At 44.0% G+C, this 72,089-nt stretch overlaps 1 protein-coding gene across 1 annotated transcript; it reads right to left on the reverse strand.

The window, feature by feature from the left end:
* Positions 1 to 33,703: 33,703 nt before the first annotated feature.
* Positions 33,704 to 37,338, reverse strand: LOC308331556 (transmembrane protein 17A-like; the record flags this gene model as incomplete). The annotated part of the gene is made up of 4 exons (XM_080787041.1): positions 33,704 to 34,027; positions 34,801 to 34,914; positions 35,707 to 35,813; positions 37,212 to 37,338. 4 exons carry the CDS (start codon positions 37,336 to 37,338, stop codon positions 33,704 to 33,706), a joined length of 672 nt encoding a protein of 223 aa, XP_080643167.1.
* Between the last annotated feature and the right edge of the window lie 34,751 nt (positions 37,339 to 72,089).

The following is a 72,089-nucleotide window of genomic DNA, read 5'->3' on the forward strand; positions in this document are numbered from 1 at the left end:
AAAGCCATGAACAAGCTACTGTTTGTGTGCGGACTCGTCTTTACGTTGATGTACTTTCACACGACGCTTATTGTTCGCTTGTACAACGGGGGCCGGAGCGTACCCTTCATGACGCCACACACGCACATAGACGAAAACGCAGCTTTACCGTATGGGTTCATGGGTGTGCGGCACCACCTTAGAGTCCTATTAAACTTACTGACAGAATTTCACTGGCCCGCGGGCACGTCTTGCGCTGTCGTGGGGAGCGGCAGAGGGCTACTGTACAAGAGCAGAGAACTTGCGATCGACGGTCACGACATCGTGTTTAGGTGCAACGATGCTCCGATCCGAGGTTACGAGAAACACGTGGGCTATAAGACCACAATCAGGTTATTTTATCCGGAGTCAATGTCGTTAGATACGGCGTCCCAAGACGGGGCTTCCTCCATACAGGCCATGGTGGCCTTTAAGCCGCAAGACTTGGATTGGTTAAACGCGGCCGTTTTGGGCCTTCCCTTAGACAGGCTCCAGTTCTGGAGGTCCCCGCCCGACACAAAGCTATTTACAAAAACCGTCTCCGTGGAGCAAATCAGGCTCGTCGACCCGAGTTTCCTGCAGTACGGCAGAGATCTGACTCGCAGCAGACCGACTACCGGATTCGTGGCCTTGCTCATTGCCATAAGCATGTGCGAGAGGGTAACCGCGTTCGGTTTTGACGGCTATCGGGCCAAGAAGTTTGTTCACTACTATGACAACACGACCGCGGGCACGGGCGTGTACGTGCACGATTTTAACACGGAAAAAAAGCTGATGGTCGCGTTCGACAAACTAAATATAATAAAGTTGGTTTGATTGTGGTTTACTAAAAACCCATCAGCGAGCCCGAAATGTACGGCTGCGTGAGATACGTTTCCGATCTGGTCGCGTATTACTGTAACGCAGCTGTCTGTAGAAATGCCATGTACGCCTATACCGACGCACGCAAGTTCAATAAACTACCCAAGAAAAAGAGAGCCGCCAGCTACGTTATGAAATGCACACCACAGTCATGTGCCACACAGCAAACGTTGCCAGCAGCGACAAAGCCAACACCGACGAGGCCAGCGAGCAGACCGATCCTGAGCCCGATTGCGGCGCACGTAGACCCTCCCAGCGACTACGAAGAAGAAAACACCTTATTTTTCAAAGATTTGGATTTCGCTGAGAAACAACCGAGATCTGCGGACGCGGGCAACAGCGGCCGAGCCGAGGACGAGGAGACCGAAGACGACGCCGGGCCCGCCTTTGTGGTGGAGCTGGACAGCGACGAAGAAGAGGACGATGCTGACGATGAAGCGTGTGAGGACGACGGGGACGAGGAGGATGAGGAGACCGATGAGGATTAGGGGTTATTAAAAGAAACATTTTTTTCGAAGCGCACAAAAGAAATCACTGAAACATTATCGTCTAACACTAGCGTTCTTCTCATCGTCCTCATTGGGTCCACACTAATATACGAGGCAGACCCATCCAAAAAAAAAGAAAATGTACCGCATGTGCCATAAAAAAAACCCGACCACGGAGGTTTTTTTGACGGGTGAGCACGTGGACTTCATACAAGAAAGCGGCTTGTGGCCGCCCGTATCTATCATGAGTCTTGACAAGGCCAACTTCGTCGATTTGGTCTGCGATTACTTGTGCAGCGACGCGTGCGACACGGGAGTCTTTTTAAAAGCCGTGCAGCGAAACTGCGAAGCGTACAGGCAGCACCTCGTCAACGGGGGCTCGAATTCCGAGCCCGGCTCGGGCGGCGCCGTCGCCGACCACAAAGAAATACGAACGCTGAGACCTCCGTCGTCGGACGACTCGGATTCCGAGGACGGCTCGGGCGGCGCCGTCGCCGACCACAAAGAAATACGAACGCTGAGACCTCCGTCGTCGGACGACTCGGATTCCGAGGACGGCTCGGGCGGCGCCGTCGCCGACCACAAAGAAATACGAACGCTGAGACCTCCGTCGTCGGACGACTCGGATTCCGAGGCCGGCTCGGGCGGCGCCGTCGCCGACCACAAAGAAATACGAACGCTGAGTCCTCCGTCGCCGGAGCCCGCCACGGCCGCCGAGTTCGACCGAGCGTCGACGGCCGAGGCCCTGCTTGTTTCCTGCGACTCTGAGGCGCAGTATGCTTTGGTCGTCGGCATCGTGACAAAGCTGCTGCTAGACAACGTCGGCAACGTCCTTTTCGACGATGCTGCGAAGAACAGGTTTCATGAAGCGGTAAAAAACTTGCCCGGCGGAAACCCCCTGTTTGATTCGAAAGCAGACTTCTACGGCCTCGGCGACCTAAAACCCGTGTGCACAGAGAACACCGACGAAGTGGAAACCGACGAGTATCTGTACGGCAGCGTGTACGAAACGACACCCCTAGAAAATGTAACAATTTGTTAAAATTAGATGTTTAGTGCGAGTCTTGCTGAAACGACACTATTTAAAAGTGCAAACCGACGACTATCCGTACGGCGGCGTATACGAAACGACACCGCAACAAAATGCAGAAGCTGTGGCCACACGACAGTAAAACGGGACCGTTAAATGTATCGCAACACACATAACAAGAAATGTGCTCTTTAACGGCATTGGAAACTTGTTGAAATTACATGTTATAGTGTGAGTCTTGATGAAATAACACCATTTAAAAGAAACCATTCGCTTGACTCAAAGAGTGATTTTGTTTGCACGATTTTGAATGTGTACCACAGGCATGGGAGGGGTCTGACTTGAACGTTCAGCTTCTCCCTAGGCCCATATATAAAATAACACCCCAGAGCTCACACAACTAGACTTGGTTTGTTTAGACATGGGTAAAACAAAGACAGTCAGTTTCGCTCCGGACGTCATAGCGACCTACAACAGGCGCCGTGGACGTAAGGTGAAAAAAAAGAAGAACGTTCTGGTTCCAGAAATGGCTCCCGCCATACGCGCTTTGATCGATTGGGAAGTGAAAGAGGCCGCTTCCGAAGACGATGAAAGCTTGTCTTACTCCATGGACAACGACCTGTTTATCAAATTCACCGAAACCAGAAACATAGTCTGCCACGTGTATACGGTGAACTCGTCTGTCCGGGGGAAGAGGTTTGCCAAAACAGACTACCACCGGCTAGCCCACGGGATCGTCAACGCCACGCGACACGGGAGCAGGCTTTGCGTCATGGTGACACCTCCCCCACGCAATGCTGAGGCCGACGTCGTGTGTGTCATCTACCTGTGCGCCGTTAAAGGAGTCGTGCTGCGGGGGAGAATAACGAAACAAGTGGCAGTGCGAGCACGCTTGTTCACCCAGAACGTCGACGACGACCTAACTGTTCTCCGCAGGTGTTGTCCACCGTCCCGGGCCGTCCCGACCGCCCAGGTCCTGTACATGCCCTTGATGTGGCACTTGTTGTTCGACCTGGATCCCGACTGTGCAGCTGACACGGTCTGTTGTGGTGCCATGTCGGACTATTTCACCCGGGTTCTCAAAATGTCCACTGAAAAAAAAAACGATCTGTGGAACTGCGTGTTTTCCGAATTCATGCCTAAAATACACAAACTCTGTGAGACGACGGAAGATTCGAAGGCCTCCGGCGTGGAAACCGCCGACGCGGAAACCATTAAACAACAGCAATGAATCGTGTGAAATCGTTGTAAAATGAAAAGTGAAATGTGTGTTGAGTGTGTTTTGTAAAAAAAATAAAAATAAACAACAAACTTTAAATCAAACAGTTTGCTTTATTTGTTCACAGTGCTGATTAAACTCTCTTTCCCCGAGCGCGGCCCCACGTCGCGACCGCGCGCCGGGTTTTCGAAAAACGTATCGCGCGCAGCGTGCGTTAACAGGTGGCCCACAAGCTTAATCTGTTAACCTGTTAAGCCCTATGTGAGCCGCCGGCGGGTCTCAGAGGCTGCATTATGTACTAAGTATTTCACATAGACCCAAAAATAAATAAATTTTAATGTTGATTCGGCTACAGTGGACCTACAGCTAGCTGGCATTGTCTTCCTCATCCACACACTAGTGTATCTTATAAGCATTTCAAAAGTATTGACTATAATTTGCGCAATTCGGAAAACACGAAAAGAACGACCGACTTTTCAGCTCCAATCGGCCCATCCGGTTTGATTGTAATTTTGACTTTTCTACACAAACAGTGACGAAGAGCAGAGCTCCAACCGAGGGGAAACATCTCGATAGGCAGCCGCCGAACACCAACTAAGGCCGAGGGGACACACCTACTTCCAACCCATTGGATCACGAAGTGTTATGTCAAGATTGGCTGCGATAGGTCTATTCTATATACACACACACACACACACACACACACACACACGCAGAGAGACGCAGGAGAGCAGCGGGTTCGAGCGGCATTTTTTTTCATTAGTCAGTGTAATTGTTCGACACAAGTCACTGTTATTTGCGACTCAACACGATGGCTGGTCGGGAGACACGGTCGGTGGACGAGGTGCTCGTTTTATTGGAGAATGATCCCGGAGCGTCTGTTTTCATACAAGACAGCGAAAGTGAACTAGACTCCGAGTTCAGCGACGAGGATTTCACCGAAAGGTTAGTGCGTGTTCATGTTTTCAATGTGATGATGATGATGATGCTACTACTACTACTACTACTAGTCATCGGTCACATCATTAGAAACGCTGAGGTTTATAATCTTCACTGTCTGTTTTCATGTCCCGTGTGTAACTCACATTTACGCATTTGCAAACACTGTGCCATTTTTGGTCACTTTATCCCAGTGAGAGAGAAAGAGAGGGAGAGAGAGAGAGAGGGAGAAAGAGAGAGAGAGAGAGAGAGAGAGGGAGGGAGAGAGGCTTTGTTCTGCTCACTGCAAGCTGCCGGGTGTGAACTGATAGACAGAAAGAACTTCCCGCCACGAGAAACAGAAACCACACGGGTGTGAAGCTCACCTAACAACTTTCTTTGCCTAACAGTGCCGAAGAAGAGACGCAAACTGAAGAGGCTGAACGGGAAACGGCTACATCCGTTAGTCCCGTGCCAACGGGTAAATATAACACAAACACACACACACACACACACACACACACACACACACACACACACAATTGAAATGGTTTTTACCGGCGAGAGAAAACACTGTGTTGACACTGTCAAAGAAAAAAAGCACAATAAAAAAAATGTACATTTGAAAATCTGTATTTTCAACACCCATTGATATTTGACGTCATCGCAACAGATCCTCCGCCTTCCCAAACGCCTCTTGCCTCACGGGAAAGAGGCGCGCGCGGCCGCAGCCGCCCTGCCCGCGGACCGTCTGCACCACCAGGCACGCCCTCTGCGAGTTCACCGGCAACACCGACTGCATCCGCCGTGCCCCCGACAAGTAAATATAATGTGCACGCACGCACGCACGCACACACGCACGCGCACACACTATACCCGCCTGAAATTAGAACTCGCCCATACGGACAGAGAAACAACCCGCACGACCGAAACTCACGCAAAAAACACACCCCAAGTCGTGCCGCCGGCTAAGCTCCGGCCGTCTCATTTCAGGCGAACCAGCACGGAGATCGTCACGTCAACCCGTCCCCAGACGGTGGCCCGAGGACATCTCCGACGTCGAATCCGAGGGCCCCCCGTCCAAAAGGGTCCCGCCGGCCCCGAGGGGAAAGCGCGGACGCGGCGCCACAGCCGGACCCGCCGCAGCCCGACCCGAAAGATGGCGCAACAGGGAGAGCGAGGACGAACACTCCGTAACCCCCCGTCGCCCCTTCAGACCGAGGCGAGAGCCCGGCCCCGCGTGCGACAAGACCGCGCCGTGGAGTCCTCTGGAATTGTTCCAGCTCTTCTTCAGCGACGGAGTCGTCGGCACTCTGATAAAGAACACCAACCGCAACGCCGCCAAGAGAAAGGAGACGGAAGCCAAGGCGTACGCGAAAAAGTGGACGCCCCTCACACGCGAGGAGTTCTTCGTGTTCCTGGCAATAGTCCTCTTCTCGGGCCTGGTCCGGGTGCCCGAGAGGTCCGACTTCTGGAAGAGCGACGTCCCCTACGGATTCCGTTTCCCCGCCAGCGTGATGTCGAGGGACCGGTGGGAGGCGATCATGTGGTCCCTCCACCTCAGCGACCCGGACGGGGAAGAGGAGAACGAGAGAAAGAGGGGCACGGATTCCTACGACAGGCTGTTCAAAATCAAGCCTCTGTACACGGACATCGTCGCGGCCTGCCAGTCGCACTATCACCCGTCGCAGAACATCGCGATCGACGAACGGATGGTGAGCAGCAAGGCACGGGTCCACTTCAAACAATACATGAAGGCCAAGCCGACCAAGTGGGGCTTCAAGCTCTTTGTCCTGGCCGACTCGCTGAGCGCTTACACCTGGAACTTTTTCGTGTACGTCGGAAAGCGGGACGCGGACGCGTGCGCCCCGGCGCGCGGGAAGGGGCTCAGTTACTCGGCCGTGGTCGACCTGCTGCCTCTCGACCTGCTCGGCACCGGGTACAGACTCTACGTGGACAGTTTCTACACCAGTCCCGCCCTGTTCCGTCACCTGGACGGCCGCGGGATCGGCTGCTGCGGAACGGTGCGGAAAGGCCGCGTCGGGTTTCCCAGGACAAAGGAGAACGACCTGACCGACAGAGCGGAGAGGGGAGACATGCGGTGGATCAGGGACGGCAACCTCCTTTTCATAAAGTGGATGGACACGCGCCAAGTGGCACTCTGCACGTCCTTCCACAGGGCCTACAGCGAGCAGAGTGTGGACAGGCGTGTCAGGGAGGCCGGAAAATGGAGCGTCAAGAAGATTCCCGCCCCCGACGCCGTACTCGATTACAACCGCCACATGGGGGGGGTGGACCTGTCCGACGCGTTCATCAAGTACTACAGCGTCCACCACAAGACCATGAAATGGTACAAGACCTTTTTTTTCCATTTCATCGACATTGCCACGGTGAACAGCTGGCTGCTGCACAAGGAGCTGTGTGAGCACAGACGGACCGCTCACGTCACACACAAGCAGTTCATGGAGAGCTTGATCAGAGAAATGGTCGGGCTGTCCAAGAGAGGCCGAGGGGCGACGGCCCGGGTCCCCGGAGTCGCCCGCCGCCCCAACGTCTGCATTCCGCTTTACTTTCACGAGAGGAAGGGGAGCGACGTGAAGGACGCCACTGCCCACAGGGGGTACTGCGCGCTTTGCGCGGAAAAGCACAACAAGAGGCAGAAAACCCCAATGTACTGCGAGAGGTGCGATGTCGCCCTCTGCCTGGTGCCGACGAGGAACTGCTTCGCGGACTGGCACAGGATGCGGCGATAGTGTGTGTGTCCCCCCCCCCCCCCCTCTGCCGTCGGGGCCTCGCGGTCTCAGACGTAGTCCGCGGTGTTATATTCCGCAAACGATATCCCACGTCAAATGTCCCGCTGTATACACTTTGGTCACTGCGTGTGTTAATTTCACGGTCGGAGAGGTCGGTAGGAGACGACACGTCTCCGGGCAATCGCTCGAGCTCGAGCGCCCTTCGTCGTCTCGGAGTGTTTGTGAAAGCTCGGCTGAAGTGTTGTAGTGTAATTGGCATCCCTTTGTCTCCGGGAAGTTGCTGTCCGCTGACAAAATGTTCTATTGTGTAATCTTGAAACCACACCTCTGTATTCAACTCTGACTGTGCAAAAGTATGTATTGTATTGTTACCAAAATCTCATTACATTTTGATGATCTATGCAGAATCTATAGATGCGCCGTGAATCTAAAAACTAGAATGACACTGACTTCAATGGCATTTCAGTTTTTAGATTTCGCGGCGCCGCCAAGTCCACGGCAGGCCCCATATGACTTTTTTTTTGTCGTTTCAGACCGGCCATAGACTTCAATGGCATTTCAGTTTTTAGATTTCGCGGCGCCGCCAAGTCCACGGCAGGCCCCATATGACTTTTTTTTTGTCGTTTCAGACCGGCCATAGACTTCAATGGCATTTCAGTTTTAGATTTCGCGGCGCCGCCTGAAGTCACCCGAGGCGGGGGAGCTGACTTCCCCTCACGCCCTGACACACACACGCACGCACACACACGCACACACACACACACACACACACACACACACACACACACACACACACAGAGAGAGAGGGAGAGAGAGAGAGACTAGCACCAAAAAAAGAGAAGAGCAGAGTGGAGTGCCTAGAAACTTCTACACACACACACACACACACGCGCGCACACACACACGCACACACACACACACACACACACACACACACAGAGAGAGGGAGAGAGAGCGAGACTAGCACCAAAAAAAGAGAAGAGCAGAGTGGAGTCCCTAGAAACTGCTACACACACACACACACACACACACGCGCACACACGCACGCACACACACACACACACACACACAGAGAGAGGGAGAGAGAGAGACTAGCACCAAAAAAAGAGAAGAGCAGAGTGGAGTGCCTAGAAACTGCTACACACATGCGGGCGCACACACGCACGCACACACACACACACACACACACACACAGAGAGAGAGAGAGAGAGAGAGAGAGAGACTTTTTTTTGACTTTTTATAAAACCTTTTATTTACAAACTAAAAAAAGCAACAATCGCTTGTTTTCAATCAAACATTCATGTCGTTGACCGAGGGCATTTTACCAAAAAACATAAAATAACATCAACTGAACAGCATCGTTATTCATTCAACACCATTTTTGCACTAAACTAATGCAGAGGGTTCATCCAGTGACGTGCTGCTGCCCCTGAACCCCCCCCCCCCCCTGTACACCGAGTCCTCCTCCACACCCAGCCCGTCTCTGGGCACAACACAACACAACAGTACAGTACGAGGTCATTTTCATTTTCAGTGTCTTTCATAGACCGTTTTCCCCTGTACAGTTCTGGGAAACAACCCACGCGGCAAGATGAAGATGTGAAGCGAGAGAGAGAGAGAGAGAGAGAGAGAGAGAGAGAGAGAGAGAGAGAGAGAGAGAGAGAGAGAGACTAGCACCAAAAAAAGAGAAGAGAAGAGTGGAGGGGGGGGAGGGGGGGACCTCAGCTGGAGCCCAAGGCCTCCAGAGAAACTGACCACTAACAGAGAAACTTGTGTTCAGAACAACACAGAGAGTCTCTCTGTGTTCTTTTGATCATCTGACTGACGTTCCTCTCTGTTTCTCTCTATTTATCCTTTAGTTCAGTTTAGTTAGTGTCTATGTGGTAATAAATATACCACAGCCTAAAAAAGACTGACAGATACAGAGACTGTTTTTACACTCGCTGAAAATATGACCAAAATAATAATAATAATAATAAAAACTAATAAAAGCAAGACAGCTTTCTGTGCAGGCTACCTTTTTTCACAGAGGAAAACTAAATAAAAACGAATTAAAATTTTAAAAAGGGACCAGTGGACAAGAGATCTAGCATAAGTCATTTTCAGTTGCCTGTTGACAATAGCTGACTTACAAGCTCGCAAGGCATTGCGCTGTGAGCCTGTACTTTGGCTATTTTTAGTCATTATAACGGCACCAAAAACCTTGACGTGTGTGCGCGCGCGTGTGTGCGTGTGCGCGTGTGCGTGTGTGTGCGCGCGTGTGTGTGTGTGTGTGTGTGCGCGCGTGCGTGCGTGCGTGCGTGCGTGCGTGCGTGCGTGCGTGCGTGCGTGTGCGTGTGTGTGTGCACGTGTGTGTGTGTGTGTGTGTGTGTGTGTGCGTGTGTGTGTGTGTGTGTGTGTGTGTGTGTGTGTGTGTGTGTGAGAGAGACCGAGGCGTCCGGGGCGTACTACTCTGAGCAGGAGCAGCAGATGAAGCTGCAGGCCAACTCGTACTACGGGTCAGCACGGTTTTGTCGGCTGCGTAGTCGTCACCGAGGCGCGAAGCCACGGCGTCGGCGGCCGTGTTGGTCCGCGGGACTCCCGGGCCCGCATAGTGTGTGCGTGGGTGTGCGCGCGCGCCGTGAGCCCGTAGATCGGATCTTTGTATCGTTGAGAAATAAAATTCAACTCAGATATGTGGACCGCCTAAACCTACTCTCAATAAAACATCTGTAGATTCTGCATAGATCATCAAAATGTAATGAGATTTTGTGCATATCGATTAATGACAACTTGTTGAACAGATTCTCAATTAGTTACATGTGTTTCAAATAAGGTCTTGGGGCTCGTTCATCAGCAATTTAGTTTTGTATCCAGAACTGTGCCAAATTGAGCATGCATTTTAGGCGAATTTTGCCCTAAAATGCCATAGGGCTTAACAGGTTAAACACAAATAACGTGTTCCTTCCACGCGCTACGTCCAACCAGGGAAACTCCCCCCTGTCAGGTGTAAAGGAGCAACTTGGACACTCAGGCATGAAGGAAGCATGAGTCCAAGTCCGTTGCTCTCCCCTTGTCCCCCATTCATTCATCAACAATGCGTTTATTTTCACGCACTATACATGCTGGGCTACATGGTTAATGTACGTGACACGTACTCATACTTTAATGGCGAATAGAATAGAATGTATAAAAGCTAATGGATAATTTAAGAAACAGGAAGAGTCGGACAACCCCTTCTTCCCGTGACAGTCAACAACAACAATACCTGGCGAAGGTCCCACAGACTCCACACAACGCCTGCCCGACGCTTAAGACAAGAATCACATCGGTAGGCTTATAGGCTATGTTGTTTGGAATTGTGATTAATATAAAGGGGAAACACAGGCATTGACGCGGACAGCTACGCATTATTTCACTGTGAAAAACATCTGTCGTTTGGGTCCGTCTCTACGGCGACGGTTGACGCGGACTGAAGTTGACATGGTCTGATGACAAACTAGAACACCGGGAGTTGCTGGGAGATTACTGCTTGCAGCTGGCTCGCTGGCGCTTGTTGGCGTAGGGCCACTTCCAACTGGCTCAGTGAGGTTTGAGGCCTGCCTATTAACTCTTGCTTCTGTGATGACAGACATTTCCAGGTCTGAAGCTGCGTCATCTACCTCGACCAAGTCGTCACAGTCCTCCTTAAAATAAAAATAAAAAGCAAATGCATGAGCCAATATAACCCATTTAGGACAGACCAGATTCTACAGTCTTCTAAATCCTGACAGTTATCTGAAAAACCTGTTTCTATGTCAGTGGTTTTCAAACTATTTCATGTCAAGGACGAAGCAAAGATTTGGATTAAAAACGTTCGCTCTGAAAGATCAAAGTTTTGCACCACATTTACACACGTTTTCAAAAAATTGCAGAACTACAAGCTATGAGCTTATAGTAACAGGAGATATGCAATATACTGGATCAAAGGGTACTTCACTCAACAGTTTTTACCCCAAGTGACCTTGATGGCCTGAAGACCTTGTGCAACATTTGTCCATCCATCTGCTTGCCTTCGCTGATGGTAGGACAAATTAAATTGCTCCCGCACCCCATCAAGATCTCCAAGCTGTGGAAACAAGAGGGAAGGAGTGTTTATCGTGCAAAACTAATACTTGCAATTGATTCAGTCATGAATGCTACTTAAAGCAGTGGTTCCCAAACCTTTCACATCAAGGGACCCCCAAATTGGCACCAATTAGCCTGCAGACCCCCATTTGAAGAGATATGCTAGGGACCCCCATAAGAGAAGATTTTTTTATGGCTCTAGCAGTGATTATCACTACTTGACATGCATTAGGCTACGGAACAACCTTATCTCTACCTCTAATTTATATTGTAAAATCAATGTTAATTTAACTCGACCAAATGGACCGGCTAGACCCATAAGGGTCATTTTGGTTCCAAACCATCCTTTAGCTGGGGACCCCCTGGAACTGCCCTTAACTATGGAATCGTGCATTTCCCGTCAGTGTGTGTGTTGGTTGGTCAGGGTAAGAGAGCATGTGACATCACATTATCAGGGATGGAGATATTAGGCCCATATATGGAGATCCCTAATGTCATCAATATTGGCCAGCAACAACCTCAAAACCTCAAACCTTTAGGTCTCCATACATGGAGTTAACCTGTTCTGACATTCCATGTTGATCCTTTCCCATCCATCCTTCCTCTCGTAACATCTGTGCCCAGAGTCACATTGTTTATATGCATTTTTTGTTTGCTATGCACTATTTTCATATATGTTATTATTTTCCACCAATCTGCCACGCTAATGCGTTTTTTCTAGTTATCTGCTGGACTATGCCATGAGAAACCAGCTAGATACATGTGTTGCTATGGCAACAGGCGGTGATTGGGAAGCCCCGCCCACAGCTCACCTGGCTGATGGAGTGAGGGGCAAACACATTGGGCCTGATTCATTAAAAAGAAATACGCCACCGTTACACTGTGGTGGAAACAGATATCGTATTTATCCGTCCGATCAAGCTACGTTGAGATGACGTGTTATTCAGAGAGCGGTGTGTACCACAGGTGCGCTGGCGTATCGCAGGTGTATGTCATACTGAATGCAGTGGGTGCAAAGTGATCGGAAAAGCACCCTACAACCTCATTTGCATTGATCCACGCCCCATATCGCACCATAAAAGGCTTCAAGCATGACTCAGCAGACAGCAGTTTGGTCTGTCAAAAAAAGAAAAAAGGCTTTGCAGCCGCAGACTATGCGGCTTCACAGCCGCGGTCAATGCATGAATATAGCCCGCACTCTATTAATATGTCCACAACGGTGCGTGCTCCGCTGCTGAAACAATATAATTATAATTTATTTAATTAAGTTCGGGACCAAGGCGGGTGCTGCACTCATACCTTTGCACTTTGCAGTCAGAGGTAAAACATAGGCTATCCTATCCGATATTTAAAATATCGGATATATGTCAATGCAAAAGTCGTCTTTTGAGAGAGAGAGAGAGAGAGAGAGAGAGAGAGAGAGAGAGGAGAGAGGGAGGGGGGCATGGCTTGCGCGATAAAGAACAGTATACAAGCCTATACATTCATAAGTGAATAATTGGGATCCTCTTGTCTGAAGAATTTAAGAAATTATAATCCAGTGAGTTTAGCCAGTGAGTTAAACTATTCTGTGTGTGGCATCCATGCATGTGATCAATATCAATACATGATTATAAAGTCTGTCCTTCATATTTGAAGCACGGGAGCAGCGCATGTGGAGCTGCGGAGCGGACCGTTGCCCCGTCGGCTAGAATGCTGTCGGAAAAAAGGCCGCCTCCCAGGCTAATGTGGTCTTCTATTTTTTATACAGGGCTATATAGCCCATTCATTTTCCAATGTGAATCGGATCGGCAGCACGCTGCTGTCTGCCCACCCCACACACACACACACACACACACACACACACACACTGCACACACACACACACACACACACACACACACCGACCGACAGTCAACTGACTCAAGGAGCTCCGTAACAAAACAATTTCAATAGGCCTGCCGCCTACTGCAGGCATTACTACACTAAACAATGTTGGATTCGTAGTGCAGAATGCAGATAAGCCTATGTGTTCTTATTATAATTGTGAGTTTGTTTTTTAACATGCGCGAGAGCCGATCTACAAGCTCACAACCGTTGCACTGCGAGTAGAAAGCTGTCAAGTGAGAAGCGCAATCGCGCATGCTATAGTAATATCCTAATGAATAAATAAAAAGGTGTCGGGCTTGCAGGGGCAGTTTCTGTATGGGGAAATGCATGCATTTAGGCATACAAGTGCACTCAGCTTTTATTATATAGGCTATCATTTATTTTGTGCTGATCGACCAATATGTCATGGGGACACATGCCTACATATTTTATCTGAGATTTGGGAACAATTTATTGATTCAGCATGAAGACTAAAGCCTTCTGAATAAATCTCACGTGTATGCTTCCGCAAATGTCTCCCGTCTGGGCCGTCTCCGCCACCTAAAGACGTCCCGTGGGAATTGACGGAGTTTCCGACCAACGTACGTGAGCGTCAAGTTCACGGCCATTTCCATGAATTCCAAATTAATGTGGGAAATCCACGTAAATGCCTTTCCGCTAGCTTCACGTCATGTTATCACCGTAAACGCCGTTGTGAATCAGGCCCATTGTTTGAGCCACCTGGAGAGGACTCTAGCAGTCCAGAGTGAAGGTGCAGGGAGACACACAGTCTACTGAGGAGGCAAGAGGAAGATTTCCCTAGTCTTGCCATTACAGCCATTTGGATTTTTCCTTTTAAAGGAAGATTTCCCTAGTCTTGCAATTACAGCCATTTGGATTTTTCCTTTTAAAGGATTCTACCTTTGGATTAAGATTTTTGTTTGGATGTCGATCGAGGACGGACTTTTCGTAACGGTGTAAAGGGTGGTAAGAGGAGGCTTACCACTACACAACATTGAGCGGGTTCCATTTTGGATTTCCTTTTGGACATTTTAGTTAGTTTTGGACAGTGCCAGGACACTTGAGTTTTGAGTTTATTAAATCACAGTTAAGCTTATTTTCTGATGCCGGTAGTGGTTTTTATTCTGAACTGACCGACCACCTCTTTCATTTTTGCTATAATTGGTTTATTTAATTATTATTGTAATCGTTATACTCTTCGATGTCTCCCTTTTGACTGATAAAAATAGAAACAATAGAACACGCACATCTACTAACTGAACGCCAGGTACTCCGCTGAGGTGAATAATAGAAAGAAAGTAATTGTCTCACCACGTCCCTGTGGTGAGAAAATAAAACCTTTAGCTTTTGGAGCTCAGTCCAGTGTGCAGACCTTACTTTCGTTCCCTTTTGACTGATACCTGTCCATGTAAACGGGCCTGCCCCAAAGAAATAAAATAAATTAGAAACAAATGTTTAAGAATTTGAGAAAATGGATCAAAACGCAGCGCAAAGTAACGCGTTGTGAGCTTGCAGATCTGCCATTTTCACTAGTTTGAGTCCCAGGCAAACGTCTTTCCTTTTTGGCTCACAGGCTAAAACGTTTGGGAACCATTAGCAGCCTAGGTGCCCAGAGCAACTTACCTTACATCGTCTGGAATTTTTTCCAAGAACGCCCCCTCATTTTAGACAACACAGTGGTGGAGTCCCACATCTTTTCGAACTCAAAGGCACTAACGATGTGACCTCTAATATACAGGGATTGTTTCTCCCTGTGTTTCACAACATGGCACGATTCTGGACCTTCCAACAGGTTAACATCTTTGTTGAAGGTCCTGTGATATGGTGTCTGAGATCTGAAAAAACACAAAAGGAAATTTCAAATTAACATGAGAAATCTAACCACTGATATTTAGTACAAACTTTGAGATATATATATATATATATATATATACACACACAGCTCCTTCTCAAATAATACACACACACACGATATGTATCGTGCAAAAGTTCATTATCTTCCCCAATATAATTCAAAAAGTGATACTTTCATAATGTTCTTGTTGATTCATTGCACATAACGGGACATGTAATATAAATAGTTTTAAAACTTAAAATATATGAGATGACTAAAAAATAAGTTTTAACTTTTAATCCAAAAATGTCAACCATCTGAAAAGCATATTAATGTTTGCAGTCCAATGGGGCAAGGGATGGAGGTGAAAAACCTGTGGCACAGTTGGTGTTATAGTTTCCAGCAACGTCTCGTCATAGAGCCCCCTCTCTCTGATCTCCGCCCCCTCGCCGTGTTGTGGGGCAAACTGAACCATAGCTGAAGAATTCACACGCTTTGTGAAAATTACTCATTTGCCGACTAAAGATTAAACGGAAAACTAATGGAAAGACGAGGCTTGCGCTCAACATACTAACATACTACAACGTACAAGCTATTAGGAAGAGAGCTCCCCAAAAGCGGGGATATTATATGAACACTCGCATATAGAATGGAAAGGAATGATTTTGACAGCTACTGACCCACTTTTTCAAGTATACAACTGATGTGCAGCACAGCTAGTAGCCTACCTTATTGAAGGAACGATGCAATTGCTTAGCGAAAACATCTGCAGAAATACACACACACACCCTTACTGGGCCCCTTAAACACAAGCCCTCATTTGGCACCCCACACACCCACCCCCCCCCCCATATAAAAGTATTTATATATGTGCGAATGCAGTATGTATGTATATACAAGTGAAGTATTTATATATGTGCGGATGAAGTATATATGTATGTGCAAGTGAAGTATGTATGTATGTGTATGTGAGATATGCATAGTGAAGTACCTAAATGTATGTATGTGCAAGTGAAGTATGCATGTATGTGTATGTGAGATATGCATGTATGTGCAAGTGAAGTACCAATATATATGTATGTGCAAGAGAAGTATAAATGTATGTGCGAGTTGACTATGCATTTATGGCCTAAACGGCTTCCCATATACAGGCCCCTTTTGTCAATCAATCAAGTCACCTTTAACTCAAGTGGCAGATGGCAAATTGTTTTTTATATAATTATTTAAATTAAATATTTTTAGGGACATGTCCTGTGATCTACCTGCACAGCCTGTGTGATCTACTGGTAGTTCGCAATCTACCTTTTGGGCACCCCTGGCGTAGATATTACTTGAGAATAACATCACTACGTAGATATTGGTCTGGAACTTCTGGGGGGAAGCTTTATTTCCAAGGGGCAAACGGATTCCAACATCATAGCAAAAAAGTCTCGCATTGAATAGTGGGCTCTTGATTGGTCACCCACAGCTCTTGAGTGAGCGAAATGCACTGTAATTCAAACTGAGGAGTGCCAGACCCAATCTCCTCAGGGATTTTATTTTTCCTGTGGTAGAGTTTGTCTGGTTTCCAGGCTATCACCTTTTGGGCCACACTGTTTCATCCGGCACTGCCAACTTGGTGTGTATGTGAGTAGCACTTAGGTGTGCTAGATACTGGGAGCTGATGGTAGGTGCTGTGCCCCACATCGCAGTCCATCTCCCAGAGCTCTAGTCTAGTGCATTGAAAATGGAATAAACTAAACACTCTGCCAATTAATTTTACATGTACATTTTTCATTCCACAGGGCAATCAACAGCTAACATGCACATTATGTCCATGGGCCGGATTTCCCCCTCCCCCCGGCGGGCAAAGCAGCGGGGCTGGGATGCTGGGATTGCATCTCTACCATAACCATTTACGTCCAGTGGTAAGTTGAATTGATTTATGTCACTGGGCCAATAAGTTAGCTGGGTTATTTTCCCATTCAATACAGCCAAGTTAGTTATACAAGTTGACAGCGGTCAAACACACCGTCGGAGCTCCGTGGTACTGGTAGGTAGAACATAGTAAGCCATGAATACCAAAGTCGATCGGGATGTATTTTGAGAATTCCACTCTTCAAAGTCGGCGCTCGTAGCCTCGTAAAGGCAGTGACGTCCCTTAAAATCGACGGGTTCTCTGTCTGCCGTCTCCCCTCTGCTCAGTTAACATTATGGGTAACTCATTCGATTTAAAAGTTAAATTAAATGTGAAATAGATCCTCTATTGAGAAAACAATATATGTTGACAAATTTGGAAACATATTTTTATTCAAATCAATATAGTCTGCAGTTCATTTCATATTATTTTAAAAGTAGGCTAACTACACTTGAATTTCAATGGACTTCAATGGGCTGGCCTGCAGTACACCGTTCAAATGGACCAGAAGTGGGGACGCTGTCTCATTTGTCTCATTCTCTCTGCAGCTCATCCATCGATCCCAAAATGCCGCAATGCCGGCTGCCCATTTTTTGGGGTGACTGAATGGCAAGTCCTGTGGCACAGGAGGGGCAAGGTGCACCCAGCCGTACTTATGATGTGCGGTGTAGTTACCTACTCCAGGGTTCCTACACAAGTATGAGAAGTATGGAGTGCATGTGAACAAGAGGCATGCAGTGGCACCGGTACCTGCTCCAGCGGTAAGTTGAATTAATTTATGTCACTGGGCCTCATGAGCCAATAAGTTCCTAGGAATAGCCATTTAGAAAACATATCCTTAGGGCCGATTCATACTCCTATTTTAGAGCCGAATAAAAGTCGGTTCGGCGCTGTAGAGCCTACAATTTGACGTCATTTGAGGTTCGGGGGGGGGGCGGGTACCGTCCTAAAGTCGGCTCTTCGGTGCTACTGAAAATTTCTGACGAGCCGAAATCATTTCGGCACTACAGCGCCGAAACAGCGGTAAAATAGTATGAATCGGCCCTTAATCGGGAACCGTTGGGAGGAGGGGGGGTCCGTATTGGGACATGGCTAACGCAATTCTGGGGGTCAGGAGAACCCCTGAATTAGACGGTAGACCTAATTAGAGCATGGAAAAGTATGGAATTTTGACAATGTCAAAACAAATTACATTTTTCATTCCACAGGGCCTTATACAAATCCCGTGTTATAATTGTTATTGTTATTGTTATAATGGTACGAGGCCGGAGGAGATTCGAGATCCTGAGGGCGTATCTCAGGCTGTTGGAGAGGGAGAGAGAACTTGGAGCCCCCGGAGGGTCCGGAGCAACCTAATTTTCATTTATTCTTTATTTCTTTAAATAAAAGTTGTTTGTTTCCAATTGAATCTGAGTGATCATTCTAGGATGTACCAGGTAATAGGAATAGCTGTTTGGGGAGGCACTGTCTGGGGAGGCACTGGGGGGGCACTGGGGGGACACTGCGGGGGCACAAAAAGTGGTCCACCAACATCTGAAGCCGGATTAGGGGGAGGGGTACCTCGAAAACTAAGCCTCTTTTTTAGGGTTTTTTCCTGCACTATCTGTCCCCCCAGACTAAAATTACCACAATGATAAGTGACTTGAAATGTTCAATTTTTATTTAAAAATAATGGTTGTGATGATGACATGTCCAACACACTGCTCTGCTAACTAAAGTGTGTATAATACTTTATAAGACTTTGACCACACTGGTCCAGCATACTACTTTAACCCATTAAAACCGGGAAAGCATCTATCTTTTGTGATTTTAGCAATATAGCAACATATGATTTTCTGAAAACTCTTTACAACAGTGCATGGCTCTGAAAAAATAGCAACTGCACTGAAATTAAGGCTGTAGATCAGCCATTGTTGTGTATGTGGCCTATGAACACAACTAATAATAACGAAATAAAACACTGGAGAAGGGAGCTCAGGTTTATAGTACTTTACTGGTCAAAGCCAGAACTGACACACATCAATCAAGGGTATACAATGCAGCTGCGCAGGACCTAAGGCGCCAGTCACACCTATCAGACAAGCGTCTTATCAATGTTTTATGGTTTCATCTGTCTTGTCGTTTGTCGCATCAATTGACCACAATGCTTTGCGGAATCTGGGCGGTGCGAGGACATGCGGAAACAGATCCACGTGTTGCCTGTTGTTGTCCTTACGCTGTTAGCTGCGGGACACAGTAGCTAGTAGCTTGTTGGTTGTGTCAACGTGTTGCGTCTCCACTTTATCAGTACCACTACCACAGTAGGTGCCAAGTCTGGCACTGATTCCGTGTGTATGTATATAGCCTCCAGGTACGCAGACTAAGCATGGCATCATTGTGGAAAATTAATATTTTCTGTTAGCAACGACTCCATTATTTTTAATAAAGCGCATCCATTTTACCACAACACACGACTTGCTGCATTTCAGGCTGTTAGCCATGACGCAGACGTCGATGCAGGCTATAGGCGAAATATAGGATAAGAGATGACATGCGTCTCCAAGTTGGAGCCTATAGTTGCGCCTGGGCGCACGGCTCTCTCCTATCTGCAGTCCGACCGTTCAGCGTTACTTCAGGAGAGGAGACGACAGATTGAAGAGTGCATGCCACTGCTTTGGCATTGCCAGTGGACACCTCGATGTTAATGTTATTAAAAAAAATGAGAGAAAAAAAAGGGGGGGAATCATTAAGCTATATAGACCAGAGCTAGGTTAGGAGTGAATGATAAAATGCATGCACCTTGAATTATAACGTTTGTTTTAATTTTCTGTTCGGCCACGACGGGCAGGGATTATATTTTCCTGTTGAATTGCTTACTGGAACAGACCAAACTACTTTACTTAACAATAAAATCATTTTCGTTACGAAAGTGCATAGGCTCTTTCCTCTTCCGTGTCTGCACTCTGCAGAAAAAAAACAACAGAGTGTGAAAAGAACAGAGTGTGAAAAGACCGCCCAGTGCAGCGTAACAAACGGACCTTCTCTCCTATTGGTTGGCGGGTAAACCCAACCCTTTTTGTCTTGTCTGAAGTCCCGCCTTGTTCTTCAGTTTGTCGCCTACAAAATGTTTTCTGTCTTGTGTCTTGCCCCCCCCCCATGAAACACGTTTGTCTGATGAAACCACGTGACTCCCATTAGAAATGCATTGGGAGCTGTCTTGTCTGATGCTTTTCATCAGACAACCATAAGACGCTTGTCTGATAGGTGTGACTGCGGCCTAAGAGCACCTAGCACAAGGCAGAGTGGTCTGCCACATAAAGTAGTCCCTGGAGAAGCAATACACTACAGCCATTATTTAACTTTTCTTTCAAACTATGTTGAATATTTAATCAATGTTCACTTCTGTGGGGTCCCTGGCACAACTCTTCAGATGGGGGTCCACAGCCATACACATACATATCATGTTGGGGGTTCCTTGGCACGAAAGTTTGAGAACTATACTGAAGGCATTGGTAGAATCAGGACAGCACAATTAGAAAACTGGAAGCACCTGCCGCCAGTGACTAAATAGATTTCATGGATTTAATTTGGTGAAAAAGATGTCTTAGTCACTCTCATGACATGCACTTCCTTCAGAATGACTCATTTTAAAGTAGAATTTAAACTCAGGAATCAAAGAAAAATAACCAAAAGTGACTGGATATGTCAGCCAAAATGGAAGAGAAGTAGCAGAGAGGAGTAGCAGCTAGGCAAGTCCCACATAGGACCATTCTAACCACTCTCAACTAAAAATCACATGAGTGTAACAGGACAATGAGGACATGCCACTGTTCTGTGCTGCATTGACTGACTGAGTGAGAATTTGAGAAAGCAGGAGTTTGGTACTGGAAAGCTTTTATAGGGGTGTTGGGCGGGGCAACACCTGCAATCAGGAATGAACAGCAGGTGTGCAGCCTAATAAGGAGCACAAGCTAGTTGACCAGATTTTAACCCTTAGCATGATCTGTCAGTTGCAATGTTTACAAGTTTCAAAGGGTTAGTTACACTAAGAAAGACACATCTGATGCCATGAGTGTGATGGACTTGAACAACTTTGTTGAAAATTCAACAAAGGTCACAATCACATGGTCAGAATGTGACCAAAAGTAATATTTCTCTGCGTAACACTACTACTAACCATAGGGTTAGCTTATTTAAAATGAAAGGTCTGAAACACGTGCTTCTAAAGGTGCAAGCAACATATTTCTACGACATTTGGTTCAAGAGGTCTTTGTTTAATGTTAAAACCTTTTTATCCCAATGGGATTTCCTTTTTTCAATGTCCATAAGTCTCAGAAACTGTTCCTAAACCCCCAAACAGGTGTTTTTAAAACAAACATTGAACTAAAAACAAACATTAAACCTGTATATAGGAGGGGCTAGCGCCCCTCAAAACTCACACCAGTGTGAAGTGAGGGGTGATGTTATCATTATACATCATCTCACTTTTGTTTTGTTTACACAATGGTTGTGTTTACACAAACACTCCAAACTGTCCATCCATTGTCAATGGCATTCAATGTCTGTGTTTGCACAAACACTCCAAACTGGCCATTCATTGTCAGTGGCATTCAATTGTGTTAGGACAATGTTTGTGTTACTTTACACGCAATCCTGCCAGTTCTATTACATGAGTCAATAATATCACTATGAAGTGACGTTGGTGTTCTCATCAGAATCACTCAACCATCATAAAGATGTAGCAGAAATGTAAACTCTGAGGTCTTATTTATAAATGGGCAAACATTTGCAACATTTGCAAACTACAATAAGGGAGCAGAAAAAAGAAGCAGCAGTGCACAAGAACAGTAACAGGTGCTCTTTGGAGTATTTTTTTGTTTGTTTCAGGACAAAGAAAATCAGTGGGAAGAAAAGGGACGGTGCCAAACTAAGGCCTCTTTTAGACGGCGACCATCTCCATATAACACGTCAAAGTCCCGTTGCGTTCTCATTTTTTTGGACCATTTACATGAGAACGCACACTTGAATGAAAACGCTACAAAGTGCATGCATATATATGCCAGGTCGCTAGGTGGCGCGTGTCCTTGTGGGGTCCGTGTGATGCAGCGCATATATAAACCATAGACATAAGTCACGCATGCGTAGAACTACTTCCGTTCTTCTTCTACACAGAAAGTAAACAAACGTCACGTAAATAACCCTTAGTAACCCTAGCAACCCTTCCTATGACGATTATAAAAACTTTTCGTCTCTGGTAATCAGTGTACTCAGTGTTGCCATGTCTGCTTATTATAAGCGACTTTGGGCTTGTTTTTCTGTTTTGATTGATTGATTAAAATATAACACTTAACAGTTTGCAGAATTACTGTACATTTCAAGCACAACTCAATACAAAGACTGTTAACTGTGAGTGGACGACCCAATAAAGCATTACACTTGTTTACAAGAAGGTCCACCTTGTTTTGCTTTTGCTGTTATGTGTTGTTTTTATATGTGTTTTGTTTTCTTTAGTCATTCATGGTGTTAACGTGTCTTATTGTGATTTATTGTCTTAAATAAAAAAACATTTGATAACAAAAAAAGAAGGTCCACCTTGTTCAATTCATCAAAACATTTAGAGACGTACAAATAGACACTTCTAGCCAAAGAAAAGAACAGGAATTCAACTGCAACTGTAAAGTTGCTTATTAATATTGGTAGTTGTGGGTTGCGTTTTTTGGGGCTTGTTTCTAAAGTGTAGTTGTTTATTTGGGCTTGTTTCCTAAAGTTGTTTAAAGCAGTGATTCTCACACATCTGACATCTCCATGTCAAAGACCTCCACATTAATGTATTTGTCCAACTATAAGGACCCTACATTTCAAAATGTTTTGTGCCAGAAAGAACAACAAGATTTGTTTTAAAAACAATATTCCACATTTGTGTCACTTTTTCTTTTGTTGAAACTAGCAGATCTACAAGCTCACAACGCGTCACACCTGATTGCTTGTTTCTCGCACACAATGTGGCAACACTAATAGTAATAAAAGGATAGAGAGACTGAACCGGAGCAGTAGCAAATAACTAAAAAAATAAATAATAAATAAATAACGGGTTAGAATAGGGTTATAATAAACCAACTGCAGGCTATGGCTAAAAAACGATCCAAAGCTGACCATTTTGTATGGACGGACGAAGAGGTGGAGATGCTACTACACACAACTTTAGACTATAAAGCTTCCAAAACTCTGGAGAATGTAGATTGGGAATCTATCCAGTCCAAATGGGCTGATATCGCCGCAGAGTTTATCCAGCAGTACCCCGCGAGTGAACCTGGATCACTCACAACAAAAGCATTCCCACACGACAAAGCGACGATTTCCAAAAACCAAATAGCTGCAAAGCTCAAAGCGACTAGAGGGAAATATAGACAGGCTGTAGATAGTCAGAAGAGGAGTGGACATGGACGTGTGGTCAGTCTTTACTTTGAGCTGTGCAACCAAATCTGGGGAGGGTCGCCAGCTACTACAGCTATAGAGGCAGCCGTTGAATCAGCTGAACTAAACGGCGACAGCCCTAGCCCTAGCCCTAGGCCTACTACTGGAGACAATCCAGACTCCCCGGTCGCCGCCAGTACAACTTCTGACAATCCGGGCTCCAGCCAGGCGACGAACTTCGGGAGGCGGAGAACCATGCTCCAGGTATGTTCATTTATATGTCATTTAGCATAGTGTAATAACTGTAACTTACAAAGTCACACGCGCCCACACTCTCTCTCTCTCTCTATTTCTCTCTCTCTCTCTCTCTCTCTCTCTCTCTCTCTCTCTCTCCACACACACACACACACACACACACACACACACACACACACATTGGGTGCGTTCGAAAATGCGCACCGGGAGCGCACTTGCCTATATTAGTTTGCATTGCACAGTGCGCTCAGTGCGCTAATTCCGAACGCGCCCAATGTTGCTCCTCAGTCATCTGTCGGTATACGTAGGCTACTCTATAAAGTCCGACCTATATTATACAGTTGTGAGTCAAGGTTACATGTCCATTCCATACCATTTAGCACTTTTTAATTTAGGCTTGGTCTGTGCATATATGTCTTCTTTTAAAGCACAGCTCAAGACATACTTCTACACTCTTGCTTTTAGTTGAGCTTTTCAAATTCTTCTTGTTATTCATGTCCTCACTGTATTGCATTACTGGCACTGCTATTATATGTCCTTGCTTTTTTGCTGCATTTCATATCATAAGGTGCTATACAATGAATTGATGAATATTTTCCCTCTGCTCCCTCTTTTCAAGGAACACCTCAACACCCATAAAGGGGACAGGCTGAAGAGGAAACTCCGGGTGGATATGCAGCAGGCAGACCTGGATGTCAAAATGAGAATCGTCGATATTATGGAGGAGGCAGAGAGGCGCAACACCGAAAGACTTGATAGGATAGCTGATGCGCATCAAAGAATGAGCAACAGTTTTGAAATCCTCGTCACGCATCTAACTTCCCAGCCACACTATCCACCACAACCATATCCACCACAACCATATCCACCACAATCATATCCACCACAACCATATTCAGCAAACCCCAATAACAGCAGCACTGGTCATGCAAACATTCACCCCCCACCCAGGTTCATGCACACCCACACATCTGTGCATTCAGCATATGCCCCATGTCCTGTCCCATACACACACACACCAGCACCTGACCACTACACACCATCACCTACATGCCCAGCACCTGTACCATTCTTATACTGACGTGCACTGATGCAGAGTGAAGAGGAGAGTGAAGAATATGTCAATTTAAATTAGAGAAATTGTGCAGTTTACAGTGTGTTTTTGTTTTTTTGCTCTTATTATTTATTATTATACGCTTCTCAGGGAAGATCATTTCAGTTTACAAAAATGCAGAATTGCAGATGTAATTTCATTCGTTTTTTTTATTTAACCAATGCATATTGTTTTCAAACAAAATAAATACAATGTTTTGAACAAGTTCAAACAAAAGTCTTTCAAATTCATTAATGGTCTTAGACCTGAAGACAATTCTAAAAAAAGAAAAAGAAAAAAAGTTTCTATATCAGTGGTTTTCTGACTATAAGTAAATTATATGTATTTGGCCACCGACCCAAAGATTTGCACCACATTTTGTAGCACAGCACTCGGTGCCGCACTGAGCTTGTATATCTACTATTTTCCCAATAGCTAAAGTATAACATAATGCAAAAAACACCAAAAGGGGTTCCTGTCCTGAATGGGTTAAGGGTCAAGGTACTTGGTGAGAATTCTCCTCACTCTCTTTCCGCTTCCCTCATTACAGTCAGTGAGATATCTGTTACTCTGTGTGGGAGGCTGGTGAACTCTGTCACTCTGTATGGCTTCCTGCTCAACATGAATGTCGACACTTTCATTATTGGCCTCACAATAATTGTGTAGGACGAAGCATGCATAAATTACATTTGGCAGGTCATGCAGATTTATGTCCATAGGCCGCCGCAGAGCTGCAAACCTGGCCTTCAGCCGACCAAATGCACATTCAATGACCATGCGGGCCTTACACAGCATAAGTCCAAAGTATACTGTTCTGATGGTGTAGAGCCACCGTTAGAGTACTCTTTCATGAGATATGGCAGAAGGGGGTAGGCAGGGTCCCCCAAGAGAAAGATGGGTTTGGCCTCCTCCTCATCCACAAGCTGCTTCTCTAGTTGAGGTATCTTCCCGGTCTTCAAATAGGTATTCACCTCGGAATTGGCAAAGACACGTGCGTCATGGACACTTCCAGGCCACTTTATGACGACATCCACTGCTCAACAGTGCCATCCAGTGTTATTGGCGTGGTACTGTGTGTGTGTGTGTGTGTGTGACACATAACACAATAAAAAAGTCTTTATCAAACAAACAAATAGCTCTTCAGCCTTCATTACCTGTATTTGGACATACAGCTTGGACATTCAGGGAATGTCTGCACTTCCTGTTAATATAGTCCATGGAATTGACAGATGGCTGTTTTATGTCAATGTGTGTCCCATCAACCGCTCCCAAACATTGAGGCATTCCGTGATCCCGCATGAACCCAGAGACCAGCTCCTCTGCCTCGGGTACAGTGAAAGGTAGCCCAATATACTTTGGGCCGAGCAGGACAGTGATGGCTTTGCAGGTTTTTCTTATTATAATAGACGCAGTCGGGCGTGATATGCCGAAGGCATTAGCCGTTTTTAGTAGCCGTCCCTCGTCACTTAAATAATATAATGTGAGAGCTACCTTTTTCAGCACACCAACGGGTGCTCTCTTGTTGGTAATTTCACCCTCGATTAAAGGACGAAGTTCTTCACTCAGGGCGACAAGCAGGGCCGGTTCTAGGCATAGGTGAACTAGGCGGTCGCCTAGGGCCTCAACCACTGAGGGGGCCTCGTCACAGGGAGAAGATTTTTTTTGTATGTATCCCCTATCCCTTACATGGGCTACTGGCCACATGTGGCCCCCACCTAGCTTCTTAATTTTGATCTCAAAGTGCACCAGATTGAAGCATTTTCATGGCAAATTTACAAAATTTTCTGGACCCCGGGTGGGCTTGCGCCCCCCTGGACCCCCCCCCCGGCGTGGCACAGCAGGAGGGGGGGGGGCCCTCAGATAAATAAGTTGCTTGGGGCCTCAAAAGGCCTAGAACCGGCACTGACAATCTGACAAAGAGCATAGAAACATGGTTTGAATAGAAGTGAGAAGTAGCCTAATGAAAGAACGGAGTGCAAGGCAGGTGTGTGAAATCCACTCTATACCCGTCTTGACAGGGAAAGAGAAGATGAAGCCATGAGGGTGGGTGTGAGAAAAAAAGACAATCGCCCCAAGCATGCACCTCGGAACGCTAACCCCAGTAAAACTAACCTTATTCTAAAACTATGCCTAAAACCTAACCTTATTCATGACCTGAACCTCAGTAAAACTATGCCTAAACCTAACCTTATTCATGACCTGAACCTCAGTAAAACTATGCCTAAACCTAACCTTATTCATGACCTGAACCTCAGTAAAACTATGCCTAAAACTAACCATATTCCTGAACTGAACCTCAGTAAAACTATGCCTAAACCTAACCATATTCATGACCTGAACCTCAGTAAAACTATGCCTAAACTGCGTGCATGTTTTATATAGTGTGTGTTTGAGGGTGTATAGTTTTTGAGCGGACACATACACACATGAGTGATTAACACCCTGGTGTGATGATGGTTGACAAACCGAGCAAACTGTTTGGACACCATCTAGTGTTCATCAGCAGACACTGCACGTGTTGTTGCCTGGATAATGGTGTTCAAATCTGTTTCCGATTTAAAATCATTCTGTCATGAACTGAACTGTCATGAACTGTGTACTTTTATTATGTAGTGATGCACTAATAGTGTTTCCCGTTTTGCTTAGTGTTTGCCTGTCTTGTCTCACCTCCCTGTGATCACTAGTTTTCTCCACCTGTGTCCTGTTAATCGTGAAAATGTGGCACAAATATTTGAACGTATATTCTTTCAGAGTGAGCGTTTTTAAGTCACATATCTTTGCTTCTGGGGTGTCCCTGGAACATGGCCAAATAAAGATCTTTTTGGGGGTCCTTGACATGAAAATGTTTGAGAACAGTCAGGATTTAGAAGGCATGTGTATAGAATAAATGGGTTAAACCCCTCTTATCTGCTTGAGTATAGATGTTGTTATGGTGTTCTGTTCCAGTCCTGTTTGTATGCATTTGAGAATAAATCAGTGTTCATTTGACCTGCTCTCTGCTCCTGACTGTCATTTGGGTCCCACCGTGAAACGCATTCTATTTTAATTATTTAATAATAATATAATTTGTAGATCGGCTATTTTCAAATGATTTTTGTATTCATTTTGAAAACTTGAAATAGTAAAATAATGTGTACTTTTGGTACTATACATTTTAATGCCAATACTTATGCTTTAACTCAAGTAAACTTTGAATTCCGGAGTTTTACTTGTAACAGAGTATTTCTACATGTTGATACAATGTTGATACAATGTTTAAATTATGACAGACAATTCCTGCTGTCGAAATATGACCCCCCCAGTCAAAAAACACTTTGTTTGAAATAGACACTCATGCTTTCCAAGGTGTGATTTGGGATGAATACAAAATAAATATCAAGGTTAAGGTCAAGGTCAAGGTTCTTTATTATTTGTCTCATTATGTGTCTCAGACAAAGGGCCCGCATGCAAGCGTAGCCCTTATGTCCATGTCTCCGCAGTGCAGTGCCAAATATCAACATCTTAAAACCAAAATGTTGAATTGTGGATTTGAGCTCACATGCCCTGATGTAAATCAAATGGGAGGGGGGGGGGGAAACTACCTGTCAGCGGGGAGTGTTGGCTGGGAGGAGGACCACACAATTTCCCCCAACTGTCCCCAGATGTCATCAATGACTGGAAATAAACACAATACCATACCATACCATACCATACCATCTTTATTTCTATAGCACATTTAAATAACAACAAGTTGTACCAAAGTGCTTTACAATAAAATAATAAAAATCACAACTTCATTTAAAAACAAACAACATACAGTACACAGTGTCACTTTCAACATCAAAAGCTCATACTATGCTTGGAAAAGCCAAAGAATAAAAATATGTCTTGAGGCGTGATTTAAACACCTGAAGAGTGGGGGCTTGTCTTATGTGCAGAGGCAGCTCATTCCAGAGTTTGGGAGCTGCCACTGCAAAAGCCCGGTTCCCTCTGAGCTTCAGCCTTGATTTAGGCACCACCAGGAGAAGCTGGTCAGACGACCTGAGGGTCCTTGTGGGAACATACGGTATGAGTAGTTCAGAGAGATAAATGGGTGCCAAACCATTTAAACATTTAAAAACAAAAAGCAAAACCTTGAAATCAATCCTGTATCGCACAGGAAGCCAATGGAGGGAGGCTAGTACAGGACTAATATGGTCACGTTTACGTGTGCCTGTAAGCAACCGTGCAGCGGCATTCTGGACTAGCTGTAAGCGAGAGATGGAGGCCTGGTTAACTCCAATATAAAGGGCATTACAGTAGTCGAGGAGGGATGTCATAAAGGCAATGAGAGTCATTTGTACACAGTACAATCTAACAGCAGAATACTGGAAGGTAAATGGGTCTGGATGGGGTCAGTAGATGGTGGAAGGAGGTGGTGTGGGACTGTAAGCAGCCTTTGAGGTACACTGACTGAATGTGTATAGAAAATCTAACACAATCAATGACCTCTGCTTTTTTTTTGCTCTTAAGAGGGTATAGGCCTCTGCCCACTTTGTAAAATAGTCCATGATGACACAGACATCCATTTTCAGTGCGAGTTGCTAACTCCCTGCCTCCTCTCCTCATCGAAATGGACTGTCGTCCCTACGGGATACAGATTCAGTTTGGTTAACTAAACATACTGCATGTCAAACTATGCGATCACAGAAGCAAGCTCACTTTTAGGCTAAGGCTACTCACCCGTCGAGCACTGCCGTCAGGTCAGTCCGACCAGTGGTGGTCGTCCAATTCAGAATCTTTGTCAGAGTCGCTGTATTTGATAGCGATGCGGCGAGATAACATGGCGGCCACGATGTTGCCCATGGGCTCCTGCGGTTTCTCCTTTACCTGGATGTGCTTCAGCTTATTATTGCCTGGTGAGTACACACACACACACACGTTTGAACACTCGGGTTATGTTGGATCCCTGGTGAGTCAGTGCCAGTGCCCACACGTACATTTTAACACACATGTGGTTAACGGCCAAGCTACACCAGGCAATTTTGCGCGCGTGCGTATGCGTTTACTGTGCGCGTACAGTGCATTTGGATAGGACCAATATATGTCAATGATACCAGCTACACCAGACGCACGGATACCGCGTCCTACGCGTGCTCTATAAATAGGATCGGTTCAAACATTTTTACGTGCGTATAATGCCCCCATGCGCGCGTATCTATATATCCTCCCGGAAGGTCCCGCACAAATCTGCCGCGCGTCTGACAGATCGATGTAGCCAGGGCATTTGGCTTACGCACGCACGGTCCGCACGTTTAGAGTAAACGCACGAGAAAAGCCTGGTGTAGCTTGGCCGTAAGGCACTCACACTCACATTACCAAATATATTACAAGTAAAGTTGTGGTGCTGCCCGGTGTGTATCCATCAGACATGCCCAATGCCTTTACTGTACAGTAGTCAGCTGGACTCACCCATGCGTATGGCAGAGAGCAGGTCATACTGTATATTCAGTCAGCTGGACTCACCCATTCGTATGTCAGAGAGCAGGTCTATGACCAGCGGCTGCTCGTCGTGTCCCGGGTGGTGGTGGGTCGCGGAGGGTGGCGGCGGGGGTCCAGGAGGAGGGGGTATGGGTGGGAGCGTGGTGAAAACCTGTGGCTCAAAATTAACACAAAAAAGGTAGAAAATACGACTTATTACTAAGTAAATTCGCTGCGTATGTGAATGAATAATATGGCAGGGCAGGGAGGCCATGCCACAAGGCAAACATTACATTAACATTAAATGTCACATACGATATTGTTTTAAAATCCCTATCATTATGTGTTGTGTTTGGTGTTGACATTATACAACAACCGAACAACGATTTGAAGTAGTGACACTACTTGGGCAGTGTTTCAGCCTAACTATGCCTGAGAACCAATGGCATCTCTTATCCACTATGTGACAGGATAATACAGTATATATTACAGTATTTCTGACCTTTCTCTGTCCCTCCTCCTGGGTTATTGTTGATTTTAATGCGGTGTTTCTTCACTGCTGCAGCCCGAGCTCTTTTTTTTTTGTCTCTGAAATAAAAATAATTATAATATAAAACAATATTATCTCACGGCTTTGCTGGGGGGTGGTGCGGTGTATGCTGCTGCTGGTGGCCTGGTGCCGTGCTGGGGCCAAATATGTTCTTGGGGGCGGGGCGTATTGTAGGGGGGTCCTTGGGCCATGATCTTCTGTTGAAAGTGAAATTTCTTCCTGCCGTGGCGGGGGGTGGCGTGTTGTATGCTGTGGGCTCAAGTGCGCGGTCATGTGCCCGAGACAGAGATTGATAATCTCCGTCAAATTAGTGCTATGAAAACTGATCCATCGTCAGCAAGCCTAGAGGCGCTTGCTGACGATAGGCACATTTTATTAATGGATTAAATAGGCCCGGGCCCTCAAGGTGTTTTAACATTAAATGTCACATACGATATGGTTTTAAAATCCCTATCAAGCCGCGACACTAGCGTTGACTCCCATTGTAACAATGGAATGCGGAAGTGCTCATTCTATCTCAATAGCATAGTTCCAGCCATTGGAGCAACCCGCTTTGCGGCGAGATCAAAGTGTGTCGCTACTCCCCTACTCTACACTCTGAGTGAATTGATCCCAGGACCCACACTTTGTTTTTCAATCAAGACTGATCATCTGCAGTCTGCACCCCACACACACGCACACACACACGTCACGCACGCACACTCCTGTGAGTAGCCTAGAAATTAGATGGCTAGTGGTGAAACTTTTTATATTCAATTACATTATAATTCATAAAATAAAAGCTATAGATACATGATAGATAGATACATATAGCCCATATCCCATACATAAAAGTCTATCTATTTTTAGCTTGGGTAAAAAAATAATTAATAATGCTAAAAAATAAATGGTTTTGGACATTAATCATTCAGCAATGATGTGTCTTCTTATAGCTATTATAGGCTTCATCTTCATCTGCTTGTCTTTGGAAACTCTTAAAGTAGGCCTTCAGACACATGTAGTGTCTGCTGATGGACACTAGATGGCGTCCAAACAGCAGCTGATGTACACAGGTTCCATCACTACAGTTCACACAACTTATATCATTTAAAAAATAATGAGGAATTTCTGAAAAGGTTTGTGAGAGAAAGTCCTTGTTGGCAAGAGAAATTGGTACATTGGTTAAGATCTGTAACCCAATGACTGTTACCAGGCATTATTGAATGAATACTCATTACTCGCGTCATCTCACGAATATGTAAAAATCACACCCGTGTGAACTGAGTGGTGCAACTCCCCTCTCCCCCCCTCCTCTCTCTCTCTCATTAGCAGGCAACAGTGCAGCACTGTCTCTCTCTGTTTCTGGCACAACAGCGCCCCTACTGGTACTCAGTCATACTGGTGCTCATTAACGTCACATAGGTGAACACGGATATTGCTGTTCCTTGGAGTGGTTGCACCACTCAAAAAATCTTTGCACATTGACCATAGAAACTTCAAAATAGTATTGACAAAGTAGCCTGATCGTATAGTCCTACATACTTACACCTAGAAACCCTTCAAACCATCTTACGGTGGACATGTTTGCCTGGATATATATTTAGAAATATAGTGCTTTCAAATTTGATAAATGTATAATGGGGCTCAATAGCAGGTTATGGCAAAATCACTTTCACTAGAAACTCCATTCACACTTTTTATAATTCAGCTTATTGTGGAGACACATGCTGGAACCTTTTACTTTGAAATGTTTTGTATTTTCTGAGTTATTTAACTCAGAAACACCCAATGCATTCTCAGCACAAACTTTGGCATATACTAGTCCTACATACTTACACCTAGAAGTCAAACCTATTTAGGTTAATCTTACGGGACATGTTTGCCTGAAATGTAATCTTTGAAATGTTTCATAGTTTTAGAAATATAGTGCTTTAAAATGTATAATGGGGTTCAATGGCAGATTTTGGCACATCAAATAATCACACTACTAATGCCCACACATTCATGGTCTATTTACAAACCCAACACTTTGTTTGAACTAGCCCACTGCGCCATTGGTACCAGTCAATTTGTGTGTGTGCGTGGTCTTTTAGATGAGTCCCAGGGATGGTCTTTTAGATGAGTCCCAGGGATGGTCTTTTAGAGTGCCCCCAAAAGGACAAATACAGAAAAACTAAAACCTTGACATGGCTGCAGTCTGCAGTACCAGGCACTGCATGGTAATCTTCCCATTGCACTTTGCAGCAGCACAGTGTCAAAACGTCTCTCTCTGCTCCCCCTCGTCTTGTGGTCGTTGAGTGCCACTGTGTGGCCATAAATATTTAACACAGTTCCACTGCAGTACCATATACATATAGTGGAAGAGAGAGAGAGACACCGCAGCTTACAAATAAGGTGAACCCAGAAGCCACGAGATGGGATGCAACATCTATAAAGCAATATGGAAATGTATGTCGACATGATTTATTTCTAGGAGATAATCAACAGATTAAAGAGATAATCAACATTTTCAAATCCACAGCAGCCAGCAGCACACCAGATGAAAGAGACACACACAGCTTTAACAAAATGTGAATAATCTGTCTTCTCTGGTTCCGTCAACATCATTTATATCAAAATGTATTTTGAAACAAAAAAAACTCCTCTATTTCATTTCACAAGTGTACATTAGATTGGTGGTATGGCCAGCCGCTCCTATGCCCAGCTGCGTGTGTGTGTGCGTGTTTGTACCACAATTCTTCTGCAATGGCAGATTTGTCTGGTTTCCAGGCGGATGTGGTCCTATCCTCAGCACTCTGGGCAAGACCTAGTTCTACGCTGTAGAGTAAAGCAAAGCAAAGTTCTTTGTTTACCCAGGGAAGTGGACTAAGCTCGAGATGCTTGTTACATACAGCCACACCCTGCTCATAGAACATTTCATGGTAGGGGTTCAATGCCTTGCTCAAGGGCACTTATAGGTTGTGACCAGGCTATATTCTCTTGGCATGATGAGTATAAGGCTGGGACCGAGGCGATATACCCTCAGTCGTACGCGGCGGTGCGCAGCGGCGGCATGGGCAGCACGCTGAGCCTGCGGCGGTACGGCGCCATCACGCCCTCGGCCCTCAGGCTCTGCACCTCCAGCTCGCCGAGCTGGCGCAGGTGGAAGAGCACGGTGAGCTTGTGCGTCATGGTGCGCAGCGCCAGGAACGCCGACAGGATCTCCGCCATCAGGAAGGCCAGGTAGACGGCGTGCACGGCCCGCTCCAGGGGCAGGATGACGATGGCCTCGTCCGTCAGGAAGAACAGCAGGACGGGCAGCTGGAACACGAAGGACAGGAGCCAGAACGCCGCCAGCTCTGGCACCTGCATGAGAGAGACGGGGGAGTTAGCCAAATTGAGACCTCTCTAATTGATTCTAACGTAATGTAGCCTTATTGTGCATACTCAGACTCAGACACACACACACACACACACACACACACACACACACACACACACACACACACACACACACACACTTCACAAGTGTAAATAATGTATTTCTTGTTGTTTTTGTTTTTGTTATTTTCCATACCTATGTTTGATTACTTTGTCTTACTATTTGTATATTACTATTTGCATATTAACTTTGGTGAGAACCACAAGCCCTCCCTGGGTTTCTTTTCTCACCTGCACACACTTCTCTTTTATTGATGTTACCTTTTTTTGTACCGTTTTTATTGTGCGAATAAACTAAAAAGACCAGATTCCACAAAATCTCTTCTGAATCACGTTTTGTTTTGTTCTAAAAAACGTATGTTTCTATATCAGTGGTTCTCAAACTATTTCATGTCAAGGACCCCACAAATTTAATTGGCCACCGACCCTCATCTGAAAAATATTTTCATCTTTGCTCCCCAGAAGCAAAGATGAGTTAAACACATTTTCTGTGAAAGAATATATATTCAATGATTTGCACTCATTTTCAAGATTTTTCAAAAATAGAAGATCTTACAAGCTGTGCCACAGCTTGAAATAATGACTAAAACCACTTCAGCAGGCTATATATACATTTCAACCATTTGAAAATAGCCGATCTACAAGCTCACAATGCCTCTCATCGCGACGCATTGTGTGACCCGGGTAGGTTTAGTTACCTTCTCTCCGAGGTTGCCAATGTAACCCAGGTAGAGTCGCACCACTTCCACCACACTGAGGAGAACGATGCCCGTCACAAGGAGGGCCTGATAGTAGCCAGCAAGGTAATGGAACTGGAAAGAACGGAGGCAGATTAAGAGTGATTAAGATCTATCTTTCTTTCTTACTTTCTTTCTTCTTGTTTTTTAAATGTGGTTCATATTAAGATCAAATGCACAAGTGCATTTCTCTCTCTCTCTCTCCCAAATTGTATAATATTCTGTGAGTGTACATTAATTACACGTTTGGCATTTAGCCGATGCGGTTATCCAGAGTCAAGTGACTTTCACATGTTTATTGAACACTAAAGTCAATAAACAGTTAAACAGTATGTATGAAAAGGAGTGCAGCCTCAAAGAGAGTCTAGAATACCAGCTAAACAGTAAACCTATAGTATCTGTTACATGTGAATAACATGTTATCTGAATAACATGCTATCTGAATAACACAGGTTGGAACAGGGGTACGTATGTATGTAACATGCCATCTGAATAACAGGGACAGCAGGTTGCAAACAAGAAATATACATACATGTACGTACGTAACTTGGACTCAGGGGGGTGGACGCCTCTGCCTTGCATAGTCCCCAGTGAATAGGCAGTTTGCCCTTCACTGGTAACCCTATTTTGGATTAGTTTTAAATATATGAAGGTATTGTGGGCTGGGCTTTTTACAAAAAAGCCCCCCTTTTAAATACTACACACATACATACCTACATACATACATTTCAGAAGTTTTAGCAGTTTTTAAGGACCCACTTTTAGGCCAGTGCACCAGAGCAAGCTCTTGCCTTTTTTTAAACCCTACCCATTTTAACCAAATACATACATGTACGTACGTGTGCGTGCGTGTGTGTGTGTGCGTACCTTGACCTGCAGCATGAGCACAGCAGAGAACCACCAGCAGGGGAAGTAGAACATGTTGAAGTACATGAGCATCTGGAGGGGCAGGTGAGACACCAGCTCATTGGCCACTGTGAAGTAGAAATGGTAAATGGTGCATTGGTGAGTTATGTTTTTATGTGGCCACACCCACCAGTTCATCAGGTATATATACCTGCAGGTTTTGGCATAATACTTAATGACATTAATGAGTTTAATGTTGAAAATGAGTGGTTTTCCGATTTAAGTTCTGACAAGTAAATGTACTATAGTTAGCCTACAAAATAAATACAACTAAACTCTTATTATCCACGACTAGAGAAGACTTCATATAAATTAATGTGGTGCCTAATTGGTGGAAAGTAACTAATTTACTATATTAATTTACTTAAGTATATATAGGTAACATTGAGCTTTTTTGTATTTTATTTGAGCAATTCCAATAGGCTACTTTTATTTCTACTCCTCGGAGGAAAATCTTACTTTTACTCCATTACATTTATTGGAAAACTTGAGTTACTACTAATTATGTAGATTTGGGTTATTACAAAACATACATTAACCACTTCAGCACGAAAAATAGCCGATATACAAGCTCACAGTGCATCACAATTATGCGTCGCATTGTGAGCTTGTAGATCGGTTACATTCAAATATTTTTTTATAGACACATATTCTGCATATAGTGAGTAGTCTGAGTACGTTCTAGTTTTGTTACCCCTGTGTCAATCATCTAATGTGATCCTGGGCTCTACACACCCTCCACCAACCTAGTCCCCATATATGGGGGACAAGGGGAGAGCAACGGACTTAACTCATGCTTCCTTCATGCCTGAGTGTCCAAGTTGCTCCTTTACACCTGACAGGGGGGGAGTTTCCCTGGTTGGACGTAGCACGTGGAAGGAACACGTTATTCCAACCAGTTCCTTTCCCCTCCATCAGGCGCCCCGGCTGGCCAGGGGGAGGCAGTTTAGAGACCAGGATTACTGCATGTTTTTGTGAGGGTACCTACCCTAGGCTAGGGGACACGGGGAGAACATGCAAACTCCACACAGAAAGGCCCTTTCGACAACCCCGCCTCGGGTATGGGCACTGATGACGCGGAGGAGGAAGCACTCCGCCAGCACCCACAGCGCCCCGAGCGGGAATCGAACCCAGGACCTTCTAGCTGTGAGGCGACAGCACTACCAACTGTGCCTCCGTGCCCCCACTTTAAGTACATTTTGATGCCAAATTATTTTGCACAAAATAAACATTTTGAATTGTGGACTTTTACTTGCAACGAAGTTGTTCTACATATTGCAGTAGGCCTACTGATACGTTTAGTGAAGTAAAACAGTACTTTGACCACCTGCCAATTACAGCGCGGTTCTAAAACTTTTTCATGTCAAGGAACCCCTCATAACCTCATAAAAATAAGATTTGTACAGCTCTAGGCTCTATAGCAGTGATTCTCAACCAGTTTAACGGACTGTCCCAACCTGAGCTGCCCGCCTGCTGCTGCTGCTCCCTGGCGAAGTCACTGTCTCTGGTCCGGTTGCCGGAGAACACCGAGCCGCCCACGTAGGCCAGACCCATGCGCAGGTTCTGTGGTACCGGAGAGTAGAACACAGGCATGATGGTGGAGAGACGGCATGCAGTGCTATGGAGAATAAGCATCTATCCTCTCTCTCTTTCTGTGTGTGTGTGTGTGTGTGTGTGTGTGTGTCATTAATCCCTGCCGTTTTGTGCGCGCACACACACACACGCACACGTAACACGTGGGCGCGCGCAGATACAAGCTGGCGCACTACAAACAGACAGGCGTCTGCCTGTCTGTTTGTAGTGCGCCCGCTTGTATCTGCGTGCTAATCAGATTATGCAGCAGGAGGCGGTCGAACAGGGGATTAGCTCTAGGGTTGAATCAGTGGAACGGTGGTTAGTTATAGTTTACAGCTGACTCACTCAGTCAGAAAACATTGTTTTTATATAGTTCCACCAATTAGAAAGAAACGTAACCACAACGAGGCTGAAGTTAAATATACTTACAAAAACAAACAAAATACAATGGTTTATCATGGATTAACATATATTGGTTTTTGACGGTAAAAAGTATCTGATAATCATGAAAAACGACATACTGTATGTAGTCGTTTTTTCATGGTTTTTACTACTGTATACCGGTAGTACGCTTTTCTTTCAACGCTAAAAATGTATTATATGGCTCAGACACAGACACTTTCAAAGAAATTAGATCTATTTATCTATCTATCTATTTTATTTTTACTATATGTTTTATTTTGAGTTAGTGTTTGTAAACAATTTTACTTATTGCCTTTGTTAAATGTTAAATGTTTGTCTGTGTCGTCCTTCTTTTACCGTCGCATAATGTTGTTGTGGTCTAGAGTCGGTCCTCTGCTCAGCTTCCTGACTAAACTATAGTATAAACTATAGCATAATGTTGTTGTGGTCTAGAGTCGGTCCTCTGCTCAGCTTCCTGACTAAACTATAGTATAAACTATAGTATAAACTATAGCATAATGTTGTTGTGGTCTAGAGTCAGTCCTGAGAGTCCTCTGCTCTGCTTCCTGACTAAACTCCACCCACTGCTACAGCACCCCCCACCCCTGTGAAAGCACAACTCAATACAAAGACTGTTACTAACGTCTGGGTTTCCTAGGCTAGTTACTGTGTGGACGACACACTGAGCATTACACTTGTTTACATTAACAGGGTCCACCATTTTCAATTCATCAGACACACGTAAGGGTCCATTTGGTTGGTTCCTTTTGTGGTTCTGGCCTGTGTCTTTAGTTTAAAATGAAAAGCTTTGAGAATGACTGCAGTCTGCAGCAAGTGATTATATCCAGCAGGTGTCACTGTTTAACCATTTATGTTTATGCTGTAAAAAACAATAATAATTTGGTACAATTATTTAGTAACAACTATAAGCTCTTGTTAATATTTGTATTATGTAAAGAAGACGAAAAAAAGGAGACACCTAAACACTTTCATTTCCTGAATTAAAAAACAATATATAATGTCTGTCCATTAAATACATATACATCCATGTCAGATATAAATTATATTAATATGTTTTCCATACAAAGGTCAATACAAGCAGGGGCCTATCTAATGAAATGTATTAAGCCGGGATTTAACAGATATCCTGGCTTAATATATCCTGGATCAGCGATAACCGGTTTCATGAGGGCTGATAGCTAGTTAACCTAATTCGGTTTCATGAAAGCAATGAATGCCACACTTGTTTCCATGGAAACTAATGATGTGGACTTGATCCGGACCAGGATAACAGCCAGGTTTAACATAATCCTGATGTCTTTACTGTTCAAAACCAATATTTCTTCCAATTATTATGTGTTTTACGGTACCATAGGCTTCTGTAGAACTCCCGAGTCCGAATTCAAAAAACTTTTTTTTTAATAGCAGCTGTACATGAAATGTTAATGTTGATTTAGCATCAACATGATTATTTACCGATATAAATACATGGTTTGATAACCTACAAGTAGGCGAAAGTCATTTTCTGCTAGGCTTATGTCTCTCCATCTACCCCGTCTTCAAGCCTCCATCCCTGGGCAGAGGTTGATTGATTGACTGGTGGTCATGGAGCTCTGTGCAGTGCCGTCTCTTTACAGTCTAAAATCAATGGTTAAATTATTCCATAACACTGAAAATTATCAATTTTCCAATTAAAATCAAATTATGGTTAAGTGTTTAAATGACATTTATTCTGTTTGGACAAAGTGCAGTTAAGAAAAGGTGGCGATCAATGAAGAATTTCTCTATGTCACATGTGAAGTGTAAAACTGGGAATTTCACCCAAGGAATCCATGATGAAGTGCTAAGATAACCACAATAATAACCCAGATTCGTATTGATGTGCTTACCGAGATAATCAAAATGCTTTCATTTTAAACCAACCTCTGAATTAAAACATTGGGTTCTGCAAAAGTCACAGATCAAATTGCAATGACTTTTAAAATAATCTATTAATCACACTGGATAAACAACAGTGGGACTGGAATACTGTACATCCAAGGCACTCCTTTCTGATGGGATGCTATGGCAATGCTTACTATCAGAATATTTAACGTTTTCTTTTAAACATTTTTAACTAAATATCTTCCTTGGGTCCTTTTAACAGAATAAGTGAATTTGGACACTTAGGGGGGGTCAGTGCCTTAGAGTATATATACTCTAAGGTCAGTGCAGAACACATTTCCCTTAGGCACCATTTACACTGACAGCCAAATCTAGCCTGAATCAGATCTATCTGTGCCACATCCAGATTGGAATCTGATTAGTTTAAATAAGTCTAAATACAGACAGGTCACATACAAGTCACATGGAATCTGATTTTTTTTTCAATCCCCATTTAACATTCAGAGGTGAATTGTTAAAACCTGGTTCAGGAACATGACACCTATATGCTGGATATATTTCATTAACCACTTTGTTTTACATTAAATAGCTTAAGAAAATGGAAAGCTCACATGCTGTGAGCTTGTACTTAGATAATCGATATATTTCATTAGGCACTTGTACTATATGTTCACCAGATTAGATTATGTTATATATTTCAGAATATTTCTATTATTACCAGAATTAAAATACCTAAAAGACAAAACACATTATTTTTTATAGTGATTCCTGCAGATTCAAATAAGCACAAAAAGGATCATGAAGACGCATAGGTTTGACATGATGACATCTGATATCCAATGAGAACAGAATGAGAATAAAACAATAAATTGATGTCTTAACCGATTGAGTAGGCTGCATGTTGTGGTAAGATTGTCTCCCTGTAATTTTAATTTTAGCTTGAAGGTCACAGGTGTCCAGCTTAAACCAGAAGATGAAGTAATCATAACATAGCAGCAAGACCAAACCTTATCCATGGAGGTTAAAGGGCCACTTCACCCCTGACACAACCTGATCTTATTTTAATGTTAATGTTATTTGTAATAGATAACAGTAGCACAATTTGAAATTTGCACCCTTTGACCAGAAAAATAATGAAGTCTGTGTATTTGACTAGGGGTTGACTGGATTGCAGAATTCCTACAATGCCCATAATGCTTTGCTGCGCTGTTCCTCAGGGGGAGGCTGCGTGTAGGTGTGACTTTATCCTCCCATTTTCTAAAAACAACAAATACACATGGAAGTGCCCCAGTGTTGCCATGTCTGCTTATCATAAGCAACTTTAGGCTTATTTTTGTTGCTTGTAAATATTGGTGGTTCACTGGTTGATTCTTTTTTTTTTGGCTTGTTTCAAAATGTAGAACTGATATTTGGGCTTTCTTCCAAATGTTCCACCAGTGGTTCTCCATGAACATGCCAAGGACCCCCAAATTAATTTGTATTTCTCCACGTAATTTGTGCCATGGAGCCCTGTATTAGATATGTGTTAAAATGGTTGAAAGATATTCCACATTTGCACTTTATCCACAATAGCCGGCTTATGTGCCTAATATATGCATAATATAAATAACCAAAAGTATATGTGCATATTGTTTTTGGGCTTGTTTGCACTTTGCATGGACATGGTTGCTTATTTCTCTCACAAAGTCAAAGATCTGGCAACCTTCACAGCTTGCAGAACTTTTTGCAAAAATAACAACAAACCTCACGTTGACTCATACCCACTTTTTGCTAGCTTTTTTGGAGTGGATGACTGAAAAACACGACATGAAGCCCTTTCTTGTACAACGTGAAGTCTGCTTCTCCTTTTTCTTTAACCAGTAAACGCTAAACGGTTGGATTTGTTTTGGAAGAAAGTATTCACTCTTCAGGAATTAGACAGAGCCGCTGCAGACGCGTCTTGTTTTTCATGCATGTTGAAAATTGTCATGTAGCTTTTTATAGCAAAGCAAACTAAATATATAAATTAGTAGCCTATAGTATCACTAGGTTATTCCTCATAATTGTTTCGTCATTCCCACACCATAAAGATAGTCTGTGATTGACATTGAAGGGAGATATAATGCATTTTATAATAAAACAAAATGTACGTTTCATATTCATGTGCTACTCCCAATAATTTCAGAGAACATGTTTCATTGTAACCGTGTCATCATGCTTTTAATTAGTGTATATGGTAACATATGTTTTACTGTATGTAGTTCAACTGTATAGTAAGCAATCCCCAGCTAAATGATTACATGAAGGTAATGTACAACACGTTATGCAATAAATATTAATCTAATAATTTCTGTCAAATGAAAATCGTTCAAATGAACACTATATGGAATTTGGGGTGCAACCTTTTTTTCATTTTTTTTCTATAGGCTATAGTCATTAGTCAATGAGCAGCAAGCAGGTGCACATCATGTAAACGTTTTATTAGATAACTTCATAGCTGTTTTCCGAGTTTTTAAATGATGACATGAAGGCTTGGAAAAGGGAATGTTCTTCTTTATAGGTGAACACAACTCTTCAGCAGTTCCTCGTTTTGAAGGCTGAAAACGACATCCGTATTGTCTGTCCTCCTGATTCCTGTAAATGAGAGAATTATGGCCATCATTTATCCGACGTGAAGCCTGATTTATACTTTGTACGCATGCATGGCATTGATGCACCAAAAATATCAGACCTACAAGCTCACAAAGTGTCAAATCCGCGATGCGCTGTGAGCTTGTAGACCTATTTTCGGGTCCCAACGTAACGATAGAACATGGCTGCGTCTATGAACTGGAATCTTGATATGAAACAAATATAGTAGTACTAAAACACTCTGAACATTCTGAAATACACATACATAGCCTAGCTACTACCCTAACGTAATACATATCTCACATTAAAGCAATCAATTGCTAGATTATGCAAGTTTACATAACGTTTACACTTTGCAGAAATGCTACATGACGCTCGCTCGTATGACTAAGGTTGCCAACCGTCCCGTAAAATACGGGTTTGTATCGTATTTGACAACTAAAAGACCTGTCCCGTAATGAACCGATACGGGACGCACTTAATCCCGTATTTTGGGGTCGTGGAAGAATGACAGCGCGTTATGGTGATTCTCAGTCGCTCACATGCGGACACTCACACATACACACACAAGCAGAAGGGGCAGCCATCTGAGCTATGGGAACAGGAGGAATACATGGAACCTGCCGTCTAGAGAGGCGCTAGGCACAGCTCATTGGTCAGTACTCTTCATAGGCATGCAGCAGAGCCAATCACTATGCAGTGTCGTATCTTAGCAACTATTTCACCAGGCTCCCGGTCCAAAACATTGAAAAAACTAATGGATGCTGTTCACAGCCAAACATCTTATCTACCTCAGAGTCAGAAAGTTCTAGTAGTGACTAGTGAGATATAACTAAAAAAGAAGAAAAACTAAGTGCAGAGCTGAGTGGGAAAAAGATTCGGTGGATTTTTATGAAACAAAAGCTTTGCAGTTTGAAAGTGGATATTCAACCTTTCCCTACAGCTGCAATGTTGGTGAGTTTAATGTCGTTTAATACAAGCAGATGCAAATTGGATGAATGGGGAGTCAATGGATGGTTTATGGCAAGTCACTTCATATCATTAGGCTATAATAAATCTAGAGTTGCAAATTGCAAAGGACTGTGCTGTCATCATGTGCCAGTTAGCCCTGACAGGGACACATATAGGCTACTGTAGTTCCTTGTTCATCAAGCAACTCTAGAGCAGTGGTTCCCAAACTTTTTCATGTCAAGGACCCCCGCTGTAAGCACTGGACCAGGGCTAAAGGACCCTCAAATTGACACTAATGAGCCTGCGGACCCCCAATTGAAAACCTAATGCCATGGACCCCCATAAGAGAAGATAAGGCTCTAGCAGTGATTCTCAACCAGTTTAATTTCAAGGACCCCCAGTTTGTCATGCATTAGTCCACGGACCCCCATTTAATGGCATTTCTAGTTTTCTACCTCTGGAACCCCCAATTTATATTGTAAAATCTATGTTAATTTAACTCTGAGAGTATACAAATGGAACCAAATGGACCTGCACTCTCAGAGTTACAGACCCATAAGGATCCATTTGGTTCCAAAGTATCATTTAGCTGGAGACCCCTTGGAACTCACTCAAGGACCCCTGGGGGTCCCCGGACCCCATTTTGGGAACCACTGGCTTAGTAACTGTAAATGTGAATTTAAACCAGGTACTGAGAAGCCTGTATGCTTTGTAAAATGGTCTGAAATAAGGTCAAGTTTATGATTTGAACATTTGCCATTTAAGGCTTAATATTTTGTATGCTGTTTGTTAAACCTATAAAACCTTATGGCATGAACTATATGTTGGAAGGGTTAGGGTAGAGCAAAGTTTTAGGTCAGTGCAGACTGCAGATTCATTCAAGTCATGTATACTTTCCAAATCATACCTTTACTAACTTTTAGATTTCGTTTTTTGTCAATTTCATACCGCTAAATGGTCAATGTAATTACTAATTAAGTACCCCAACACTGATACACTGTTATATATATTTTTTAAACCATTAAAATCAACTAAATCATATTATAATGCAAGTAGATGTAATGACTAATATTTATTCATAATAAAAATAATGCATACTATATACTGTAGCACTTTTACACTCTCAAACAGCTCATATAGGCCTACATGTCAATACAGGTCAGGTAGTATTTGATATTAATTATATAATATTATATTACAATTACAATATTACAACTAGAAATATTGTTCCTGAAAAAACAATGTGGGGTCGCTGGAAGCCAAAAGATTGTACTGTGTTGTTTAATTTAATGTAATTGATTAACGTAATTTAGACCTGAAATTGGGGGGGGGGGGTTTGACCGGAAATTACCCAATTTTTCTATAACATTTTCAAATAAGGGACACCAATTTTGAATAAGGGACACCAAAAAATTTCGGCGCGCGGCTTTGCCGCGCGCCTTACGCAGCGGACACGCGGCTTCGCCGCGTGCCCGAGAAATGTCCCTTATTGGAAAATCTAATAGTTGGCAACCCTACGTATGACAGTCATGTTTCAGGGCTACAGAAATACTTACTTGATCAAGTAAAAAATATCCAGGGCTCTCCTCTTCTGTGTATTCGGGTTCAAATAAATATTGTCCATGGAGTCCGTGGATCAGTATAACTCTGCACTGCAGACGCCATGATATTAGTACACAAACAAACTGAGGAATGCAGCGGTGGGGGTGGCCTGGGGTTGTAGGTGGAACAGACACCCCTCGGGGGGCTGTCTTCAGGTGTAGGTGTAGCCGTGTGTAGGTGACGCGCAACCCTTCACAACTCCCCTTCCACACCACCAATGCACCAATCACCCACAGGTGTCTGCCATCAGCACTCTGGGCTGATTGCCATTGTCAGCTCAGGTGTGCTCCCCTACAAACACTCACACTCACTGCACAGACAGTTCTCCACTCCCAGACCCATGACAAAATGTAAGCTCCAGTTTACAGTATTATTTTTTCTATACTATGCTCTGAGTTGCTTGATGTATGCTTTGATGTTTTGGGCTAATTACTTGCGCAAGCAGAGCGTGCAAGTAATAATTTCGCTTGGTCTCTTCAAAGTGACAGCTGTCTTTTTCAACTGTTTTCATGTGTATGCAAATCTGTGCCTGTTTTGCTGGGACCAGATACCACATTACGTCATCACTGAGAGCTAGTCATACATATATACACACACCATGTATGATGATGATGTATGACTAGCTCTCAGTGATGACGTAAGATAAATGGTCATCTGTGTAATCTGGTCCCAGCAAACCAGGCACAGATTTGCATACACATAAAAACGGTTGAAAAAGACGGCTGTCACTTTTTGGCACCAAGTAACCACAGTATACTGCTAATCAAATTACAACTACATACTCTATATAGTATAATGTATATGCAGTGTTGTACCCGAACGCGTTCAAAGAACGATCGTTCACGAACTCGTTCATATTTAGGGTGAACGTGAAGTGAACGTACTGTATTTCTGTTTGATGAACGTCATTGTGAACACGTTCATTTCTGGCGTGTGTGAACGTAACTTTTTCACGTTCAACTTCCGTTCAAGAGTGAGTGTTTCAATAGAGCCTTCCAGGTGAAATCCCCGGCACTAAAACACACCCTAACATGCCTTAATATTTAGCGGAAAACCAACCAATAAGTCCCTATCCGACACAAATTAACTAATCTTTCTCAGCCGTCACTGGAGCGCGCATCTAGCTACTGCATGATGATCATGCACGCTGACAGACAGCAGACACTGTCCCAACTCCTAACGCAAACACTGAGGGAACTTGTTGTTGTACACACATAATGTGCCACGAAAAATAGCTTCCAATAGCTTAGTTGGTTATTATCGCTTCGAGGAGGTACGTGTCCATAATATCGCCACGAACGGCCAACAAAAGACATCTCTCTTCCACAGTGAATGAAGCGCAGTGATGCCTGATTTATTCTTCGCCGTACAATGTGTTCCGTGCTGAAAATAGCTGATATACAAGCTCACAACTCGTCGCGTCCGGACACGTTGTGAGCTTGTAGATCAGCCAACCCTAGCATGCGGAGATGCAGGCTCTGAGAACGTTCAGAAACTTTTGCCTTCACAATAAAAGCATGCAAAAGCCCATATAGAGAAGGAAAAATAATTCGGTGGCATTTCACATTGCAAAAGAGCAATTTTTGTAAAATGTAAAAAATATATAAGAACTATAATAGTTCATTTTTCAAACGATGAACTTTAGTTCAAAATTTTGAATGATGAACGGAACTAGTTCATTTTAAAAATGTTGAACTGTGAACTGAACTAGTTCCTAAAAAAAAATAACTTTCCCAACACTGTGTATATGTATACGTATGTCTAGTCATTAGTCATTGCTGGGACGGTGCATACGCATCGAAAAGGCTGGGACGGTGCATAGGGCGCAAAGTAACCACAGTATACCGCTAATCATCTTAGAAATGACATATACATAGAGGCAGAAACTGAGATTTGACAGTTTGTAGCGGTTTGTAGCGGTCGAAAGTACTTGCGCGCTCTGCTTGCGCACTAGTAGGCCATTTATGGCACTACTAGTGTGCAACAAGCAAGTATGCACTCGGCAGAGTGCAGTTCTAGTTGATTTTTGCATTTGTCTGATCTAGGCTACACTGCTAAATGCTATATACTGAGATGCTCCCTTTTTTCTGTCCTTTTCATGTCAGAACCATGGTTTCTGGAAATATGGAGAAATGTCAATGTCAATGGTCTTTAATTTGAACATTTTGGGTGGTCAGCAATGTCACATGAACAAAGAACTTATAAATAATATATATATATATATATATATATATATATATATATATATATATATATATATATATATATATAGTGTGTGACTTTGTAATTACAAAATTGTTCAACCTATTGATATTACCACAAAGCATATTCTGAAAGATATAAGACAGATCTGCCTCTCTAAAACTAGAAAAAACCTCCTTTATTCAGGGGCCATTGTGTGACTTATCCCAATTCAATTGGGTTAACCTTTTGTGTTAACCTATCTTCTGGCCCTCCTCCACCCCCAGGGAAGGCATGAAGCAGGCGTACCTGAAGAGGCTGGTGGACTCCGACGAGGACGAGGAGCAGGACACTCTGACCAACAAGGCCAAGAGCAAGGGACAGGACGGCGGCGCCTCCTGTCCTGTCTGCGCCAAAGTCCCCTCTTCGTCCGCCTCCAAGGAGGACGCCGCGGCCAGCCTGTAAAGATAACCTATATTGCGTTAATGATAATTTTCTGTAGAATTGACTGTTGACATAATATTGATTTATATTATAATTATTTTTATTTCAGAGACAAAAAAAAAAGAAGAGCTGCGGCAAATAAGAAATTCAGAAACAAAATAAAAAAAGATGCCATTGGTTCTCAGGCATAGTTAGGCTGAAACACTGTCCAAGTAGTGTCACTACTTCAAATCGTTGTTCGGTTGTTGTATAATGTCAACACCAAACACAACACATAATGATAGGGATTTTAAAACGATATCGTATGTGACATTTCATGTTAAAACACCTTGAGGGCCCGGGCCTATTTAATCCATTAATAAAATGTGCCTATCGTCAGCAAGCGCCTCTAGGCTTGCTGACAATGGATCAGTTTTCATAGCACTAATTTGACGGAGATTATCAATCTCCGTCTCGGGCACATGACCGCGCACTTGAACTTGACGGTGATTTACGTCGTAGGCTTTAAACTATTGTGTTAGAAGAATAGTATGTTCACAAAACCATATTTATTGAAATTGGAAAATGTATATAATATGCTTTATACTTTTAGGAAGAGGAAGGCCAAGGACGGAGTCGTCGGAAGACGAGGCGGCCCCGCCCCCGGCCCCGCCCCCGGCCCACGCGGAGGACCACCTACAGCTCCTGAATGCTATATAGAGTGCCCATAAATATATCCACGTTTTTCCCCGCCAAGGCACTGGGACTCCTTGTGTGTGTGCTTTGCTTCCTTCAGGCCGCGTTGCCATGTCTGATTATTATAAGCAACATTTGACTTGTTTTTTTCTGTAAAGTCACTTGCAAATAAATTATTGGTAGTTGCAGGTTGATTCTTTTGGGCTTGATTCTAAAGTGTACAGTAGTTGCTTATTTGGGCTTGATTCCACATTTCTTCACATCAAGGAACCCCAGATTAATTATGTAATTGTCCACAGACATCCATCTGAACATATTTTGTGCCTTTTTTATTAAAATGTTTAAAAAATATTCAAAATACTTTGATTTATACTCAATGTGTTTTTAAATAACAGATATACAACCTCACAATGTGTCGCTGTGAGCTTGTAGATCAGCTATTTTCATTTGTGGTTGTTTTCATAGACCTGGTCACTTGTTTCTCTTGCAAAACTGGCAACACAGCAAAAGAAAGAGGAACTTATGCACACACAAACGCAAAGACTTATGGGCCATATGAAAAAGGTGAATACAATTTAAATAAAGAAACTACTTTGGCATATCAGCCACTTGAATTCAGGTGACTTCATTGGATTGACATAAAAAAGGACAGCTCAAACCCACAATGCAATAGTTGTCAAAAGTGTTTTGCACTAACATCAGTAGTACAAATAAAGGGGGAAAAAATGTGCATTTGTCTAATATGTAACTACTTTCAGCAATGTTTTTGGTGGGTAGATCTGGTTGAGCTGGTCATTTTGAAAGTAGATCTCAATTGTAAAAAGTGTGGGCACCCCTGCTGTAAGCTGTACAGATTCAAGAAGTGGTGTCCTGACTCTATAATATTCAGGTTCAAGAAGTGGTGTCCTGACTCTATAATATTCAGGTTCAAGAAGTGGTGTCCTGACTCTATAATATTCAGATTCAAGAAGTGGTGTCCTGACTCTATAATATTCAGATTCAAGAAGTGGTGTCCTGACTCTATAATATTCAGATTCTGCGAACTGTTCTCTGATTTATTTATTTATTTATGTTTTGGTAAACAAGGGACCTTGATTTCATGGTAGGGGTTCAATGCCTTGCTCAAGGGCACTTCAGTAAGTCTTGGATTCCAAATTTTTACTTGAGTAAAATGACAAAAGTATTAGCATCAAAATAGAGGATATGTGAAGTTATGTGGGAACGCCTATACTCCCTACTGAGTGTCAAAAAACTACTTTCTGGCCGTGACAGCCCATACATCCAAACAGAAAAGTCCTGTCTGATTGCATTAAACAACGTTATACAATGTTAAACTCACTTTGCCCATTCACCTTGCCACTTACTATTCACTTTATGCATGCGCATACCCTCTATATATTAAAAGTAAAAGTACTCTATAGGCCTATGATAAAAATGCAGGTCTCTAAACTACCCCCCCCCCCCCTCCACTAACTCCCCCCTGTCAGGTGAAAAGAAGCAGCTTGGACTCCTCATGCATAGAAGAAAGCATGAGGTCAGACCTATGAGGCAGCGGTGGCCGAACGGTTTGCGGAGCGGTCTTGATATCGAAAAAGTTGCTAGTTCGTATCCCCAGACCAGCACGTTAAAATTAAGTTAAATGAAGTGCTCTTGGACAAGGCATTGAACCCCTACCATGAAATGTTCTATGAGCAGGGCCTGGCTGTAAACAAGTTCTTGAGCTTATAGTCCAGTTACCCTGGGTAAACATGGTACCTTTCCTTTCCTTTCCGCTGCCTCCCCAGGTTGGCAGAGGAAGTGTAGTGCCCAGGATTACATGATTAGATAATTGACACTGGGTGGAAAAAAATGGGTTGTAAAATCGTGGGATAACATTTTTTAGAAGTAAATGGACTTAGTTTAATACTTTCCACCACTTGTGATTAGGCAGCTGCATGCAGTGCAGACACATTATTGGACAGCCCCAGCTGTACAGCTGTGCAGAGGCTGAGCTCTGACGCAACATCATCTGATGCAACATCGTGGCAAGACATCCTGCCCTAACATGCTGAACTTATCTCCGTTATCTCTAGTCAAAAGCGACACATTTCTCTTTCCCCGCCTATAGCCTCTTCCTCATTTCATCTGAACTGATGATCAATAGTAGGATTTCATGTACGTTTAAAGCAGTGGTTCCCAAACTCTTCCATGTCAAGGGGACCCCCCAAAATGACACTCAATAGCATGCAGACCCACCCGTTAGAAAATATATGCCAGGGAGTAGGGACCCCCATAAGAGAAAGATTTGCAGTGATTTTCATACATTTTCATTTCAAGGGCCCCCCGGGTTTGACCTCAATTAGGCTACCGTCATTTGGTTCCATTTGTACACTCTCAGAGTTACAGACCCATAAAGGGTCCATTTGGTTCCAAACTATCATTTAGCTGGGGACCCCCTGGAACTCCCTCAAGGACCCCTGGGGGTCCCCAGACCCCACTTTGAGAACCACTGCTTTAAAGTGAAGTGTTGTAAATGTATGGTGGCTTGATATTAATGTAAACTGACTTTTTCCCCCCATTGAGTCTGGGTGTTCACCTCTGAAGTTGCATGTGCATACTGCCCTCTGGTGTTACTAAAAGCACATTGCATTGCACTTGGCATCAACATGATGCGTTATAAACAAGTTAATTATAATACATACATATTTACGTACCGGTATATTAAATGACTATTTTAATAATTGATTATGTTTGTAATAGATTCAATCTCTGAGTTCAATTTACTGCAGCACCCCTAACACTTTGTACAACATTTACAGACAGATGTATTTTGCCATCCGGAATTCTCACAGGGTTTGCATATGATCTAGACTTCAGACCTAGTAGGACATGAGTCACATGACATGAGGTTTAGAGGTTGGATTGGGAATGGCCTCTCTGCATATTGTACTCTTTTAAAACAGGGTAATGTTATGAGCTTCCAGGACCTGAAAGACACATTTAATTTACAGAATCAGGACCTCTTTAGGTAGCCTACCTACAAATCAGAGACTATTAAGCAGATAAGATACTAACATGCAGGATAGTGAGATCATTGAGCTTCTCCAAAATGCGTATGCAAACTTATACCTATCAAAAGATTAAGATCCCAGTGAGCAGGCAACGTCTGTGGACGTCTAAATCTAGTTGATATCACGTCCGCCCGTCCAGGCCGTAATTCGAACGTCCATTGGCGACCCGATTTAGTTGATATATGACGTTGGGCAAACACGTCACAACAGGCCTTAATCTGGACGTCCATTGACAACCAGATTTAGTTTACAAAAGACGTTGCTGCTATGCCTTAATCTGGACGTCCATTGACAACCAGATTTAGTTGATGAATGACGTTGGGCAAGCAGTCGCGACAGGCCTTAATCTGGACGTCCATTAACGACCAGATTTAGTTGATGAATGACTTTGGGCAAACAGTCGCGACAGGCCTTAATCTGGACGTCCATTGACAACCAGATTTAGTTTACAAAAGACGTTGCTGCTATTAGTGTGGTACGATGTGTATTTCCGTAGGATTTTTTTGCTAAAAGTGATTTTTTTGCTTTTTTGGCTTTCATAGGGACCAAACTGTCAGAAAATGATGGGGTTCAAATTTTCCCGACCCCCACCCCTTATTTGGGGGGGTCATATCTTTTGGGACCTCCCATAATGGTATGCCACCCCAGGTGAATAGGGAAAAAAAGTTAAATAATAGCTATCACAATGAAACTTCTCCAGTTGATTACTTATATAAAAAATAAGATTTTTTGTATTACAAGTTTTCTGAAATTATATGTTTAAATATGCAAATTAGGAATTATATGCGCTAATTTGAATACATTTCGGGACGATAAATCTGAAGATCGGATAAAGCCAGGTTCAAAATTATCATTTCATTTTGTTGGCACATTAGAGACAAAGAAAATTACACATGGGATTTTTGATATCTCTAATTATCACTCCACAAATCAGAAAATAGTGTCAACAGGCATAAAAAACCCATTTTCGGCATGTTTTTAGGTATAAAATGTGATGTAAATCAGGCTGTGAATGATATATCAACAAATCCATGTGTAAATGTCTGTGGAATATAGTTATGAATGAGACTGAAACGTTTGGTGTATGTGAGTTCAACTGAAGTGGAGATTCTTTGTCCCAAGTATGAGGAAAACCTATTTTGAGAAAACGGCCTTTAAAGATTTGTATTGTAAAATTCCAAAACGTTTTATTTGAAGCCACTATTTGGAGACAAAATATCTCATCCAAACCTTGGCAACAACATATAATGGCATATATCATTGGAAAGGTCTGGACCTCGAGCTGACTGTGGTCTGATCCAAATATGGTCACTTCCTTTGTACCAACAACCAATCATCATTTCACCCAGAAAAACGAGCTGTCATTGGCTAAAATAAACTATCAAAATAAACATCTAAATCTGTATTTTTAATGTGTATTTAGCTTTAGTTTGAAAGAAAACATGTTTAGGAAGCAAAATAGCAAAAAAAAATATATCATGATTTCACCTGTAGTGTCTCGCCTTAATGTCCGAAATATTCTGAGTTGATTTCTTACACTTTGAAAGTAGCCAGAATAATCTTTTCTGACTTTTGGTTGGGGTCTTTCACCCTGCATTACATTCCTCGCTCTGCTCCTGTTCCAGAACGATGTCAAATTAGATAATAATTTAAGCATTAAAAGTTTTTGTAGCTGGGCACTGATTACAAAAATGAGTAGTATTTAATACCAGGGGTCTTCCACAGGGGGTCCGGGACTAGTTTTGCCCCTATTCTTGCACCCATATATGTGATTTGCAAGTATTTCGAATAGTATTAGAATATCTTGCGTTTATGTAAAGTACTTTGATAGTTTATTAGTATTCTACCATTATTGTTGACACTGCAGGGAATAAAGGTATTGCAACTTCTCACTTTGGGCACACACACACACACACACACACACACTTATCCTCTTAAAGAGCCCATGGTAAATTATGCCTACAATACATTATTTGTAGGATCTATTCATCTTCGTCATCATCATCTTGAATGTCCTCCCTGATAGTGTTGACACAGTCTCCACCATAGCATTTGCAGAGAGGAGTGTTTAGCGGCTCCCACAGCAGAAATATGACAACGCTCCAAACTGATGTCTTTAAGGGTCCTTTTATTTTTCCCCATTTGAACACCGTGAAAACTGTAACAAAAACATACATATATTCTCTTAAACACCGTGAAATTGTAATGTGAATGTCCTCGTTTGTTGGTCAATCATGACTTCCGGGTTATTGGTAAACAAACATGATAAAACGTGCACAAACAAACAAAGAAACAAACAACATGTAACGTACCGTGTGCGCCTTCTGCAATTCTTTAGGAGCTACTATACATTATCTTGTGTCTTATGTCTTATTATTTAAGGACACTTTGTGGAGTGAGACTAGCTCGTCTCCCCCCTGCACCTCGGCTTGATCTGCCTGAGCCAGCTCACACCGGCACCATTAATACTCCTCACAGGGCTCTTCCTGCACGCCCTCAACACGTCACAATTATGAACCAGGCACCACACACGGCATGCAATACAAAGTCCCAGATGAACATTTCTAATTGTTCACATTAGAAGTAAAATAGAATATAAAATAGAAATATAAAATGGAAATAGAAAATAGCCATTACTGGGACAGTTACACTGCCCCCAAAATACAGTGATTTCTTACTGAACTATTTGGCTGTAGAAATCTGTATTTTCTTATTGATTGAACCCAAGTGTCACATCTTTTATTTTTTTGTATTGACCGTTGACCAACCAACAATAACACCTTTTGTTCCCCTTTGTATTAAATAGCAACTCTAGTTTGCATTTGAATTTTGCATTTGAATTTTGTCGGACCTTCTTTAAGTTATGCTGCCCCCATGGACCTTCCTCTCCACTCGTCTCTTTCCTTTCCTCGTTTTCCTGTTCCTTTTCTTTATTCCTGACAGTTCGATATTCTCTGTCAGAGCTGTGGAAACATCAGATGTGATCTGTCCCACTTCAGTGGAGGAGTTGGCTAATGATCTTTTCCTTCTTTTCACTTCTAGTGGTGGTACCGAGCTCTCTGTGCCGGCACCCTCAACCTTCATTTTGGCCATCACTGTATTTGGCCTCTTCAATGTTCCATGTTTTGTGCTAGCACCCTTTGAGCATCCCACCACACTCCAGCCTAGGTCAGTCTTGACTGCGTATGGCTCATGATCTTCCCCATCTATCATCCTTCTTGGTTTCAGGGCCCTTGCACAGTCGTAACCAATAAGGAGTCCCACAGGACAGTCCAACAACTCAGGCATTTCTTTAGATATGCAGTGAAGGTGAGCCCAGCGCTCTGCTGTCTTCTGAGTGGGAATACTATTCTTCTCCATTGGGATGTATTCTTGCGTATATGCCGGTGGCAAATCAATGCTCTCCTTTGAGAAGTAGCCCCTTACTTTTAGACCACTCACTCTGTGACAATTCACAACTGAACCCCTATCAGTCATGGTTGATAGCTTCAATCTGACCGGCTCTGTTCTTGCTTCGATCCTCTTTGAAGCTTTCAGGTCAATGAATGTGTTGCTGCTCTGCGTGTCCAGCAACGCATACACCAAAGTTTCTGGGCTGCTCTTTGTTGCGGATGACAGCCACACAGGGACGATCATCGATGTGCGATCACTGTTATCTCCGGTCACACTGCATGAGACCGTTGAAGCGGTTGCCTCCAGCTCTGCCGATTCTGCAGAGGGCTCCTCTGCTTCAGGAGTTTCTTCATGAAGCGGAGATGGATGGCTTCCGTTACAAATATTGCAAGTGGCCTTCTTCATACATTCTCTGGAAAAATGGCCGACTCGGAGGCATCCGAAGCACATGTTATTTTCGATGACAAAGCTTCTCTTTTGTTGTAGCGACAATGCTGCAAATCTCTCACACTTATAGATAAAGTGATTCTGCTTACAACAAATGCAGCTTAATGGTCTTGCATTTGCTGAAGGTCTTTTATTGAAATTCCCAATCTCGTTTTGAGTGTTTTGGGAGCTCTGGGACACTTCATTTGATGTCGCAAAGACGCTCGCCTTTGTGTGCCTTGGTTCCCTCCCAGAAGCAGATTTTTCGTCACACTGCTTCAAAGCCTGCAGGGAAGTAATGGGGTTGCACGCCGCTCGTGCCTCCTTTGCCACAAAGTCTGCGAATACTTGAAACCCTGGATATGGTCTTTTGTCATACAAGGCTTCAGTGACATGGTGATTCCAGCGGGTGGTGGCCCAGTCTGGAAGTTTTTGAACCAACTTCTGATTCTGCTCACAATCATTGAGGACCTGTAGTCCCTCCACGTAGGGCATTGCATGTTTACATGAATTCAGGAAGTCGCTGTACTCCCTCAATTTAAATGACTCCTTTGGTCCAATCCTTGGCCAGTTGTTGATCTTCTCTCTGAAGGCCCTTTGCACCACGAATGGGTGTCCATATCGTTCGTCGAGGGCATCCCAGGCCTGGTTATATGCTTCCTCGTCGTTTCTGTAAAAGGTGCCTTCCAGTACACACAGTGCTTCTCCACCAATATATTTTTTCAGATAGAACAGCTTGTGCACTGGCTTTGTACAGCTTGATTCAATCAAGGCCTTGAAACAGGTGCGCCATTCTATGAACTTTAAAGGATTGCCAGAAAACACAAATGGTTCTGGTGCTGGAAGCCTAGTCAGTGTCAGAGTCTCTTGTAGTGCTTGAACTAAACTAACTTCGTTAATTGTGGGCTCTTTATTCTCAGTGGAAGCAGGAGGCGGGAGGCGAGTAGAGGCTTGATCACGAGGCGTGCTAGCTTGTTGCTTGACAGGATGACTTGGGAGCTGGAAATGCACTGCTGCTTCTGAGCCCCTTCCTTGGTTATTCAATTTGAGCTCTAGTTCCCTATAATAACTGTATTCTGCTTCTGCAGCTTCCAGGTCTCTTTGTTTCTCAAGTTTCCTCAACTTCTGTTCGGCTGCAGTGATTTCCAAGTCTCTTTGTGTCTCCAACTCCTTGATTTGCAAGTCTCTTTGTTTCTCCAATTTTTGTGACTTCTCCTTTTCCATTGAGATTTCCTCATCTCTGTGCAATTCAGCCTTTTTTGCAGCCATTCGTGCTGCTATCCTTGCTACTTCCATTGTTACAGACTCAGAGGCATGGCTTTCATGCTGACTGCCCCGTCCAGTTCTTGAAACAGTTGAGCCATAGACTGACCTGGCGTCTAATCTTTGCAGCAACTGGAAGACTTCAGCCTTTGCCGCCTCTGGGTCGAATTCTGTCGTCCCAGCCTCTTTTGAACGATTATTCAGAAGTACAATTATTTCACCAGCTACCGAGACGCAGGTGTCTACATTCCTCCGTGCATCTTGAGATGGGGTTGATATTGCCCTTAAACTCTCGTACATTTTTATTAAATTCGACTTGCATTCCTCAATTGTTTCTATGTGTTCATCTAGTTCAGGTTTTGTGCATTCCTCTTTTAGCTGCAGTCTAACCCACCGCACCTCTGACTTGAATTTTTCGTATGAAGAGAAGAAATTCCTCCCTCTCTTCCTGCTATCCTGATCTAACTCACGCATTTTTTCAGGAGTCAATTGCTCTGGGGGAACAACCACACCCTCATCCAACATTGTCCCTTTTTTAGTTTTTTAACCAAGTTGTTATATAGAAAAATAGACAATAGATAAAAATAGATACGTAGAAACACCTTTTTTGTTTGTTTGTTTTTGAACAACAAAGTTGTTATATAGAAAATAGACAATAGATAAAAATAGATGCGTAGAAACACTTTTTTTTTGTTTGTTTTGAACAACAAAGTTGTTATATAGAAAATAGACAAATATAGAAAAATAGCTAAATAGAAACCCTCTTGTAGAACACCTTTCTTTTGTTCTACAACTGAATACACCCAAAATGCCAAAATGTCTCTTATATTTTTTCTCAGACAAGATCAAAGTTCCATCTACCGAGACAGTTTCCCTTGTCTTAGCATAGATTTAATTTCTTCTTCACCCACACAACACATAGGCTGCGTCCGAATTGCTAGGGTTGTTCCCTACTCCCTATCCCCCATACGGGGATCCAGACTCTAGTGGACTCTATAGTGATGATTTCGGACAATACTCCCTGTATGGGGAGCACCGACTCTGACGTCAATATCGATAGAGGGCGCTGTAGTTCCGCGGGTTCATGTACTTTTTATTTGCATGAAATCCCCATTAGGTTTTTTCAGATCGCCTCATAAAGAACTGTTTGAAAAATAAACAAATCATCCCGGCCGTTTCACTCATTTGGATATGAAGAATCAACTGACTACAAGAAACCAATCAAAACGCTGCTGCTGAATTTCCGCTAGGAACAGACTGTATCAAATAAGTGACTGCAGACTGTCACCTCCCTGCAAGGACAGTTTGTAAAGTTATTTTTAAATTCATGAATGAATAAAGAAAAAATAGGTTGATGAAAATATGTTTGCAGGCATTTAGGCCTATATATCTATGATAAAAAGGTTATTTTAAAATCATGGGCCCATAACAATGGGCCTATGATTATTATCAATAAATTAATATTAGGCTATATCCATTATCCAGCAATATGAAAACAGTGCACAACCTTGACAATATATGAAAATATCAGCAGCATGATTGAATCTTAACCACATGAACCCCCGCTAATCCTGGGGCGGGGGGGATACGGCAAAAATAGCCGATCTATAAGCAACGCGCGACGTCCGTGTTGTGAGCTTGTATACTTTTACTTGGGTAGGCCTACTTTTGGTAAAGAATTACCAAAAGTAGCCGATCTACAAGCTCTGCTCACAATACGGACGTTTGGTGTTAACAGAAACAGCAGTCCAATAAATGACTGCCTACACAATGAAGTTTTAATGCATTTATCGCAATTCAATGAAATAATGTTAGATAGCATATTTTTTCATGGCAGGAATTAATGAATATTAATAAAACATATGTTCGGACACAATTAATATGTGTCTCACATGCATGTATTTAGCCTACGTTTGTGATAAAGAATCTCACAAATATATTCTACAATCTACAGCAAGCAACTGATTCCTCTCCTAACGTCATGCGCTGGGCCTGGGTGATACAATGAATCAGATTAGTAATACTATTGCAAATGAGTAGATTTATTATAAATAAAATAAAACAATTTCAAATAAATGCACAGATCATTTGTCTCGAGATCTGTAGCTTCGAGATCCGCCAGGGAAGAAAAGAGGGGAAAACGAAGTTTAAAAAGTACATTTGTGTTGATTTCTTTCGCTGGTTCAACTTCTGCCTCTTCTGAGTTGGAGCGCAATGAGCGCATGCATGCAGAAGCAGCGCACGTGCGCAAACGCATGCATGTGCGCTCAAGAGCGAGCTTGCGCAATGCATTATGGGGCAGATTTGCTTCGCTGTGTTTTTGTAGTGACCATCGGATGCTCCCTACAATTCCCGGTGCATTGTGGGATACTTCAGTCCACTACGTTAGGGTGCAAAAATGCTCACTACATATTCGGACACTATAACAAAATGGCGGAACCTCAAAGTAGTGCACTATATGGGGCATAGGGAATGATTTCGGACGCAGCCATAGGCTTCGGTCTGACCTGTCACGTGACTCCTGCAATGAACGTTCTCCTCTGGAAACTTGGACAACCGAAAACGGAACAACACCGCCTTCTTGTGGCCGTCTTGACCACTGCAACGTCACCCTTCCGCTCTGCAGGTCCACACGCCTCGCTTTGTTTATGTTTCGTTCATGTGCACGACGTCACTGCAGATGCGTGCCGGGCGGCTGGAGTCCGCAGACAGGCAGGGTGGTCCGTGACACTGGAGGACTCGAAAAGCCCCCCTCGACTCGCGGATCCTCTCGTGTTGAGCAGGTCTGGAACGCTTTGTCCCGCTTCTCACCGCCGTTACGAGGAGGAGGAATGGCCGGCGTCCCGTATGTCTCCTCTGGACCTGGTCTTCTCTTCCTCTTCGGCGGTAGTGGCTACGTTTTCACTTTAGCGGCTCCCACAGCAGAAATATGACAACGCTCCAAACTGATGTCTTTAAGGGTCCTTTTATTTTTCCCCATTTGAACACCGTGAAAACTGTAACAAAAACATACATATATTCTCTTAAACACCGTGAAATTGTAATGTGAATGTCCTCGTTTGTTGGTCAATCATGACTTCCGGGTTATTGGTAAACAAACATGATAAAACGTGCACAAACAAACAAAGAAACAAACAACATGTAACGTACCGTGTGCGCCTTCTGCAATTCTTTAGGAGCTACTATACATTATCTTGTGTCTTATGTCTTATTATTTAAGGACACTTTGTGGAGTGAGACTAGCTCGTCTCCCCCCTGCACTTCGGCTTGATCTGCCTGAGCCAGCTCACACCGGCACCATTAATACTCCTCACAGGGCTCTTCCTGCACGCCCTCAACACGTCACAATTATGAACCAGGCACCACACACGGCATGCAATACAAAGTCCCAGATGAACATTTCTAATTGTTCACATTAGAAGTAAAATAGAATATAAAATAGAAATATAAAATGGAAATAGAAAATAGCCATTACTGGGACAGTTACAGAGTGCAAGGCAGGTTATTGTTTGAGCAGCTGCACCGTCCCTTGCAACCTGCTTTGCAACCACATTTGATGAGCTCAAGTACTGCCTTTGGAGCCGGGAGGGCAAGACACCCGACTGGAACATACCCTCCACTATCTGAATTCCATCCATTTTGTTCGATTGGTGGAAGCTCGGGGCAATTTGCCAGGTATGAATGACTTATCCCGCATTGTGACGTAGTTGGCACAGAGGATATGTGGTAGCCGTGCAGCACGGGTTGGAGGTAGCATCTCACCCTCAATAGTTCCCATCTAGTAATGGCAAGGTTGTTGGACCTCCATGCTCCAATGGTGATGGAAGCTTGCCGTTAACAAGCTCAGGTGGAATGGAACCCATTCCAAGGTCCTTGAAGCAGTTAATGGCAGGATCATCATCATCAAGCCTCAAGTAGAATTGACCAGCATTCTTGGAGATTCCAACACATTTTCCTCCCCAGTCAGCACCAGAAAAATTGTGTAGGCCCAGGAAGAATGTCATTTTTTGCCCCATCTGACACAGGCGCTGATGAAACCAGACTCTTCAATGGTGTGTTCTCTTTGAACAGATTGCCTCCACAGTGCAACTCAATCAATTTACATTGCTTGAGAGCATTTTCTCTTGACCTCAATGCAATCTCTCCTGAGAGCTGATAATGTTCTTTCCTTGAAGACCTGGAAGCTTTTGGGAAGATGTTGAGGTACTGATTCACTAGACCAGAAAGATGAGGTGTGGTAGTGACTAGTCGGTCCAGAGCTGCTTCATCTCTACTGATTCCAACCATCCCACCATGTCCCTTTAGCTTCTTGATTTCCTTCTCAAGGGCTTGATCTGTGAAGAGATGAGTGAACGGTGTCTCTGACCACAAATTCACCTGACTTCAGTGCGTTCCATGTTTCTGCAGGGTCATCCTGTTCAAGAGCGTTCATTTGGGCAAGATAGACTGGCATCAGTCGAGCATATTTAAGGAGAACACGAGCAAGGAAATACTTGATGAGTTCCTCTAAGTCACCTGACTGACAACAGAAAGACAAAGAGAAAGACAGCAGCAGCCTGGCTGATCTTTATTTAGCAGCAATATTTGCTACACTGAGGCACCTTACTTTGAAAATAGCTGATCTACAAGCTCAAACTACAACCTTGTAGATCAGCTATTGTTCGCTAAAGTTCTCCCTGGAAAAGGGATGCTATATGGTTCAAGTGGTTTAATGTAAAAAAATAATAAAAGTTCCTATCCCACAATGATTTGGTGGGCCCCTGTATAGTAACTCTGAGGACCCCCTAGGGGTCATGGGCCCCCTGTGGAAGACCCCTGGTATTGGCTACTACTATTTATTTTATATCAGAGCCCAGCTACAAATACTTTTATGCTTAATTCATTTATGATCTAATTTGACGTTATTCTGGAACAGCAGCAGAGCGAGTAATGTAATGAGAACTTATAGGCTCAGAGGTCAGTCCGGGAGGTCCCAGGTGAGGAAACACCCCTACCAAAAGTCAAAAAATTATTCTGACCACTTTAAAAGTTTAAGATGTTTAAGTATGTTTTAAAACATACAAAACAATTCTAATATTATGAAAATCGGACATTAACTGGCTGGCATACTGTTCTGGGAGGTCCCAAATAGATGACCCCCCCAGAAACGGGGTGGGGGTCGGGAAAATTTGAACCCCATCATTTTCTCATAGTTTGGACTCTATAGAACCAAGATCTGCAAAAAAATCAATTTTAGCACAAAAATCCTACGGGAGCTGTTTTTTGGACGCATCGTACCACACTATATGCCGTAATATGGACGTCCAAGCAGATTTTGTTCTTAAATGACATTGAGCAAATGTGTCCTGACAGGCCATAATCATGATGTCCATTGACTGACCAGTTATAGATCATAAATTCATAAGTATAGTTTATTCTATTCTGACTTTCCATATGTTGATCTGACCTCATCAAACCCTGTACACTTGAAAAATGCTCTATATACATGTATGGCCAGTACAGAATTCATTCCATATGTTGATCTGACCCCTCATGCCAAAGTGCCAGCACTCGCCCAGCAGTCTGCAGTCTGCCATCACCCAGGCAGGTGGATGCATGCATGCCTTCTGGCCCTGAGTCAAGGCTTCTTACTGGTATAGAATAATACAAAAATAATAACAAAATAACAAAATAATAACGGGTTTTACTCAAGGTGGCCACTATAGAGCGTAGCAGTCCCTCCCCCATTCATGACGACACCAGGCCCAGGAAATTATTCCCAATGCATTTTACCCATAGACATTTAAAAAATGTTTAAATGCTTTTATGAGCACATATCAGAGTATACATGACTATAAAACAATTGTAAAATAATTGTGAAATTGTCTCTTTCTGTAGCATGTTTCAAGTCGGTTTGTTCACTCAGGCTTTTGGCAATTAGTTTCTGGCTGTGTAGTGTGTAATTTATTGGAGTCCTGTATTGGACTGGAAACAAAAGTGGATTTGCACAAATAATTCACTTCAAAATGCTCCTCACCACACACTGCACTACACAACGTCTCCCCCTACCTCGACCTCCTAGCCACTTATCCCATCCCATTCCACTCAGGGTCCCCATGGCCATGCGTTGAACCTGGGGTGACAGGGCCTTCTCTGTGGCTGCCCCCTCCCTCGAATGCACTCCCCAAATGCATCAGAGATGCTCACCCCCTCCCTGCCTTCAAAACTGCCCTGATCAAGGACAAATAAAGTTAATCTCTCCCCCCAGCCCTCCCAACACACTTTGACTTTGGGCAAAAAAAAATGCTATATAAATCCCAGGTATTATTATTATTATTAAGTCCTCCCAGTGGCCTTAATTGACTCTCATCAGGGGCCCTTTAGTTGGGAACTGGACAGAGAGACCATGCATATCGACAATTTACTAAAAATGAAATGTTGAATCAATATGTGGGCCCCTCTTCTGTATTTAGGCTACAGCAGTGGATATGCACAAATATATACTTTAGGTTACAGACTGTAAATCCCCAAAAAGTGCTTGACCCACACACATAAAACCCAGGCATGTACACACTCTTTCTTTCCTTTCTTTCTTTCGTTTGCTTGTATGTGTTTATTTATTTAACATCAGATTCATCCGCACGCACGCGCACGCACGCACACGCTGGGGTTTGCTCTGACCGCACCTGTGACAAATCTGATGATTAGTGATTAAGTAGCTGGCTGCGCAGCTGTGCGAATTGTACGTTCGGAATCGTCTCTGTCCTGTGTCCTATACTCTTGCTGGCTCCCGCTTCGAAATCATTGAGGTAAGGAATTAAAATCAAACTATTACCCGAAACTTTTATCAAAGTTAGTAGTTTATGAGGATTATTCAATTGTTGTTTTCCTGGATAACGTAGAGATAATGCAGCTCCTCCTGCAGCCCTCTTAGCATTGGGGCTATATATGGACCAGAGCTAGCAAGGCTACCCATTCCTCATGTATTTTCCCGATCATTCTTGATGCTAATTGTAATTTCGACCGTTTGAAAAATAATTGCATCTCATATTTTTTGGTAAATTAATGTGAATTAATATGGCGTGTAAACGGGAGGTCCATGACATGACGAGGTCTGAGAACCACTAGCCATGGTTCACATGACGTTTCAAATGTATGTTCTTCAAAACTTGAAAAGTAATTGCTGTAGCTGTAGCCCTATTTACTACAGCAATCAGCAAAGAACCGTCACAATTGTTTTAGTTGCCTAAATGTCCAATAATTCATAATTGTAATTTTGGCTATTGGTTGCCAGCCTGCCATGTATTCTTGTTGGAAAAATATAAAAACTAAATTTGACGGATGGGGTAGGGACCTTAGGACCTGGGAGCCTCCGCCTAAAGCAGACAGAGCTCTAAGCTCTCGTGAGATCAGCATGAACTAGCGTTTGTTCTCGTTGTCACCTGGATGCGAGCGTGTTACAAAAAGGCTTACACATTGCAGGTTATGTTTAATGTGTTTAGAGACTTACTGGTGTTTACTGTGCTTTTAGAAACTTGGTGCTGTATTGTTGTGGGGCAGACTACACGTGGACCCAGAGCACAGACCAGATCGAGGTATGAGTCTCACACTAATGTTTGTAAAGTGTAGTTTGTTTGATTGTTTCTGAGAAAACTGAAGCTCCACCAAAAGTAAGTGCTATCTTGACATAGCCACAATTTGCAACTCTAGATTTTTTTATTATAATTGGATGAATCTAGAGTGCAATACAGGGGCGGAGCTACCGGGGGGTGAGGGGGGTGGTCACACCCCGGCCCGGACCTCCGGGGGGCCCGGGCTGTCAGATGATCGATTGACGATTTTTTTACACAGTCACTCACGACTGATAAAACCAGCGGGCCCCCACGAATCCCGCAATTAACCAGATACAGAGCTTATATAGCCTATAATAGCCTACACTTTAGCAAAATATCATGTCTGATGAGAATGTACTGCGCTGGACTGTACAAGCACCGTGGAGTCTGTCTCACACTCTCTCCAACAGACATCCCAGCCACGCTCCAAAAGTGCAAGTCTCTCTCTGACGCCCTGTGGAAGTCCCTTCCGCAGCCCTCTGGTGATATTCTCACTCCCGTGCGCGGGTTTTCAAATCCCAGCAAATAAACAAAACCACGTAACTACTCACCAACACAAAGCCTGCTAGACCTTGTTAAAAGTCTATTTTCGTATCTGGGAAGCGTCTCAGGTCCCCAGCTTCTCTAAAATACACTTTGTGCCATCTTAATAACGCAATGTACCCTGCATTTTACCGGGCAGTCATTTCTTCTACTATGGCATTTTCGGGTTTTGCCTGCGCCGATCTGGTTGGATTAATTTTATTTAATGATTAAAATAGTGCATTTCTCTCTCTCTCTCGTGTGTGCATTGCATTGACGCGATCAACCAAATATAACACTTTCCCGGCCTCTATATCTGTGACTGTGATCAGCTCAGCAGCAACTGTTAACGTCATTATTTTTTCTTCCGTTCGGGGGGGGGGGGGTTGCTGTTGGGAGTCTGGTTCGGTGAGGCCCGGTCGTGCTGTCTCACCCCCCGGCCCGGCCCAATGTTGTTCCGCCACTGGTGCAATACCCTCCATTGACTCCCTACTCAGCGAGCGGGGTTGAGGCGTATTGGAGGGTAATCCCTCCTGGACGCTATTGGCGAAACGCCTAAGTTAAGGGGTCCCCCCCATATAGCCCACCCTGACCACTACTCATTGGTCAGGGGCATTTCAGTCACATCTAGCTTGGTGACTCCCAAATGACCCCATGAGGTCAAAGGGAATTACATGGTGTATTACATGCGAATGTTGGGCATAACACAGTTATGACATTCAGAAGAATATAAGATCTTTAAGTTCATAATGTGTTGCAGTGTGATGTGTTGTGAGCTTGCAGATCACCTGTTTGGTGTAGATGGAAAAATAAAATGACATACACTCCTTGTGGTTAGCCACTAAACAGTAAACACACGCTGTTATATCTGTTATAACTTTATGTTTTAAAATGCAATGCAATTATGAAGTGTGCATGTAAGGATGTGAGACATCCTCTGCACCCACCAGCTCATGCAAGTAATACCTTACTACTGTATGTGTCCTGCTTTTTCAACAAATCTACTTAAAACGTTGTACCTGGTTTGAATTTTAATTTCCCTTTATACATTAAATCCTTTAAAGTGTTGAATTCATTAATTGACAATCCACAACTCCTGTTACTGTAGTACTGATCACTTTAATGAAATGGAGAATACAAATGTACAATTTCAAATAGGATCAAATAAGCAATTATTAACAGAAACATGTACAGGGTGAAATGCCATTAAAACAACAGTATTTAAAATAGTATTGTACATACTTCTTATTTGACAAATGACATTATACTGTCAAGTTGTCAACAGCAGAGGTGAAGTCGTCATAGCTGCTCAACACATGTTGAGCTTGACATCATTTTTACAGGGCGATACGTTTTCTTTTTGTATTTTCTATGTCCCTGAGCTGGTTGGCCACATAGTAGGTGGCAGGGGTAATTTTCATAGGCAGTGTTGAGTAGAGAGTGGTGGTATCAGCAGGGTTTGTCTCAGGGTTTGTCTCACTAGCAGGCATTATGTGCAGTGTGGAAGGGCCACATACTATGTTATTTGCTTTTTCATTCTGTCATAGAATGACCACACATGTAAATGCTAATGCATTATATTTTCACTTAAATGCGTTCATTATCTGAAGGTTATAAAGCATTTCTCTTATCTCATTTGACTTTTCATATTTGCCATTTCATTTGAATTGTGGCAATATTGTGAAAATAGCCAATCTACAAGCTCGTTGTGAACTTGTAGATCGACTATTTTCACAAGTGTTGCTCTTTCTTTATCATTTAATAATCTGGCAACAGTTTGAGCACCAGGTGTTGTGGGCATAGGCCAAAGAGCCAAAGAGGGGCTGATGTAGGTGGCCCAGCAATGCCTGGAGTTGCCTGACTGGCAGCTATTATGGACTGTGTGGAAGGGCCCATGACAGGCAGTGGTAGTAGCACTCAAGGTTGTGGTTGAGGCCTGGTGTGTGTGGATGGGCCAACAGGGGCAGGCATTATGTGTCGTGTGGCAGAGCCAGCAGGCATTATGCGTTGTGTCGATTTAGGAGTTGTGTGGCAGGGCCAGCAATACCTGGGTTTACTGTAGATGCTGAGAGAGTGAGCACAGGTCTGGTGATGGTAGAGGTGGCATTTGTCATAGGCAGAGGCAGTAGCACACAGGGCGGCAGTGACCCCAGGAGTGTAGCAGTATCCTTTGACTTGTAAGGGTCAATCCAGAACCCCCTAAATGAACCATGATCCCTGGACCCCACTTTGAATGCATGCAATGTTAATAATGCAACATGATAGGCCTACAGCTTTTTCTATAAAGCTTTTTACATACCCGTATAACTTCAATTTGTTCACAATCATCACTTGAGTGTGTTCTTACAAACTGGCTTTTTTTTTCATGAACAAATAAATCGCCATTGTTGTATATTACACAACTCACTCTTTATTTATTAGGCCTACAGATTTTTTGACAACACATTATGTAGCCTACAACTTATAATAACATGTGTACAGCCAAAGCATGTAAGTTGAAGGGATAAAAAAAAGTCATGATGAAAAGTATCTGTGGATTTGTAAATGGCGTTAATATACAGTATGTCTATATAGAAAAAGGAAAAAGATGTAACAATTTCATTCTTCCAACAATTAAAAACAAAGAAAGGAGCATTTCCATGAGGTTTGGCATGCAGAGGGCAGACATAAGGCTGATGGAGCCAATCAGAGGCCTTTGTTGAAGTAGACTTGATGGACACACGATGGAGTCTCTCAACTCTGGCTCCAGGAGCTGTGGGGTGGAGAGAGACATTAGAAGAGTTACTATGGTGAAAGAAATGAAAATGCCATGTCGTTACACTGCATCTCCACTAGCTAAAGAGTGCTGGGTTGCGCCCCGAAAATAGCTGATCTACAAGCTCACAACGCGTCACAGCTGATCTACGAGCTCACAACGCGTCACGCTGCGACGCGTTGTGAGCTTGTAGATCAGCTATTTTTGTCCAAAAGCGTGATTTCATCCCCTGTAACACTCCCTGCATGTGAGGGAATCAAAGTATTCTCAGACTACTTACCATCTCTGAGGGAACAGCGAGCAGGCGGCAGGGACCATGACCACCAGGCTGGAGAATTAACACACACACACACACACACACACACACACACACACACACACACACACACACACACACACATGTTGACTGACGGCGCCCTATAGCGAGGAGTGACACCAGAGGGAGCCAAAGGGAGAGTGTTGTTGCAGGAGAACACCTCAGCGTCATAATATATAGGGGAAAAAATAATATATATAAAAATGTAATGTTTGCTTAAAACTTGTCTATATCACCTTTAAACAAAAAGCCCTTTCTTTCAACTGAAGAATAGCACCTGCCATACCTTTTTTAACATGACGACAAAAGATAATTAATTTAATTGTTTTAAAAGAGGAACAAATAAATCCAATAGTTTTTCTTCTGTGTTTTGCACGTTTATAGGTGACAACCGTGACATCATGTCCGAGGACAAGAGGTACAATTTTATTTATTTATGTTTTGAACCCATTTAGTGCCCGAGGACAATTATGCAGATGTATTCTAAATCATGAAAAAAACCTGTTTCTATGTCAGTTCTCAAAGTATAATTCACGAGTTCAGTTCTCAAACTATAATTCACAAGTTTTATTATTGGTATGACCCGGCCGGGTCATACCAAAGACTCTAAAAATGGGACCCAGTGCCTCCCTGCCTGACACTCAGCATCAAGGGTTTGATTGGGGCTCCCTGCGACATACCAGCGTCATGTCCAGGGGGTGTACTTGTACATCAAGCTGCCTCGTGCTACAGAAACAGGAGATGGGCTCCTGCTCTATGGGCCTCATGGCTCGCCACTTACTTGCTACTTAATTATTTGAAAGATTCAAGTCAAATCAATAGACTTCTCCCTTGGGAGAATGCAGTTTTTGAATGATTTATTGAAAATGAAACGAAAGACCTTCAGAGAAAGCTTGACTTGTCTGCTTGACTGCTTCCAGGAAAAAATTAACCGAGTTGATAAAATGTTTAGTTTGAAGCCATTTAAAAGTTCCTGCATTTACACTCCTGTAGTGTTTCTAGCATAACATAAAAAAAGTTATGCCCGTTTGAAGTTTTATTTTCCAAATAACTTTTTTTCTGCTGGGCGTACATACCATGCCATATCTCATTTTATCTTATCTTATGAGATGATTTCCATGAACCAGGGGATGAGCAAGTGACGTCAGGACGTTGACGCTACTTCGGCTGTCGCAAAGTTTCCCATGCACTTTTCTCATAGACGTTTCAGAAAGTATTTACTTTCCGACGAAAAGTTCCATGGCCACCCCAATGCATTTCCAATGGAAGTCACATGGTTTGACACAACATATTTTTTGTACAGCTTTCGGCTGTGTTTCGACTGCCCCCCACCCCCTCATACAACAAACGTTGTTTCAAACCATGTGACTCCCATTGGAAATGAATTGTGAGCTTGCAACAGTAAACAAGTCTCATGCATCAGCTATACAACAATATGTGCACGCGTGAGTGAAGCCTTAGGCTTCTGTCTTTAAAAAAATACTTTTTGAAACGTCTACGGGAAAAATGAACGGGAAATTCTCTTCTGGGTCCCTTGTCGTTCTGAAAGGGGGCGGGGCTGAGACGCTCTATAGTGGTGTTGCCAACATTCAGAGTGTCGGATGGTCACAGGTCCTTGGAAATGAAAGTCAATATTGAGGAGGATCCTGATTTTATGATACAATATTCACTCTATCTTGACCAAAAATGCTAAGTTTGTTATTTACTAAGATGGATTGGTCACTCTACTTATGTTCACACTTAAAGTCACTCTGGAGCCAAGTCTGATTTGTGTTTGTGTGTGTGTGTGTGTGTGTGTGTGTGTGTGTGTGTGTGTGTGTGTGTGTGTGTGTGTGTGTGTGTGTGTGTGTGTGTGTGTGTGTGTGTGTGTAGGAAAGCATTGGAGGAAGCATTAGAGGAGAACAAGGCCTTAAAAAAAGAAATCAAGGCCTTGAAGGAGGAGGTTAAGGCCGCCTCCTCGTCTTCCTCCACCACCGCTGCGGCCACTAGCGGCAGCAAGACGTAAAGATAACTAGGGGTTACGTATGTAACCAAAGTTATATAACAGCGAGCAAGGCTGCTCACTTATGGGAGTTTGCGCCCCCTAGCGTAAACACAGAAGCATTATATAAACTCACAGACAATTTTGGCTGGGACTTTGAGACGTGATGACGTTGAGAACCGCCCACCGGTGCGCTAGTATAAAAGCGCGTCAACGTCCCTTAGTCTCCATTCGATAACAATTGTTCTCTTCTCAAGCAACAAGAAGGGAATCCTAGTGAGCAGCCTTGCTCGCTGTTATATAACTTTGGTTACATACGTAACCCCTAGTTATATTAATCAGCTTAGCAAGGCTGCTCACTTATGGGAGACTTTATTAACTCCCTTATTGTCATCGCGAAGTCTGGACCCTTAGGGCCGGTACCATCTGTGAGCAAGGACCACAGTACGTCCCCAAAAGGACTACTGCCCCTCCTTGGGAAAGCCAACCAGGCCCAGGTCTGTCATAAGCGCCTAAGAGGAGCCGACAGAACAACCAGCTCAGCACCCTGGAGAAAACCAATGTCCCCCCAGGGAGCCGAGTCACTCCACTAACTGGAGGCCACGCTCAGGACCGCATGCGCCATCGGCGCTGCTGTCACATCCAGCCTATAGAAGGTGGCAAAAGTGGAAGACGATGCCCAACTTGCAGCGGAACAAACATCCTGAACAGAGACCCCCCTACAGAGGGCCCAGGATGACGCCATACCCCTCGTGGAATGCGCCTTCAACCCTATGGGAGGCACTATATTCCTACCAGAGTAAGCCCGCTCTATAGCCTCCACGATCCACTGGGAAAGCCTAATCTTCGAGATAGGCAGTCCCACAGTCTTGGGATCCCAGGAGACAAACAGCTGTGTAGTCTTCCTTGTCGCCTTAGTTTTGTCCAAATACAACCTCAATGCCCTCACCGGACAGAGGTTATGCCTCCTCCTCTCCTCCTCAGAGGCAAAGGGGGGCGGACAGAACGCCACCAGGTCCATCGGTACCAGGGTAGCCAGGCGGTTCTTAGGTAAAAACGCCGGATTGGTCTTCATGACCACCCTAGCATCCCCATTAAACCTCATGCATTCCGCACTCGTGGACAACGCATGGATATCACCGACCCTCTTAGCGGTCATCAAAGCTTATTAACAACGCTGTCTTCAGCGACAATAGCTTCATACCCAACTCCTCCAAGGGCTCAAACGGTGGTCGGGACAGAGAGTCCAGAACCAAAGCAAGGTCCCATGAAGGGACCAAAGACTTAGTCACCGGAAGGAGACGACTAGCTCCCTTCATGAACTGGCGTACCAGCGGGAGCTGGCCCACCGTCTTGTCCTCAAACCGATGTGGCAGGCAGAGATAGCAGCCAGATACACCTTGACAGTACTAAAGGCTCTGCCTTTATCCAAGAGGTCCTGGAGGAACGACAGAACGACCCTCACTGGCGCTTGAAAAGGCACCACTTGAGCTGGTGAACACCAGTCCTCAAACAATCGCCATCTCAAATCATGCGCAACAGAACCCTGCCCGCGAATATTTGAAGTGAAAACACCACCAAATAGCCGTCCAAAGCACCCAGGCCTAGAAGCGGCCTCACGCCCCCCCCCCCCCTTTCTCTTGTGAGAAAGCAGCGGGGTAACACCGGTGCCGTCCTGCCCTATGGACGCCCCATGAATAGCCCATCCTCTCACAAGAGGTGGGTGCACAGGAGCCCTCATTCACCAATGAAAAAGCAAACGGGCGTGACCTACCGGGCCTGGGACAGCTCCCGTAGGAAACTGACCCAGTCGTGGGTTATACCACCCCACACATCGGCTCACGCCCTCCAAGAAGTTTCAGGCGGTGACAGCGTCAGTTCTCATGTATTATTTATTCAAGAAAAAACAATACAGAGCAGATACAGAAAACAGAAAAACAACAGTAATACTACAGAAAATGTACAGGGGCTAAGAGCGTGCACATTTCCTGATCAACCTCCATTCTCCCTCCGAGGACCGAGGGTGGGGCCCGAGACCCCTACCCTTATCGAGGTCCCTCATAGGGGAAGGAGGTGGGGCAAGTCCCGACCGGCCATTATCCCTAGAGCGTGGTCCAAAAGGCGAGGTCCGAGACCCCTCCCTGACAAGCCCGGGACCGCAAGGCGGAGGGGAGAGAGGCAAAGACGTCCAGTCTGGCCCCCTACAGCTGCCCCCATCGGTCGTGCCCCTCAGGAGAGCACGTCCCGTAGGACGGGGAAGGGCGTCGGCCCCCCACTCCGAGACGGCCCTGATGGCGCATCACGGTCGGAAAAGCCACGCCGTCCACTCCAACAGCCCTCCTGGTCGAACTTAGGGGGGTTATGGGGACCCCTCTCAGTCTGCCCTGGCGGAGGGCGGGGGTCACCCTAGCCTGCACCGTCGACCCACGTCCTAGGAAGGCCACCGCAGCGACCAGAGGGAACGCCACGGCCCCGTGCAGCAGGGGCGAATCCACCTGTTGCACGTCATCCACGTTCCCCTGCCCGGCGACGTCGGCCCTGTCGAAGGCGACGGGGACCCCGTTGTACAGCATCCCCTCATCCATCACATCCACAGGTCGTGGGGGAAGAGACGGCGCGTTGCGGATGCCGGTCCGCGGGGCCGGGATGGGCCCCGCCCGGGGGGCAGTCGTCCTCGGAGCCGCCCGAGGCAGTCCTCCGAAGAACCTCGCCGTGGGTTTCG

The sequence above is a fragment of the Protomyctophum bolini genome (assembly GCF_963924005.1).
Source record: "Protomyctophum bolini genome assembly, chromosome: 17".
Lineage (NCBI taxonomy): Eukaryota > Metazoa > Chordata > Actinopteri > Myctophiformes > Myctophidae > Protomyctophum > Protomyctophum bolini.